Genomic DNA, 69,864 nt, shown 5'->3' with positions numbered 1-69,864 from the left:
CTCTAGAGACAAGAGAGGAATGTAGAGACTGACACAGTAAATGATGGAGAGATAAAACAGATGGACATGTGAACAGATGGATGAGCGAACAGATAGGTGAGGGTATGTAAGGGAAGGATGGACAACTGGATGGGGTGAGCAGGTGGGTCAAGAGGGAGGCACGGATGAACAGGTGAGTAGACAATGAACAGATTAAAATTCATCTTTATACCAATTCAGTCATAGAAGCTAATTTTCATTGTTTTTCACGGAGGACGCGGGGCTCACGAAGGCAAAAGTGCCCGGGGTGCTTAAAAGTCATAATGGGGCCCCAGAGGAAGGCCTGATGACTCACTGGGGGCCCTGTTTTCTTCCCCACCTCCCTCCAGCCTGGCTCAGCCTTCAGGTCTCCATTTCCCCACCTCCAGGGCCATGCTCAGGTGGTTTCTTCTGCAGGAGAAACCCTTTCCGGAACCTGCACCACTCACCCTCTCCTCCTCCAGGAAGTCCTTCAGGGCTGGCTCAGCACCTCGTCTGGGCTCCCACAAGACCCTTGGTCTTGTGTTTGAAACAGTCTCCACCCAGACGTGAGCCCTGGGCGCCGGGATCTCTCCTCAGGGACGGAGGCCTAAGGACAGGAAATAGCCCCTGTTACCCCAGCATTTCCCAGACACGGGTCACGTGCCCAGTTGCCATGCAAAGAGGAGGTTAGCGGACAAGTGTGGCCCAGGGAGGCCGCGAGGCAGCCACTGGCCACATCCAGTGAAGCGATGGTGGTAGGAGGAGCTTTGGAACTTAGCAGGTGGAACGGCAGGGTTTACTGAGGGGTGGGGTACGGGGCGAGGGGAAGCAAGCCGGTGAAATCCCACCTCAGGGCTTTTGCACCTGCTGTTCCCGCTGCCAGGAATGCTCTTCGCCAAACGGGTTCTCCTTCAGTCATTCACCTGTTAGTCTTTGCTCGGCTGTGACCTGCTCAGGGAGGCCTTCCCAGACTCCGCCCCAGCAGTACGGGCCCCTCTCTCCTGCCGTTTTCTTCTCAAGGCACCGTCTCCCCCTGGTATTTATTAATCCCCAGCTTGAATGTCAACTCCATGAAGGCGGGGCTGTTGTTCTGTCACCACTTGGTCCCTAGCCCCTTGCACAGGGACTGGCACACCATAGGGGCCCAGCAAGTGTCACAGACAGGGAAGACTGACGGGGAATGGGCTTGGCGGGCAGAAGTCAGTGAGCACAGAACTGACAGTCATTCATTCATCCAATTCCTTCATTCGACAGCATTTATCCAGCGCCCACCATGTGTCAGGCACTGCTCTGGGCACGGAGGGCTGAGCACATCAGACAACGTCCCTGGCGTCCTGGAAGCAACACTCCCCAGGGAAGACGAGACATAAACATGCCAGTGTGGCCATGAAACACGGGACGGCTCAGGCGTGCTCAGGGCCGGGAAGGAGAGAAGCGGAACACGGGGTGCTGCTGGCTGACGCCCCAGGCCTGGCACACCGGGGTCGGCGCACGGGGGACCCCGCCTGTCCTCTGCCTGGACCTCACTGGGGGAGCGTTCCCGACGTTCCCTCAGACATGTGGGAATGTGGTGCGCCCATGGCTGGTGTGCAGTAACTGCTCCGGCCGCCCTGGGAGCCTGGGGGACCCCGCTGGGAGAAGCCCGTGGGCCCCAGCAATGCAGACAGCTCCGCGGCTCCTGCCCACTCACGGCGTCTCCAAGTGGCAGGTGGGAAGCTGGGCAGCAAGGGCAGTCACATTCGTCTCTTTGCTTCTTCTGGCCCTTCAACCCCAGGCCGGGAGGGTCGGGTGCCCTGCTCTGGCGGGGGCTCAGGCTCATCCCCGAGACCTCCGGGGTTGTCGTGAGGACCGACCAAGGTTCAGGCAGCCATGTGGCCTCAACACCATGGGCACAGAGTAAGGACAGATTATATGTGCTCTCTCCCCTCCCTGCCAGTGCCATGCTGTGTGACCTTGGGCGGATTTCCTCCCTCTCTGAGCCTGGAGCTAGTTGGTCCTTAGAGGGAGCTCAGCCAGGATCCCTGAGGTTCTGGGATTTCACCAGTTGTGGTGAGCAGATGGGGGGGACGTTCTGCGGCCCCCAGCAGTGCCCCAGAACTGTCCCTCTCCACGGCCTCAGTGGCCAGCCGGCACAGGGCTGGCACAGAGGAGAACTTCGGGGGCGTTTATGGAATGAATGAGGGAGCCGGCACTGGAGCTGGGCCCTCCCAGAGGGAGCTTGCTGGGCACAGAGCTGGGGAAAGTGGTGACGGCTGGGGCCAGCACCAGCTTCGTCTCTCGCTCGTGACGGCCTCTGTGATCTGCAGCTGTGCACAGCACCTGAGGGCCTCCAGTTCCCCCGTCGCATGGGAGGAGCAAGTGCCATCTGCCTCGGGGGCTGCGCGGGGGGGTATGAGGGCCCTGGTCCTTGGCTGCACTAGTGGCGGCCTCACGCCTCTCTGAACCTCAGTTTACCCAGGTGCTAGGCGGGAGTGGACCCACACTGCTGGCCTGTCACCTCGAGCCAGGATGAGTGCCCCCACCCCAGGCAGGGAGAGGGGCCTGGATGACGGGGGAGGCGAGGCCGAACCCAAGCCCAAAATAGCCTGAGGTGGCAGGATGATGGAGGTGGCGGGGCTGGGCGGCTTGGCGGTGACGGATGGCTCTGCATCGGCGTGAATAAAACATCTGCCTTCCACCGCCCTGGGCCCAGTGTCCGGGCCTCGTAGGCTAGGCTCGCCCCGCCCGCTCTTCCTGGGTCCTCCCTTCTCCCTCTCCTGCTTGACTCGCCAGCGCCCAGAGGACACGCGGACACGCCGAGGCTCTCACAGGCCTGTCCTTGTCCCCTGCTGCCCAGCTGACAGCCTCACTGCCCCCTAAGCCCACCCTCCCATTCACACCTCCCTGCCTTGCCCGCAGTGATTCACCTGTCGGGAGGCCCGGCCTCGTTCTCACCTGGGGCAATAACCCCTCATCTCAAGGGCCCCATGAAGTGAGTCTTTCAGGAAGATCTGCCCGCCCCTGACACGGAGGGCCACCCCGTGTGATGGCTGGTTGCCTGCTCGCCCAGGGGTCCCTCCCTCCAGCCCCTTCCACTCTGCCAGCTCTAAGAGGTGCAAGTCAAGTGCAGGCTAGCCGGAGGTGCATTTTCACCGGCGGATTTCCAAAGACCTCAGCAGGGCACGGGGAAGTGGGCAGCACACTCCTGGCTGGCCTAACAGCCACTGCTCCCAGAGGGCCATTCAGGCAAGCTCACCAGAAACCACCGACCCACTGAAGACTTTAGCTCATGAACTTCCTTGCACATGTGTGAAACACCTGAGCAAAGATGCTTCCCGCAGCCTGTTTGCAAGAACAAGACGTTGCACAGCCAGGATGCCCAGTGCAGGGCACTGATGGGACACACACTGGTGCCCTCGGACACAGAAGGTTACAGAGCCGATCGCTCAGGACAAGAGACACTTCCAAAGGTAACAAGTGAAAAAAATATAAGGTGTGGAACAGCGTTCACACGTGCTGTTTTTCTGTTCAAAATAAGAACCACAAAAAAGATTTTGTATCAGTGCTGTGTGCGTATGGGAGCCTCCGGAAGTACACACAAGAAACCCAGTGGTTGCCTCTAGAAGGGAGAAGTGTGGGGCTGGAGGAGGCATCCACGCTGCTCCCTCAGACTCCGTCCCCATGTGTCCGTTACAAACTCAATGTAAAAACTGAGTAAACGGAAACCTGCTGACCCACTGACACAGGGATTTTACAACGGTGCACAAATCCTCTAGAAATAATTAATTAAGACGCGAAGTTGTAACCTCAGGGTTTGTTTTAATGGCTAAGAGGTGGAAAGGGCCCGACGTCCGGCAGCAGGGGACAATGTCTGGCATGTGTGCGGCAGGGCTGTGGCAGCCTCGACCACCATCCACACAGGACCCAACGGCGTAAACGGCGCCCCGCACAGCCAGTAAGCAGGAAGGCAGACTGCAGGTATCACAGAAGGAGAGTAAGATGTGCTCAGGTGCAGAGAGAAGTGTCTGGAGGGCAAGCTTAGCCCTGGGCCCGCATCGTTGGTATCTTCTCCTTGTTTTCTCTGTGTCTTTGAGAATGTGTATGGCTGGTGGGGGTAAAAGGACCTCCCCCGGCGAGTGGCGTGGACGCATATACACGACCAAATGTAAGACAGACAGCTGGTGGGAAGCAGCCGCACAGCGCGGGGAGCGCAGCTCGGGGGTCTGTGACCACCTAGAGGGGTGGGGTAGGGACGGTGGGAGGGAGACGCAAGAGGGCGGGGATATGGGGATATATGTATACGCAGAGCTGATTCACTTTGTTATACAGTGGAAACTAACACAACAACGTAAAGCAATTATACTCCAATAAAGACGTTTAAGAAAAAGGCCCTACCCCAGGCTCACTGCCCCCCAGGCTGAGCCGGGCCCCCACGGCACCCCCGAGCTTACCTTAGCACAGCCTGGGCTTCGTGGGCAGGGGGCATCAAACAGCATTGCATGCTGTGCTGTGCGTGACCCCACAGACAGGTCCCTCCTGCGGGCTCCTCCAGGACAAGGCCACACCTGACCGTCACTGTCCCTACCACGGGGCTGGGCACGAGGGAAGCACCCAGCTCGGGCCCCACTACTGGCCCACCCTGCAGGCTGCCGTCCCTGAAGCCGGCCGCTCCACTCACATTAGCGGCCTCCACTCTGGGCTCAGAGACAGGCCCCCCCGCTGTCCCCGCACAACCAAATCGGCCTCACAGAAACACACTCCCACCGCTCCTCCCAGTCTCACAACCACACGGAGAAATTGGTCGGGGGACAGACGGGGGCTGCGAGGAGCTTTGAAAGGCTGGTCACCCACCCACGCCACACTGCGCCCCTCCTTCCACAGACGGGGTCCTGCCGGCGCCCTCTGAGGACCCGGCCCCGCAGAGGTGGCGGACTCACGGCCTCTGGGGTCCCACCTGCCAGGTGACCCCAAGCAGAATGGGCACGTTCAATTTGAGTGCTTGGGACCCATTTGGCCCCCGAGTTCCGAGCTTCTGAGGAAAGAGGAGGAGAGGAAAGGAGTGAGGGGCTGGGAGGGGCTGGAGGCAGAGCACAGCCAGGGCAGGTGCTGTGTGACCCCAGGCAAGTGGCTCAGCCTGTCTGGGCAGCCTTGTCAGAGTGTGTAACAGGACCCTATGAGCTCAGGGGCCAGGCCCTTCAGGGTTCCTGGAGCTGCTGGGGTGAGAAGTTCCTGCCAGTGAGGGCTGGCCTCAGCTACAAGCCCTGGGACGCAGAGTTGAGGCCACAGAACAGACCCTCCGAGCCCCACACACCTGGCCCTAAAAATGGGCGGGGCTCAGGGAGTAAGTTAGGCCTGAGGGCTGCGAGTCTCCGAGTCCGTCAAGAGTGCGGAGGGGTCCCGGGTCCAGGGCCCAGAGCCCCGCACGCCTGCTTCCGAGAGGGCAGGAGAACGAGGTCGAGGCAGGGTTGCTGGCTGGGCCAGTCTTCTTGCCCAGAGACTGGAGGGCCGGGGTCTCCCGCCCAGCCGCCCGAGCTGCTGTGTGGGCAGCGCCCAGCCCTGGACACTGGACCTCAGGGGGTGTCTGCTGGGGCTGCAGGGTGCGCCCTGCACGCATGAGGCGCCACTGAGGGGCCTCCAGGGGCCGCGCTCAGGGCAGGGGGAGGGGGCTGGCTCCTATGACGCCCTTGAGCCTGCCTGCTGAACTTGCCCTGGTCCCACCCCCTCCAGGAGAGACCGGAAGTGACACCCCCAGGTGTGACATCATCAGAGGGCTGGCAGCTGGTGTCTGCCGCCCTGACCCCCTCACTGGTGGCCTTGAGACAGTGCGTGTCCTCCACAAAGCTGGCTCTCTCCTCTCTGAGGGAGGGTCACCCCTGGAACGTCAGGACCGTCGAGGTGAGCCATGGGTGCGTCAGGCCCCTCTCTGCCCCACTACCACCTGGAGCCCTCATTCTCACCTGTCCCTGCAACGGGGCCGCATCGTGGGCAACTTCCTCAACCGTGCCCACCTCAGGGCCTTTGCACTCGCCCTCCCCTTCCTGGAAAGCTCTTCCTCCAGACCTCTCGCCGTGTTCAGGTGTCCACTCAGGTGGTACCTCCTCTGAGAGGGCTTCCTTCCCTGTGTTACTCGCCTTCCCGTTTCCCAGTGTTATTCCCACGGTGCTCGCCTCTGCCTGGCATTTCACTATGTTTCCCCAGTGAGAACGTCAGCTCAGGGCTACTGAGCACGGGGCGGACAACCCCGGCCCGAATCCTGAGCTGCTCACCAGGCCCATCCCCACCCCTCACCCTTAGTGGGTAACCCCACTGGAGGCCTCAGTTTCCCCACCTGCACAGTGAGGGGAGTGGTAAATACAACCCCTGGGGGGCACTCAGGGGCTCCCTTGGCCAGGCCAGGGGGACAGACTCATTGGTCAGCTCGATGTTTATCAAGTGTCCACGGCTGATCAGAGGGTCGGGGGAGCTGCAAACTGCATGGGGTCCGGGATCTGGAAGAAGGAACGTCACCGCCACGGTCCCAAACATGCTGGCGCCGCAGGCAGGGGGCTGGGCCCGTGCTGGCGGGTCTCCTTCCCTGCCACCTTGAGGCTTCAGGGAGGCCAGGTGAGCTTGGGCAGCGCCTCTCTTTGGAGGAGGAAGGGGATGCAGAGACCCCTCCCACGCGCGCATCCCGGGAGCCTGTCCGGAGTGTCGATCACACCCTGGTCCCTGAGCAGCCAGGGCCCTGTCCCTGGTGTGTCTTGATGTTTCTTGGCTGCCTCTGACTGATGATGAAAAACCCACGCGAGGCTGGCGTTCCGCTGCAGAATCTGCCCTAGGTTTGTTCTCACAGGAGGTGTCACGTCCTGCCCTGGATTTTCGAGGGAAGCCGATGCCCCAAGCAGAGGGGTCGTGAGTGCCCTGCGGCTGGGCTTTCTCCAGGGTAAGGCCGCCCCAGGACACACAGTGACAGTGGGAGAGCCAGGACCGGGCGTCCCGCGCGCCTTGGTTACTGGGGTCGTGTGTGCCCTGCGGCGTGGCTTCCTCCAGGGTAAGGCCGCCCCAGAACACACAGTGACAGTGGGAGAGCCAGGACCGGGCGTCCCGCGCGCCTTGGTTACTGGGGTCGTGTGTGCCCTGCGGCGTGGCTTCCTCCAGGGTAAGGCCGCCCCAGGACACACAGTGACAGTGGGAGAGCCAGGACCGGGTGTCCCGCGTAGCTTGGTTACTGGGCCACAGCTCCCCTGTGGTCCCCGACCTGTCTGTGACCTGGTTCCTCAGAGCCCTGGGTCCCCGGCCGCAGTCCCCCGGATAAGGGGGGAAGGAGCAGAGTGCAGCCTGCTGGGGACAGAAGGAGGTTGAACCCTCCAAACACCAGGGACGGTGACCCAGCAACGCCCTCCAAGGTCTCTGCCTGAAAGAACTGAATCCCGTGTTCTCACAAAACCATCTGAGAGGGACTTCCCTGGTGGCGCAGTGGTTAAGAATCCGCCTGCCAGTGCATGGGACACGGGTTCGAGCCCTGGTCGGGGAAGATCCCACATGCCGCGGAGCAACTAAGACCATGCGCCACAGCTACTGAGCCTGCGCTCTAGAGCCCACGAGCCACAACTGCTGAGCCCACGTGCCACAACTACTGAAGCCCGCACACTGCAACAAAGAGTAGCCCCCACTCACCGCAACTAGAGAAAGCCTGCACGCAGCAACGGAGACCCAACACAGCCAAAAATAAAAATTAATTAATTAATTAAAAAAAAAAACCATCTGAGAAGGTTGAGAACGGCACTGCCCACAATGGCCAAAGGAGGACACAAACCGAGTGTCTGTCAACAGATGAACGGACACACAAAAGGCAATCTGTCCACACGGTGGAATATTACTCCACCCCGGAAAGAAGGAAGTTCTGGCCAGGCTGCAATGTGGATGAACCTGGAGGTCATTATGCCAACTGAGATGGCGCAAAGGACAAAGACGATGACCCCTTACACGCAGCATACAGACCAGGCAAATCCACAGACAGAAAGCAGCCTGGAGGCTGCCCGGGGCTGGGTGACTGCTGGCGGGCACAGGCGCCCCTTCTGCAGAGCGAAAATGGTCTGCAACTAGGGCGTGGAGACGTTTGCACGACACTGAACACACTCGACACCGCTGAACTGTACACTTTGGGTAATTTCATGTCGTGTAACTTGTACCTCAATAAAAAAGGGGGGAACCACCAGGGCCACGGCGGGACCGCGGCAGCGACAGCAGGTGACACGGAGAGCAGATGCCCGCGCGCAACTGCCTCCTGCCACCTGCCGGCTGTGTGACCTTGGGCACGTTCCTTCCCTCTCTGAGCCCCCCTTTCTCCACCTGGGGAGAGGAGAACACACCAGCTCCAGGACTGCGGGGAGGACAAGTGGGCGTGTCTGGAGCAGGCCTGCTGCCGCATTACCGCCACCAGCAAGGGCCACAGCACCTGAGCCTGGCTGCCCTGGGTGGGCGAGGCTGCCAGCTGCCCCAGACCATGTCTGCGGCCACGGCCACCCCACCCCCAGTGGCCAAGATCTGAGCCACAGCGGCCGTCCCTCCGCATCCTTGGTCAGCTGGCGTCTCGTCCCTGGGCTTTGCCCACCCGTCTGTGAAGGGACCAGACACCAGCCATCTGCAGAGCTCCCAGCCCCAGGACCTTTCTGCTCCCGGAGCCTCACGGGGTCAGCAGCGGGGATGACGCAACAGGGGAGGGTTCAAATCCCAGCTCCCCCACTGCGCAGCCCTCCGCCCTCGGGACCCAGTTGCCACAGTCAGTGGCTCCCTGCCTCAGTCTCCCCACCTGTAAATGTGGGTAATAATTTCAGCCACTCTGTGGGGTGCAGGGAGGCCTGCATGAGTCCTGACTCGTGGCACTGGCTCCACAGGTGCGGGTCAAACGTCTAAGTCTTACAACCCCTGTTCTTCAGGTGAAGAGACAGAGGGTCAGGCTGGAATGTGCAACGGGGCCACAGGCTGGGCGGCTCCATGCCAGGTAGCCTGGCTGCGCTAAGCCCAAGTCCGCCCAAGGGTGGAGACTCAGGCGGGCTGGGCGGAGAGGGGAGGCCAGGAAGGAAGGGGGCTGGGGGGAGAGGGCGGGGGAGGGAGCTGGCCCTCACGCGCACACATGGACGCGCACACACGCTCACACACGGACACACGCAGAAAGAGCTGCCCGGAGGGGACGGGCAGCGTGGCCTGTGCCGGGGGCGGATTCAGCCCTACCAACCGTGCTTTATAAATTTTGCATCATCTCAGCTATGAATAGCTTCCTCCACAGCAAGACAGACAGTTCAAAGGGAAGAGAAGTGCTTGCAGTGGGGGGCGGGGGGGGGAGAGGAGGGGTGACAAGGGAGTCTCAGGATGGGAAGGGCCAGGTGTGTCTGGGCCCAGGAGGGTGCAGCGGGAGGCCTGGAGACCCCATCCTCCCCTGCCCTGTGGGGCTGCAAGGCCACTTCTCAGATGGGCACACTGAGGCCTGGGGAGGTTACCCTCCACCGAAAGTCACACACGCTGGCCTGGTCCTGAGGTGAACACATGAAGTGGCCAGCGAGCTGATAGGGAGGGGTGAGCTCAAGGGGGCTGGCCGGGGCCCAGGGCAGCCTCCAAGAGCCACTTCATGGCTGGGGAGCCCTGGAAAGGACGCAAGACCTCTCTGTGCCTCAGTTTCCCCGATAGTAAATGTGTGATGATAAAACTACCTGCCCCACCGTGGGTGGTTGAGGTACAGCCTCCAAGCCCCCTGCCCAGGGTTCAAGCCCAGCCCTGCTGTCCAGCAACCGTGGAACTGGCCCCCTGCAGAGCAGCCCCACGTGCTCGTGAGAACGAGCCTGGTGCAGCGCTAGAGCCACGTGCGTGTTTATCACCGCTGTTAGTTTTCTGGTCAGCGAAACGTGAGGGGGCCCCTCCCCCGTAAAGTCACTGCTGGGCGGCCCCACCGGCCACCAGGGTGTCACCCCAAAGTGTCCGAGGCACACGTCCGGTCCCCGCCGGGCCGGCGCCGGTTGAGGCCAGGGAATGCGGTGAGGGGACGCTCGCCGCTGGCGGGGCTGGGGTGACGGGGCCACGTCCCCGCGTTCCTGGTTCAGGGGCCTCAGGCCATCGCCTCGACCCTGCGCCTGGGGAGCGGGCTTGTAAACTGAAGGGTGCGCCCTGCCTCTTCGGGTTTCCATGGGAACCGACACCCGGCACCGCCTCCAGGCCAGTTATGAACACGCCCCCGACAGGGGCTTCACCGGCGTCACACGCGCCAGGTGCTGATCAGATGCTTGACGTGTCTCTACTCACGTCACCTTCAAACCGCTCTGCATCCTGAGGAGATGCCCTGAGCGTCCTGTCTGCCGGGTGGGGAAACCGACTCCCCGGGGAAGCGAAGGGTTCGCCCAGGACGTGGGCTCATCCTCATCCCTCTGTCACCATGCTGGGTCCTGGCTCTTCGTTCAGGCACTGGGGGACCAGGGTGAGACCTGTCCTCTCCGCAGGCCTCCGCCCCTCAGCAGCGTTGGCTCTGAGAGGAAAGAGCAGGACGCAGGTGCCGCCCGGGCCCTCCCCTCGCCGGCTGGGGAGGCGAGTCCTGCAGCTCTGCTCTCCTCCACAGGACACGGCCAGCAGCTCCTGCCGCAGGCCCGAGTGAGGCAGAGTGCACGAAGCCCTTAGCAAGAGCCCAGCTGACGAGAGTCGCCTCTGAGACCGAGGGGAGGCCGGGGCTCCGCAGAGCCAGGGCCCTCGTGGCCCTCTGAGCAGGTGCATCTGGGGCTGCTGTCCCCACCGTCTCCTGTGTGCCACAGCCCTGCCGGCCAGGCAGAGGAGACCCCAAGGGAGCAGAGGTTTGGGGAGTGGACCTTCCCCAAGGAGCAACATGGCTTCTCCAGCCCCTCAGAACCCGCTCCCCGAGCACCCGCCAGCCACAGGCCCTGGAGCCCGGACGGTTCCCCGCCAGGCAGCTTGGGCTCGGGACTCACCCCGGCTCCCCGCTTCCAGCCACACGACTGTGACGGGTGGCCTTCCCGTCCCCCACGTGGCTGGTGGCATCGGCCCCACAGCAGAGCTTGTCGTGGAAGCTCAGGGCCGTGACACAGACGATGCGCCTGGCTGGGCCTGACATTCCGGCCTCTGAGGCCAGTCAGTGAGATGAGCAGGGCCGCCGAGTCGGACACTCCTAGGGCCACACCTTGATTCACCGTGTGACCCTGGGCCAGCTCTTTGCCTTTCTGCCTTGGTCTCCTCATCTGCAAAACGGGCTTAATAACGCCTAGTGCGGGATGCTGTCGCGAGCAGGAAGGGAGGTGAGACCAGGGCGGCGCCCAGCAGATGACACTGGCGCCACCATTGCTGCTGCTGCGGCTGGCGGGGCCCCTCCGTGCAGGGGACGCCAGCGTCCCGTCCAAGGGCCTGCAGCTGTCCTCAGGGAGAACCTTCCCTCACCCCCTTCCCGGCATGACTGACACAACAAACACGGCAGAAGGGAAAGGAAAGGTGTGAGTCGTCTGGAGAGGTCGGCAGCAAAGCCAGAGCAAGTGGGGCTAGGGACCAGGCCCAGCTGGAGGCCCTCACCGTGCCTGACTTGGGGGCTCTGCGGGGGTCCAGTCCAGGCACACACACCTGCGTGTTGGGACATGAGGTCAGTGGCTCACCTACTGAATCACTGCGGTCAAAGCCGGTTGGGCCATGACCGACCTCAGGCTAAGTGACCTCAGCTGCCCGGGCCTCAGCTAATAGCCCAGAGCCGACAAGAGCATCACGAACACCTGTGGTGAATAATAAACAAAATCAGCACTTTTTATCTCATGAAGCCCGTTAGAGCTTCTTTCCCACAGCCCGCCTCCATGACCTCATTTCTGTTAGGTCAAAACTTCCATCAACTTCCAGCACCCTAACTTCTAGTCCCCCCCCCCGACTGTGTCTGCCCCTTCCATCACACCAGAGCTTCTGGGGAGCAGACGCTGAGTTTGATTTCTCTGTGGCACCAGCGACACCCAACGTAAGGCCTGAGAGCTCAGAACATGTTTACTGACTGAATGCACGATGGCTTTTCACCACACGTAAATTGCAAATATGGCCACACATTCCTCGCAGTGACCGCCACCAGAAGGTGGACTCTATCTCCCGTCGCTTTGAACCGTGAGCTTTACAGTAGCTGTAGGATAGGCAGAGGTGAAACCGGGCCGAGACTAAGAGTAGGTCTCCAAAGGGCCTGCAGCTTTCCGGTCAGCTGGCCTGGGCTGGCCTGCTGGAGGGCGAGGGGCCTCTTGGAAGTGAGGCCCAGGCACCCCACCTGAGCTGGCCAACAGTGAGCTAAGCCCAGTGGAGAACAGCCGAGCCCAATGCAAATCACCAACCCACAGATGGTGAGCAAAATAAAAGCACTGTCGTTTTGTACCCCTGCGTTTAGGGGATGTATGCTACAGTGCGAGAGCTGATTGGTACGCATCATATCCTCATTTCTCAGGTGAGGAGATTTGAGGTTTCAGTGGGCCAGATCTCCAGGCCTCATCTCCATCTGCAAGGGGGCATCCTACCCACTGTCCCGTCACGAGGAGCTGAGGGGATGCAGCCGCAGTGAATGAAGAGTGCGCACGCTGGGAATGGACGGCTGTGACAGTTCTGTCAGCAGTTTGGCGGCTCACTGATAAAGACGTGTTGCTGCAGATAAAGCTCACGCCGAGGGCGCCTTCTCAGCCCTCCTGACGTTTGGCACTGGCTGTTCATTGGCCGAGGGGCAGCTAGGCCCCAGCAGACAAGGGTACAAGGACCAGCATCCGTCCCCTCCCCACCGATTTTGGACCCGCGAGGAGGGGTCTTCTCCTCCATCTGAGAGTTGGCTGTGGCCTGCGTGGGGGCAACGGGAAGGTAAGGAGGAGAGCTCAGAGCCTGCCGTGCTTCCCGCTGGCGGGCAGGGCCTCCCATGCCCCTGCAGCCCCGGCCGCACCAGGCCGACCACACTTTCTGCACCTGCCACGCCTTTGCAGCTGTCGCTTCCACTGCCTGGTGCGCCCTTTCCTCTTTCCTTGTCAGACCACGGCCAACTTGTGTGCAACCCTCAAAGCCCAGCCACGTTAATGTCCTCTTTGGCCCTGATTGCAGGCAGGATCCTTCTCTCTGTGTCCCACCCCCAGGCCCGGGCCCTGAGCTGAAATGGTCAGTTCAGCGGCCTCTTTCCCTCCAGCATGGAAACCTCTCGAGGGCAGAAGCCACTCTGTCCACACCCTGTCCTCCAACCCCGCACAGGCCAGGTCCCAGCAGGGACTTGACCTGAATTAAGGTAAGTTAGAGGAAGTAAAACTCAGGCACCAGCTCTGACTACACTTCTCCAGGAAAATGCATTCCCCAGGCACCGTGTCCACTCATCCCAGCCATCTCGAACCCGGTCATGATTGTGAGTCACTGGGTAAGGTCCAGGGGGGCTGGGGGAGGGCGGGAGGTCCCGCCTCAGACTGCAAATCAAACACTGTGTGGATGGGGCTCCGGAACCTGTATTTTAACACGCCTTGCCCTGTCTGCCTGTGCCCATGACTCCTACCCATGGCCAGGGCTGGGAAGGACTGGGCTGGAACAGGGGTTTAAACTGGGTCCCAGAGCACCCTCGGATCCACAGGGTGCCAGGCACAGGAGGTGAAGGCTCCCCCCACCTTGAACCTTGCTCCAGCTTCCAATGTGTTTTACATATCGGGGCTTGGAGCACGTTCCTTCTTTTTTTCTCAATAAGTTTGTTAACTTCCATGCAGTGTGGGTACGAGTGTAATTAGGATAAGCGCCTTGGAAGCCATCTGACAGCATCTGCTAAAGATGCCCACAGCCTGTGACCCAGCAGATCCACTCTTGGGTGTGAACCCGCAGGAAGTGAATCCACTAGAAGGTACACAGCAGAGCGTTCTTGCTGCTTTATTCGGAATCACCCTAAACTGGAAGCAACCCAGCAAGAAGAGGAAGGACGAACACACCATGCACATCCACACGGCGGCACACAGCACGGCGGCGACGCGGACCAGTCACGTAGACCAGCACTGCAGACGCGTTCCCGGCGAGGGACCCAGATGCAGAGCCACACACATGCCTCCAAACGGGCCCGTTGGTTCTCGGCGATGCTGTCGGAGTGGGGCTGCCTGCGGGGTGCCGGGGCCTGACCTGGGTGGTGGCCACGTGGCGGACGCGTGAACACGTCGTGAACACGCTTTATTTAAGCAGAACCATGAAGAAAAGGTTGACAAAATGAGTCCACTTAACCCTGGTGTTGTGGAGACACCTGCCCCAGAGGCTTTCAGATCTGGGCTCACTCTGGCTCTGCCCCTTCCCAGCCACGCAGCCTTGGGCCTCCCTCTGACCCCACGAGACTGCGGGCCCAGGTCAAGCCAAGTCAGCCATTGGAAAGGGACACCACCATCCTCCGAGGGGACCCCCAGGCCCTGTTGCTGCACTCTAGCCACAGCCACCCCCGGCCCTGCCAGCCTGGACGTCCAGAGGGCTGCTCTCTCCATCCCTCCAACAGACCCTGCTTATTCCTCAACACAGGTGCTTTGCAGCTGCCCTGCCAGCCTGGACGTCCAGAGGGCTGCTCTCTCCATCCCTCCAACAGACCCTGCTTATTCCTCAACACAGGTGCTTTGCACCTGCCCTGCCAGGACTGCCGTCCACATCTCCGTCCACTTCATGTCACCTCTTCTGGGGGGCCCCAGACGGCTCAGCAAACCCTGGGAACGCTGGCCCTGCCTCACCCCTCCTGTGACTACGATTAGGATGACTTGTTTCTCCGCCATCTATTCGCCCTCCCAGCCTGAGCCCCCCGGGGCAGGTCAAGTTTGGGGCCACATCCACAGGCAGCCTGCTCACGGCGGGGCTGGTGGACGCGTGCTGGATGAGTGAGTGGACAAGAGAGTGAATCAGGGCCTGTGGAGCCGAGCTCAGAATCTCCTGAGACCACAGGCAGGCCGGGAGGTCTCCAGGGAGCAGAGGCAGTGATCGGCAGGGCAGGACGAGGCTGGGGGGCCGGGCCTCAGCGGAGAACGGGAGCCGCGGGCTTCAGGACTGAGGAGAACGGCACTGCTCTAATGGCCCCGGAACCAGCCCTGCCTGTGGGGTCGCGGCAAGGAGCGCAGCCTGGAGCCGCCCACCTGGGGTCAGACGTCTGCGCCGCGCCCTCGGGAGGGGAGCTGTCCCGTGCAGGCTGGCACGGAAGGTGCTCAGAACAGAACTGGCTGCACAAATGTTAGTGCTTTTGAGTGTCTGCCGTGGGCCATGGCCGGCTCGCATCCAGCCCCGAGGCAGTGCTGTGACACCATTTTGCAGATGAGGAAACTGAGGCCCAGGGAGGTAAAGCTACCAGCCCGAGGCAGAGCCGGGATTGGAGCCGAATCCTCACTCCAGAGCCCAGGACTCCACCCCCAGGCGCTGTACCTCCCCGCTCTGCCCCACACACAGTGCGACCTTGGCCACGTCACCACCCTCTGGGCTCATCGCCCACCACCCCCCCCACCCCCGACCCGGACTCTCTCGGGAGGCCCAGCAGCCCGAGGCCTCTGCCCACCGCCGAGCCCATTCATCCTCCCTGACGGACGGCCGGACTCCGACCTCTGGCTCTGGCCAGCGAGGCTGAAAACACACCCACACAATGTTTCCATTGGCTTTCCCCGGCTTACGGGCTGGGGTCTGCAGCTGCTTCCAGCTCTGACTCCAGAGGCCCTGCAGGCTCCGGAGGAGCCAGGCCGGGTGACACCCCGCCTTTCAGCCCAGGGGGACCACCACACCTCTCCCCACCCCGAGAAATGGGCTTGCATCGCCCCGCCCCCTGAGGGTCCACGTGGCGTTTCCCTGGACGCATGTGCACCCGGCTCCTCTCGTCCCCACACCGTGGCCTGCGGTGACACAGATTCAGCGTGACTCAGCAGAGGATGAGGGCAGTGGGCACTGTTGCTGAGTCAGTGTTTGTGCTCTGGAGCAGGGCCTCAGCTGGATGCCTGAAGAGGGGTCAGGACATTGACCAGAAGGGGGAAGTCTGAGCCAGAGGGTCCTCGGAGACGCCAGATGGGAAGCTGCACTTTCTACAGCGCTCGAGGTGGGACCGGAAGCCGTGAGCCCAGTGCACCGGCCAACCCACCCACGGGTGAGTGTTCCCCAGCTCCCCGCCTGGGCGGAGATGGAAGCGCCTGCAGCCGCGGGGCCTCACCCTTCACACACACACCGGATCCTCATCTGCTCACAGGCCGTCCTGAGCAGACCCCTCGCTGACCCTCTCAGAGCCTTCTCCCCGGATCCCTGAACCCAGACCTTACTCCGGCTGTGCTGGCCGTTACAGGAGCGTCTAGCCACACGTAGCTTTCTAAATTTAAATTAATTAAAGTTAAATTTAATAAAAATTCAGTTCCACAGTCTCACTAGCTACATACAGTTTAGTGCTCAGTGGCAACGTGAGGCCAGCGGCCACCACACCGGGCAGCACAGATTCAGAGCGTTTCCGCCTTCGCAGAAAGTCCTCAGCTCTAGAGGATAAATCCTGATGGGTCTAAACCAGTCATAGAATCCCATTGCCCAGAGCCAGTGGCTGGTCTCTTCTACTGAACAGGGAGACAGAAGGGAAGGCTGAGAAAGATGATCCTCCTGGTACAAAGGGATGGATGTGGGAGGAGCAGACACTTTACACATTGGTGACCCACCCTTGCCTGCAGCCTTTGAAGACTGTAGTGAAAGGATGTGAAGGCTGGAGCTAAGGCAGCCTTCTTGCAGCTATAAGGCAATAAGTCTCAGAACAAAAGCCAACACACGGCAGGGGGCAAAACAGAAGGATGGAAGGAGACTGGGCCTCCACTGACCAGTGGAACTTGCCGCCTCTGAACTTTTCTTGGTATGAGACTGTTTATTATTCAAGCAGCTGTAGTTGGGGATTTCTGTCACCTGCAGCTGAGTACTTTCTAACTGATAAACTATGAAACGATACCTGCATCCGACTTCCAGGCCTCTAAGTCGTTCCTTCAAAGTGAAAGGTCCCTCTTCTCAAGTCTCTGCAAATCCCAGCCATGTTTTAGGGCCCAGATCAAGGGCCACCTTCTCTTAACATCCCCCACAAAGCAGGAAGTGACCCCTTCCTCCTGTAACCCATAGGCTGGTCCCCATCTTTCAGCACCAACCCACGGCACAGCAAGGACAGGGTCGCTATCCATCCTCGTGGAGCTGTACCCCCAGACCCTACAAAAGTGCCTGGCGAGTAGCAGGCACTCAAATAATATTTGGTGAAGAAAGAACAGATGCTTTGGGACTTCCCTGGTGGTCCGGTAGCTAAGACTCCACACTTCCACTGCTGGGGGCACAGGTTCGATCCCTGGTCGGGGAACTAAGATCCGAATAGATGATTTATCTTAGCATCTCCACCATGCCCTACACGTGATGTATGTTTACACTAAAGTTTGTGAAGAAGTGGAGAAATTCAAAGTGAGCTGTCTACCCCTACCTCACACCATCTACCCAAATACAGTCCTGGTCAATTAAAGGGTCAAATGCAGAAGCAAACGGTTCATATTTTTATTTATTTCTTTAAAATTCTATGTGGAGCCCACTGATGAATGAATGGATCAACGGAATGTAGTATATGGATACAACAAGATATTATTCAGCCTTAAAAAGGAGGCAAATCCCGGGACTGCCCTGGTGGTCCAGTGGTTAAACTTCCCCTTCCAATGCAGGGGGTGCAGGTTCGATCTCTGGTTGGGGAGCTAGGATCCCACATGCCTCTTGACCAAAAAACCAAAACATAAAACTGAAGCAATATTGTAACACAGCAGTCCCCAACATTTTGGGCACCAGGGACCAGTTTCGTGGAAGACAGTTTTTCCACGGACCGGGGCCGGGTTGGGGGGCGGGGGTGGGGGGGGTGGAGGGGAGGGGTGTGGTTTCGGGATGATTCAAGCACATTATATTTATTGTGCATTTTATTTCTATTATTATTACATTGTAATACGCAATGAAATAATTATACAACTCCCTATAATGCAGAATCAGTGGGAGCCCTGAGACCCCTCTGCTAATGAGAATCTCTATTTGCAGCCTCTCCCCAGCGCTAGCATCACCACCTCAGCTCTACCTCAGACCATCAGGCGTTAGATTCTCGTAAGGAGTGTGCAACCTAGATCCCTCACACGTGCAGTTCACAGTAGGCTTCGCGCTCCTATGAGAATCTAATGCCGACGCTGATTTGACAGGAGGCGGAGCTCAGGCGGTAACGCGAGCGATGGGAAGCGGATGTAAACACAGATGAAGCTTCGCTCACTCGCCCACCACTCACCTCCTGCTATGTGGCCCGGTTCCCAACAGGCCACAAACCGGTACCAGTCCATGGTCCGGGGGTTGGGGACCCCTGTTGTAACAAATTCAATAAAGACTTCCAAAATAGTCCACACCAAAAAAATCTTAAAAAAAAAAAAAGGAAGCAAATCCTGCTACAACGTGGGTGACTCTTGAGGACATTATGCTGAATGGAATTAAGCCAATCACAAAAATACAAATATCATACTTGTATTCATAGAGATAGGAAGCAGAATGGCAGATGCCAGGGCCTGGGGTGGGGGTGAGGAGTTGTTTTATGTTGGGGACAGAGTTCAGCTTTGCAACGTGAAAAGAGTTCTGGGGGCTGTGGCTGCACGACAAGTGAATGTACTTAACAGGAATGAACTTAAAAATGCACTTAAAAATGGTTAAGATTGGGCTTCCCTGGTGGCGCAGTGGTTGAGAGTCCGCCTGCCGATGCAGGGGACACGGGTTCGTGACACGGTCCGGGAAGATCCCACATGCCGCGGAGCGGCTGGGCCCATGAGCCGTGGCCGCTGAGCCTGCGCATCCGGAACCTGTGCTCCGCAACGGGAGAGGCCGCAACAGTGAGAGGCCCACGTACCGCAAAAAAAAAAAAAAGGCTAAGATACTCAACATTACATTACATGTATTTTACCACAATTTTAAAACTTTTAAATGATACGTGGGATATACACATACAGAAGGGTACATAAAATGACTGTCCAGGTTGAACCAGAATGCAAAGACGAGCCCCCGTGGGCCCAAACCGTCTGAAGAAATAGAGCATCGTAGCCCCTGTGAAGCCGAGCGTCCCTGCCTGATTTCACCGCATCCCTTAGAAGAAACTACCCTTTAGACGCCGTGTTCACCATGTCCTTGCTTTCCTTTACACTTTTGCCAGGCATGTTCTTAAACAACAGATAGTTCAGTTTTGTTCAGTTATAACCTCTACATACATAAAATCAATAAAGCAAATGCGACATCTCTTCTGACACTGCTTTTTCTCCTGGTTATTTTTGGGGTAGGCATTTTTATTACTATTATTTGTTAAACTTGCATTCGTGTCATAGACTCTTTGGTACGTCTCATAGATTTCACAGTTAAAAATAAATACATACAGTGCTAAATGTAAAGATAGAAGTTCTTAAAAATAATAATAATAAGGGGATCTAGGTAACTGTTTTTATAATCCTCAGCTGAGGAAGGATTTTCCAAGCATCACACCAAAGACAGCCCCAAAGGAATAAGCCGACATGCTGGATGACAAAACAGTTAAAAACGTCTGTGGATAAAATATGCCTGAAGCAGAGTCCTAAAGGCAAAACAAAAACTGTGAAAAGTATTCACAACATAAGGCAGAAGAGATTAACATCACCGCTATATGAAGGGCCCTTCCAAATCAGCTAAGAAAAGATGAACACGCTCCCACACTGCTGGTCTTGATATAAGTTAGTCCCACGGTTTAAGAAGGCGGTACGCCTTGATGTATGTCAAAAGTCAAAAGAAAAGTTTAGACCCTTTAACGTCATAATCCCACTTTTAGGAATTTTTGCCTTAGAAAATAACCAGAGATGTGTACCAGCATCGCATAGAGGTCCTTCCCAATCATATCTGTAATGAGGAAAAATGCAAGTGTCCTAAGTGCTAAACAACAGGGGATGGTTTGAATTATCAAAACCATTGAAATCCTGTTTCAGGGAAATATTGCTGATATAGGAGTTAACTTTAGAAGCAGGCTATGCTCTGATAGACGGCTGATTGGGAAACAATGTGGTGCGGTCGCTTTGGAACACAGCCTGGCGGCTTCTTCTAGGGTCAAATATGCATTACCACAGCACCCAGCAATTCTACCCTTAGGTATTCACCCACGAGAAAGGAAAACGCAACCACACAAAACTCGGGCACAAATGTTCATCACAGCTTTCCTCACAGCAGCCCAAACTGGAAAGAACCCAATTGTCTGTCCGCTGGGGAGCAGTCATGCATACTGTGGAGGGCTGCTTGGCAACAAAAAGGAACAGACTTTCGGGTAAATCTCAAAAGCATCACGTTAAGTGAATGGAGCTAGACATAACAGGCTACGTACAGTGGGATTCCATTTATACAGCACTCTGGAAAAGGCAAAACCACAGTGTCAGGAAACTGACCAGCGTTTGCCAGGAGCCGGAGGTGGGACTGGAGGTCGACTGCCAATTGGTCAGAGAGAATTTCGGGAACGAAGGAAGCGCTGTTCCTAACCTTGATCGAGGCGGCGATTATACGGCTGTCGACACTTATCAAGCTCATCAAGGTGTCACTTAAAATTGGTGGATTTTATTATCCATAAATTATGCCTCAATAAAGCAGACTGTTAACAGTCTTTTTGAAAAGAATGTTATAAAATAACATGGCTGGGGACTCCCCTGGTGGCGCAGTGGCTGAGAATCTGCCTGCCAATGCAGGGGACACGGGTTCGAGCCCTGGCCCGGGAAGATCCCAAATGCCACGGAGCAACTAAGCCCGTGTGCCACAACTACTGAGCCTGCGCTCTAGAGCTCATGAGCCACAACTACTGAGCCTGTGCTCTAGAGCCCGCGAGCCACAACTACTGAAGCCCGCACGCCTAGAGCTCGTGCCCCACAACAAGAGAAGCCACCGCAATGAGAAGCCCGCGCACCGCAACAGAGTAGCCCCCGCTCGCCGCAACCAGAGAAAAGCCCACGCACAGCAACAAAGACCCAATGCAGCCAAAAATAAATTAATTAATTAGCTAACTAAAAAAAAAATAACATGGTTGGTAGGGCCTCAATTTTGTGTGAAAAAAACCAGTACAGGGCTTCCCTGGTGGCACGGTGGTTGAGAGTCCGCCTGCCGATGCAGGGGACACGGGTTTGTGCCGCTGTCCTGGAAAATTCCACATGCCGTGGAGTGGCTGGGCCCGTGAGCCATGGCCACTGAGCCTGCGTGTCCAGAGCCTGTGCTCCGCAACGGGAGAGGCCACAGCAGTGAGAGGCCCACCTACCACCAAAAAAAAAGTACACATCTGTGTTGGTTAGGACTAGGATACGCTGGGTGGCAAACGCCCACAGTCTTGGTGGGTGAGCCAAACCACGCTTCTCAAACTCACGTCCCAGCCCAGAACAAGCTGGCCGATGGTCGCGGCTGCTCTCCCCTGCGTGCTGACTACAGCTGGCATCCGGGCAGCCTCCACCCTCTCGTTCAGAACCTGCAGAGTCTCTGTCCACAAGGCTGAGGATGGAGGAGCTCCAGCTCCCACCTGTGTCATCCTGAAATTAACATGCGTCACTTCTGTTCATTGCCCATGGGCCAAACAAGTCACGTGGCCCCAACCCAATGGCCAGGGCGACTGGAAACACGGGCCTCCAGTGAACGCTCGCGGCCTCTGCTGTAATCCTCCAAACACGCCTGCCCCCTCCTTCCTACACAGAGAACACACCCCTCGTCCCATCCAGCACGGCCTCCAGCTCAGAGCAAGGGATCTCTGGGGACATGCAGTGGCCACTGTCTGGGCGGCTCCTCTTAACTCCAGAGCCTCGTGAACTAAAACAGTGGGTTATCGACCCTCTCCACACACACACATGAGATACAGGCATCAGACAACAACAGTAAGATTCCCATCTGGAGCCCATCAAGACACTTCCAAGTTCAAAGCCACCAGGCACACTTTGTGCATCCCCGTCTTGAGGCATTGGGCCCTGAGCCCTCTCTGCGCCGCAAGCCATGTTCCGGTGACCCCTCGCTCTGCCTTTTGGGGGTGCGCCTCTTTCTCTCCTATCTCGTTTCCCCTCTTGGCCACATCCGGAGTGACTCTCCTCACTGCTCAGCCCACTGCCCGTCTCCAGGGAGGGTGAAAGTCCCCACGCCACCTCATCCCATTTCAAGTCTCCAGTCACCGAGGCTTCTGCGGGCCAGGAATGGGATTCCATTGGAATTACACTCCCTTTGGAAACCTAGCAGGTTCTGACCTGCTCGCCTCAGGTCTGTTCCACGTGCCAGTTACTACACCTGAACTTCTTCTTCCCAAGAAACAGTTCTCACCTACGCAATTTCCCTTTATCATCTATGGGCCCCTTTCTCTAGTTACTGGTTGAATCTATCTGAAACAGAGCTGGGAAGGCCAAATCCTCACTCTAACGTTCACCCAGCGAGAGATGTTGCTGGGTTTCTGGCCCAAAGCCTTTTAAACCCCACTTGACTGTCAGGAATCAGGAGGCCCCCGAGTGTCCCCGCCCTGCTCTCTCCTGAACCTCTGACTCACCCCAACACCTTTCCATTCCTTCTGAGCTGATTTCCTTCCTGTAACCCTTGCCAAATGCAGCTGATGGCAGCAAAGCAACATTACCGACCCCTTCTTTCCCAACTTCTCCCCGGGAACCATGAACTCAGAAGCCGTTCCATGCACCTTCCCAACCCTCACAGGAAGCTGGTCTGCAGATGGCTTACCTCTGCGGCCGCGGCTCTGTCTTTCCAGCCCCGGATGTCGGTGTCCCGGCCGCCTGGCCACACTCAGCTAGGCCAGCGCCCCCCGCCGCGGGTCTGCAGTGGCAGCATTTCTCCTCCGTGTTGGTTTCTCTGTGAGTCAGAACAGGGAAGGCTGTGGAATGAGCCCCAGAGTTCAAAGGCTCCCCACTCTATAAGGTCACTGTTGGCTCCCACGTGGTCTGGCATGGCCTGATGGGGGATCCGGGCCCTCCCGACGCAGCTCTGCCTCCCAAGAAGAGCACAGCAGTGATGGAGGTGGAGAGACCGTGTACGCAGCCTGGGAACTGGGAGGGTTCGCTGCACACGCCCAGGTGTGTGTGCCTGTAAGCAGGCCATGTATGAAGGAGCTACGGCAGGCCTGCAACTCTCAACACAAACTAAACTCGCCTCCAGGGCAGGGCCCTACACTGAGAAGGAGGTGCTGAGAACAGAGTCCAAAATGGGCAGAACAGAGACAAGAGGGGCCAAAAACTAGAAATGAAAGGTGTGGGAGTGAGGAGAACAGGAAGAAAGGAAGGGATGGAGGGAGGGAAGAAGGAGGGAATACAAGACCATTTTTTTTTTAACGTTTCATGAAAACAGCAGAAAAGGAAACTAAAGATTGTGACGTTCTGAAAGGCATTTCAGATAAAAATGAACAACAGAAAAGGTTACGGTTAAGTCCCATACCAAGTTACTGGAGAAATGAGAAAACCAAGCAGTGCCCCTACGGATAATGAAGGCAGTGTTCCAGAAACACACACCACAGAACCACAGCCAGAAACAAACAACAAAATGTATCCTGAAATTTTTGCATGAGTCAGCAAAAAAAAGAAAAGATACAAAAGAATAACAAATCAATATGTGAAGACCTCAGAAAAGATGTGCTGGAACTGAGGAAAGAATTAGGAAGAAGAGAAAAAAACGCATTTCAGGACGACAACCGCAGTAGAAGGAGCACAACACAACGAAACACTATGAGATGCTGCCTAAGAGAATCAGAAGTTAGAATGGAGGGAAATTTTTAAACAATAAAAAAATGGGAGAGAGAAGTAGGATTCAAGAGAAAGTGACTACTAAGTGAGATCTAACGTGTGCAACACCAGTCCCGCAGAAGGAGTCCAAGTGTTCAGTCGAACGCTGAACGCTGTAATTTAAAAAAAGAAAAAAACTTTCCTGAAATATATGAAAACTTGAAACAGCATTGGGTACCTGGACAAGCTGACCCAGAACAGCCAACAGAGAGGCATATTCTACAACATAGTCTACGGCTGCCTTTGGGAATTCAGGCAAAAAAAGATGAAGTCACTTCCGGGAAAATCAGGCTGTCGTCAGACTCTCTGATGTGAGCACTTCCTGCCAGAAGCCCCGGGGGCACATCTAGACACCAAGGGCGGGAGCAGAGCGGGGCAGGTCCCGCTAAACTGCCTTTCAAGTACAAAGGTCGTAAACAGTTATCAACAGGCAAGAACTCCGGGACGTTATTCCCACATGCCCTCTGAGGACCCACCAGAAAACAGGTCTCAACCAACCAAGACAACCAGAGAAACATAATCCTAAGGTCTGACTGTGAGAACTAAATGGGTAGAACACATGGGAACTTACACAGTTAAGACCAGTGATGGACACACCAGATAGAGTATATTTGAGGGAAAGTGGGAAGAACATGGAGAAAACAGAATAAGCTTACTGACTGCCTTGTAGTTAAAGTCTGAGAGTAAAAGGATATTAATTCAAATCAGATGCTGTGCGCAGAGGATTGTAGCAAGTTTCAATATCGCTCATAGTAGGAAACCAACAGACAAATAAAAGAGAGGACCAATATTGCGTACAGATATTACTGTAAAAGTAACAGTTGCAACAAAAATAGGAACCTTTCCTAAGTACCAAAAAGATAAAGTCCAGTAAGAGAGAGAGAATATAAAAACCACACTGAGGGCTTCCCTGGTGGCGCAGTGGTTGGGAGTCCGCCTGCCGATACAGGGCACACGGGTTCGTGACCCAGTCTGGGAAGATCCCACGTGCCGCGGAGTGGCTGGGCCTGTGAGCCATGGCCGCTGAGCCTGCGCGTCCGGAGCCTGTGCTCCACAGCGGGAGAGGCCACAACAGTGAGAGGCCCGCGTACCGCAAGAAATAAAAAAATAAAATAAAATAAATAAAATAAAAACCACACTTAAAGACAAATTGTTGAAAACTCTTGCACGGGTAGGTGTAAATGTAACATAAAACACCATGCAGAACTGAGGCTAAACATACTGATCGATTGGTCTTAACTCACCTATGAATAGAAAACAGATTTTCAGGTTGGCTAAGAAAGGAAGCTCCAAAGCTGGAGTGACCGCCAGAGCCCGCCATCCAGGGAAAGTCTGAGGCGGAGGGAGCAGCTGTGCCGTAGGGGGAGATGCACGCGGTAGGGGTCAGCTCGTGTTCCAGTGTGCAAAGCTCGGAGGAGAGAGTTCGGATGACCTATTGCCCCACCACCACCCCATGGCTGGCGTAGACGATCAGTTCACTGTGCAAACGATTTCGTGGTCAGGAGCCCAGGCAGGCCTGCCGCGTAGGTCCTTTTCCACGTGGCGTTGACGGAGGTCCCTCACTGGCATCCAGCTGGAGGACAGGCTGGCCTGGAGGCTGGGCTCGCGGGGACTCTGGACTGGTGTGTCTACACCTGGCTCTCCAGCACAGGGTCTCCGCGGAGCGCGGCTCTGCGGGCGTGTACACCCAGCTCTGCGGGCCCCCAGCGCCCGTCAGCCACACCCTGCCGGTGGCTGGGGCAGGCCCAAGTTCCCCAGAGTCAAGGGGGGGACAGAGACCACACTTCTCAACGAGACGTGTGTCCAAGAATTCGTAGCTGTGTTTCACAACTAAAATGACCACCAAGGATAAACCATTTTTTTTGATGGTTACATACAGGGGAGAGAGCCTCAGTAAGGGTGATTATCACAAACAGCTGAAACACATAAAGTATCTTTAAATCCATGTGTTCCTAATTGTTTTTTTAATCCCTACTTGATCACCACTGGAAGACCAACTTAATCAGAAAACTGTTACAGGGACAAGGCAAGCATGTATCCTGCCTTTCCTCTATAAAACGGCACCACCAGGTAGCCAAACACTGGGGAGGGCAACTTTCTCTCCGAGAAACACTTCAGCTAACAAATGAGGCAGGAATGGTAGAATTAGGATGTCACCAGTCTACAACCCCTAGTAAAGTAGTGAATCCAGGCGCTGAGAATCAGCAGCTGCTAACACAGTAGAGATGGTAGGACGCCGCGCCTCCCGCGGGGGGAATACAGTTTCCCCAACAAGTAAGGTACAAGGAAGAAAACACGGGCTGAGCCTTTAGATGAAAGATACTTGGGAGCTACATCAGGCAGTGTGACGTGGGGACCTTATTCGGATCCTGATTCAAACCCTATTTTGTTCATTTTGACGTTTAGGACACAATTGTAAACTGAGACTGGATACCTGCTGATATTAAGGAATGGTTGTTACATATGAAGTTCTAAACAACGAGATGGTCTTTTAAGTCACAACCTTTCAGAAATACACTCTGAAATATTTGTGGATGAAATTACACAATGTCTGGGATGAACAGGACGATTGTCCCAACAGTCTGGGAGGGAAAAAGTGGCGAGCGCAGAGATGAGACCAGACTGGTGTGTGCTGATCACCGTTGAAACAGGGTGCTGGGTGCCTGCAGGCTCATTACTCAACCTAATGTCGTATACGTTTGACCCTTTCATAATAAAAGCTTTATGTATGTAAATTTTTGCACAATAAAAACTTATATATAGAAAAAAAGGCTGGAAGGATATAAATCGAAATGCTAGCTGTACACCTGAATCTCACACAATGTTATGTGTCAATTGTATCTCAGTGAAAATGAATTCTAAAAAATGCTAGCCATAAATACTTCTGGCAGATGGGATTATAGATACATTTTCTTTTTAAATTGCTCATTACTCATCTTCTAAAATTTCTACAATGAACACACAGCACTTTAAAAATCTGGTAAAGAAAGATTAAACCAAACTGGCTCCCTCTCGCCCGGGCTCTGCAGGCGGGTGGGCCCCTTGGCAAGACCCAGCCAGGAAGCCATTTGGCTGCACAAGCCGTGGCCGTACAGGCAGATGTGGTTGCCTCCGCCCCACTTCTCTTCTGGGAATCGTGCCCGGGGAAATCATCTAAACCTGAAACGCCAGCCGCCCTGCCCGCTCGAGGATGCCCACGTCGGCGCAGTTACTGGGGTGACAGCTTGGCGTTGGGGGGCCACATCCCGCGACAGGGGTCGTGTCGGTGAAGCACGGACATCATGGCGATGGACCGCTGGGCAGCCACCAAAACGGAAATTGGTGGACTTAACGCTGGGTGAACCGAGGATGCACGTCTGTACGTCTGTCAGGAGTCCAGTTTTGCAAACACACGTGGAAAATGAGCGGAGCCCTTATCAGCTTCATGGGACACGCTGTGAGTATGAAGCGTGTTAAGATGCCCTGACCCTGGCCCCTCATGGGGAATCGGCTTTCCCTGAGATCCTCCAGAAGCCCTCAAACCCAGCCTGCTCTGGCCTGTGTCTCTCACATTCCCAGGTCAGCTTTCTTTTGCAACTCTCCCCTCTGCCCTCGGACAAGCCCCGCCCAGGCTGCAGTGGGCACACTTCCATCCAAGGGTGGAGGCTGGTGGGTTCCACAGGGAGGGGCCCCTCCCACAGGCCACTCTTCCTGGCCCCTTCCTGTCTCTGCCTGCCCAGCCCCGCTGCACCGCACAAGCCCTAACCTCCCCTGCACCCACGGGCCCTCCCGAACAGGAGCCCCTTTACTGCCACAGGAACCTAAGCATATTTTCTTAAACAGAGACCATTATCTCTGAAGGAAGAATTTTGTTCCAGATTTAGAGTAATATTCTGTCCTCCTTACGTGTGCTGAGACGTAAGACTTCCCCCATTTCTATCCCCCTCTTCCCAGGCCATAGAGCCCCTGAAGCTTAGGTGGGTGCTGGGCTGCCTGTATGGACTACACTTCCCAGCCTCCCTTGCAGCGTGGTTACCATGTGACTGAAACAGGATGTGAGCCAATGATGCCTGTGTCTTTCAAGGGAAGGGATGTGCCACCTCTCCACCTCTCCTGCCGTCCTGCCGCCCAGTACTGTGGGCTGGTGCCGGGGACCGTCTGGGGTCACGTGGATGAAGGCATCAAACACCCAGGATGGGAGGAATCTAGGCCCTGCTCCATGAAACGGCCCTTTTGCTACAGACCACTGACCCTCAAACTGTTACAGGAGAGAGAGATGATCGTCTCTCTGGTTTAAACCAACATTAGCTTGGTTTTGTTGGTGTTTTTAAGAAGCCGCCAAACCTCGATCCTAACCAATAAACTCGCCTGATTAAAATGCCCCCAAGACACCCAGCGCCAGCAGGCTGTCTAGTCAGATTCTCCCAGAAGCAGAACCTGAGGCAAGGATTCAGGTGCCAGAGCTTCAGGAAGGAAGTTCTCCCAGCAGAAACCAGTGTGGAGCAAGGGGAACAGGAGAGAGCAGCAGAAGCCCACCAAGGGTGCATTTCTGTCCTGGCCGTGGCCCGACCCCAGGGAGCTCTGCAGTGTCCATCACACCTCTGAGTTTGTGCTGCTCCAAGCGAGGAGCTGGGCTCTCCCACTGCAGCAGATGGGCCGGAGGTGCCCAGGGAGGCAGGTGTCAACTCCCAGGCCTACCAGCTGTTCAGGGCAATGCAGCTCCGGGGGCCTGAGGGCCACTCTCTGAAGCAGGTCTGAGATGTGGGTGGCCAGCTGCCAGGCCCAGGACAGTGGGGGGACCAGGTAAGAGGTTCCCTTGACGGCTCTGGCAAGGCGCCGACAGGGCTCCACACACAGAAGGAAGCCCCCCAGACCTTTTGCGATTCCCATCCTGTCAGCCTCTCCACCCTCCTCACACTGTGGCCCCAGACGAGGTGAGTAACGCCCCACAGACACTTCCCTGGGACCCTTAGCCAAGTGTGCTGTAAGATGCCGCGACACTGCGGATTTGGTTGCCCAGGAAGCCATGCTGGCGTTTGCCCTGAAAAGGCAACAAGTCCCAGCACGGAGAGAATCAGAGAGGTGCAGCGACTTGCCCATGGCCACACAGCTGAGGTGGAGGGACTGAGGTGGGTGGGCCAGGGGAGGGGCAGTGTAACGGAAAAGCCCTGAGAGAGCCCTGGAGAAGTAGACCCCAGATTCTGTGCAGAGACGGGACTGAGCTGATGGGGAGGAGACAGCGCCGCGGGAGGATCCCTGTAATGACTGCAGGTGTCACTTACCGAGCACATCTACGGACTGAAAACCTGACCTCGGTTAGCGCCTGCGTCCCCACCCTCATTCGCAGAGGCGCTCCCTCTGAGGTAGCAGACACTGAGGAGGATTTAGGTGCAAGGAAATCCTGGGAAATGCCCACAGGAAAGCGAGACGGGGCGTGTTCTCAACACAGTTCCCCTGAGCGCCTGGAGCTGCATCCAGCTGGGGCAGCTGGGGGCCGCGAGGGCCCAAGAAAGCTCGGGGGCAGGGGCGGCGGCCGCAGCGGCGGCACCGACACAGACACCGGTACCAGGGCGGGGTCTGCGAGGCGGGGCCGGGGCCTGTGGGGCGGGGCCGGGAGGGGGCGGGGCCTGGCACCGGGGCGGGCCGGGGCGCGGCCGGGTGGCAGGGGCGGGGCCAGGGCGGGGCCGACACTCTGCACCAGCTGAGGCTGGTACTTCCTTCTTCAGAGTCGAGGGGCTTCCCGTGGCCCCTCTGGCCCTGGGCACAAAATCCTTCCATTCCTTCCAGCACTTTCTCCCTCTAAGTTCTAGAAATAGCGGGAATTCCCTGGCGGTCCAGTGGTTAGGACTCCGCGCTTTTACTGCCAAGGGCCCTGGTTCCATCCGTCGCCTGCGAACTAAGATGCCACAAGCCCAGCGGCCAATAAATGAGTAAATAAAGCATGCCAGTGTTTGAGACCTGTGTGCCTTCTTTATCCGAACAACTTCAAGAATTGAGTGACGTAGAGCTTTTCATTTGGACATTGGCATTTTATCTACTCGATTAACCCACTCGGGGGGAGGAAGGTCACTGTCTTCAAACGCCTGAGAGGGGAAGAGCAGCCAAGTGCCAGATTCCACCCGGATGGAGTCGGGCCTGGGGGACTGGACAGCCCCTCGCTCCCCTGCCCTTCGGGCCAGGCTTGCTGCATTTGGATCCCAGGTCTTCCCCTTACCAGCTGTGCGATCTTGGATAGCTGCCTAGCTTCTCTGTGCTTTGGTTTCTCCATCTGTAAAATGGGAAAGGTAACAGAAGCCACCTCCTAGGGGTTCAATGCATGACTCCTGCAAAGAGCATGGGTTGGGGATGTGCCTGGCACAGAACGAGTGCTGGAAACATGCTGACCAACCTCTGGTTCAAGGCAGCAGATCCGGTGTGGGAAGCAGACTGGGACATGGACATGGCCACCTGTGTGACTGGGACTGGATGGAGGGAAGCAGGGGGCTGGGGGGAACCCTGCAAAGGAGGTGACTAGTACCTGTGGAAGTGGGTTTTGAGGGATGAGTAGGAGTTCGCCAGCAAAAAAGGGGGTGTAGGGAATATGTGTGTTGGGGTGGGGTGGCTCTCCAGCACCCAAACCCCTTCTTAGTTGGGAGGGATCCCTCTGTGTAGAGTCCCCAGTGGGCAGGGTCCTATTTCCCACTGCAGAAGCTGAAAGGGCCAGACTTTGGTCTGGTCAGGAGGCCACTCCTGCCTGGGACTTTGAAGCTTAATATCTGAGGCAATGGCGACAAGGGAGTCCTGACCATATTGGCCTTGATGGCCAGGCCCCTGTAGCCCCCTTAGCCCCTGAAAGTTCTCTTGTCCACTCTGTAAGCCCTTAGATTGAGCCAAGAAATGCCCCCCTTTACTTATGGTGGACAGAGTCGCTTTGTGTTGCCCGCAGCAAAGAACTCTGTAGGGAAATCCTGGCAGAAAGACCAGGATAAGCAAGAAGTGGAAGGGAGCGATTGCATGAGAGATCCTGGCCCCCAGGCCCTGCACCCGAGCCCTGCCCTCCCCCAGGCTTCCCTTATTGAGACCATTGCGATCACAGGGGGGCAGGCTGGACGGGGGTCGGCCTCTCCGATCCATTTCACAGCCAACAACGCTGAGCCCTGAGAAGAGTGGTGACTTGCTGAAGGTCGCCCATAGAAGGTTAGATGCTGGCCAGGCTCTGCCCTTGTTCCAGTCAGGGGCTCCAGCACCCCGAGATGGGCGGGTCCGTCCCCACCTGCCACAGCAGCCTGTGAAATCCTACATTCGCAAGGACAGACCTTGAGACCAAGGTTTAAAAGGCAAGCCCATGTCGGCCACAGCCGTACATCCTAGGGGGACAAGGAGGAATGAAGCTTTGTTTTAAAGGCAACTGTGAGACGGGGAATGAATTTGGAGCCGTGGAATACAGGGACTGAAGCTCGTGATTCACACTCTGGGCCTGGCCCAAGGGGCGGCCCAGGAACCGGAGGGACAGGTTCATTAACTGGGCACCTACCGTGTGCCAGGATCGTGATGGGCCTTGCGCGCTCCAGCATTTCGTGGAAGCCACCCGCTATCCTGTAAGACCAGCATTAGTACCCTCCATGCGCAGAAGAGGACATGAGTCTGAGAGACGCTATGATGTCGTCAAGGTCACATTGCCCGGGGTGACAGAGTCAAGCTCAGGGCCGTCTGACCCACGAGCTGGGGGTGGGAGGCATGGAACGGGGCTTTGAAGGCCAAAAGACACGAGGACGTTTCAGAAAGGTGATCCTCTTGTTATCGTTGTTCTTCATGTAAATCCAATTGCATCTCTCCCCTGCCTAAAACCCGACCACGACTTCCCTTACCCTCTGAAGATAAAGTCCGGAGTCTCTGCCATGGCTTTGCGTGATCTGCCCCCAACCCCCGATTCTCTTCGGTGGCACCGAGGCCCCTCCCACCCCAGGGCCTTTACACAGGCTGTTTCCCATCTGCTCTCTGCACTCCTCACCTATATGATTCCCAGCCCTCCCGCTGCTGCCCTACCCGCTCACTGGGAGTCTTCTGAGGCTGTGGGCCGCCCCCCAAGACAAGCACCCAGTAAGGGTCCCCCCCCCCGCCTCGTGTGTCTCCTTTTCACCCCACTGAGCACAGATTATAATCCTCTGAGCCATGCATTTTCAAGGGGGGCAAAATTTGGTTCTTGGGGGACTGAAAAAATAGATGTTACAATTACTTGTGGCCCCACATAACAAAATCTTATTCGTTAGTATTGTATCTCTCATTAGGGAGAAATTAAATAATTTACTTAACTGTAATTAAGTTTAATTAAATGATTTAATTCAATAAGTCAATGTTTCTCCTTAGGGAATGATAATGGGGAAAAAGTGGGAAATGTTGCTGTAAGCATTTATGAGTTTGCTTATGCTGTCTGATGCCCTCTGAGCTCAAGGAGGGTAGGCCAGGTCTGTCTAGGTCCTGCTGCAGCTCTAGTTCTAGAACGCTGCTGGCACACAGTAGGTGCTCAGGTAACACCTTCCATGTGCCAAGCCCTGCAGAGAATAATCCGGGCAAGGCTCTGCCGTAGAAAGGTGGTGCTGGGCCTCCCCTCCCTGGATTCTGTGGGCAATAGGGAGCCATGGAGGGTTTGGAAGCCAGGAAAGGAGAACTTCTCGGGCTGGTGCATCCCCAACCAGAGCTGACAGCTGCTGCCGCATCCCAAGCCCCTCCCCACCCAAGTCCCCGCCACCAGGCCAGCCCAGGACAGAAATAGAGCAGCCCACGTCTTCTGCAAGGCTGGAGGGGGTGGATGCAGCTAAACCCGGCTCGGCAGGTGGCTCACGCAGGGTGGGAGTTGGGGGTAGGGCAGGATTCCTGGGTTACTGGCTCACTGTCTGGTGGGCCTCAGGCAAGCCTGGACCCTCCCAGAGGCTTTGTGGCCTCCAGGAGAGCCTGACTGCCCTGGGCCTGAGGATGAACGAGCTACACTAAAGATAGCACAGCTGATTTATATATAGACCCTCCCACCTGGTTTCCAAAAGGATTCAAAACGGCTTTCACAAGAGGCAAAGAAATGAACATTTAGAGCGCGCCAGAGTTTACACAGGAGGCTCGCACGTCACAGCCTCGGGGAGTAGAACCAGGACAAGAAGAATCTCAGGTCCCTCCAAGAAGCACGTCTGAATGAGAATGAGCTCCCCATCAGAGGCGGTGTGCAAGCAGGGCCTCAGCCCCTGGCAGCGGTGTGAGTGGGGAGGGATCCCTGCACCGGACAGAGGCTTGGCCAGATGCTAAGCTGGGAGAGAAGATGGCATCAGCCCCGCTTTCTCAGCCACTGCCCCTGGCCACAAGGCAGTCAGGGATGCAGCCGGAGGTAGGGTTGGTGGTAGGAGCCGGGTGCTGGCCCCTTCCCCTTTTCCTGAGCCAGAGTCATCCCCACGGACTTAAAAACTGGAGCAAGGGTGGGGGGATGGGCGGGTAAACCTTACCGCTCCTGGGACTGCTGTGCTGACATCCGCAGTGACGCAGGCAGCCCTGCCTGCCTCAGACCCCGACGTGGTCCCAGCTTTGGTACTGCTCGCTGTGTGGTCTTGAGCTCATCGCTTCCCTTCTCTGACGCAGAGTCCCCGTTCAGTACAACCAGGGGGTTGCCTCGGTCCTAGAGAGCCCTCCTGGGATCCACAGCCCCAAATAAATAGAACTGCAGTGCCCACCCCCACCCCCAGCCCAAGCCTTCGCACAGATCTGGCAGGGCCCTGCTCTCTGGGCCCCATTGCATTGGTTCTGGGATCGTTCTTGGGGCCGGAGGGCACCTTCCCTGCACTTGCCCTGTTTCCTCTGTCATTGCCTGACCCTCGTCCATGCCAGGCTCTGAGCAAGACAGACCCACCTCAGCCCTAGAAGAGCTCCCAGTCTAGTGAGGGAGCTGGCCGGCAGACAAGAGTGTGAATAAATAGGTTGAGGAAAACACAGCAGGGCAAAGGGACAGAGAGACAGGGTGGTCAGGGAGGCCTCACTGAGCAGATGGCATCTCTGAGGAGGTGAGCAGAGGCGTCCTGAGCCGGCCAGGAGGATGGCTTGGGGGAGCCCGCTCTGGGCAGTAGAGGACAGCTAGTGCAAAGGACCTGAGGCAGGTGAGCGCGGCATGGCTGCAGAACAGGGAGCAAGGGAGAGTACGGGCGGGGGCGTGGGGGGAGGGCTGGCTGGTGGGGGCCATGGGGAGGCTTGGACAGAGGGAGGTCGGAGCTACAGCAGGGCTCTGAGGAGAGGGGAGGCCGAGCTGGTGTCTAACAAGCAAAGCCTCCTTTCCTGGCCTCCAGAAGGGAGTTCGCCAAATTCTCCCTCAGAGGCCACCTCCTGCTCTCAACCAGGCCCAGACGCTGTATTTTATATTAATTTATTTATTTTTATTTTTTGTGTGTGTGTGTGGTATGCGGGCCTCTCCCGTTGCGGAGCACAGGCTCCGGATGCGCAGGCTCAGCGGCCATGGCTCACGGGCCCAGACGCTCTGCGGCATGTGGGATCTTCCCAGACCGGGGCACGAACCCATGTCCCCTGCATCGGCAGGCGGACTCTCAACCACTGCGCCACCAGGGAAGCCCCTAGACGCTGTATTTTTAATGCTGGCGGTCGAGGAGGCTTTCGTGGCTGTAACTGAAACAGAAAGTACAGGAACCTCCACCATGTGGCTGTCAGTCCAGGGAGACTCATTCACCCCAGGTCTGGGATAGGGCCCTGCCTGCCCATCTGGTCCCTGTGCCCATGACCGCCACCCCACAGCCTAGGGACAGGGAAGGGGCCCCTGCCACGCGCGGCAATCACGGGCTGAATAGACTGTCAAGGGCCTGGGCACTGGCACGTGCTTTGTAAATGTCGGTGACCTGCACACCGGCTCCTCCCGCTTGGATGCCTGGACACCCTTTGTAAAAGCCGAAGCGCCCCCTAAATAGTACCCGAACCTGTAAACAACCGTGTTTGCACTAATGCCGAGAGGAACCTACAAACGCTGACGTTCTAATATGGCCCGGGCTTGGCAAACTGGGAACCACTTGCTGAGCTGTAAAGCGCCTCATGATCCTGCGGAGGCCCTGTGCACGACACATTACTCTGTAAGCTGTGTTTTGTAAACAGCTCTGGGCTTTGTAAACCGCAGTCCTGTGGACACTGCAGATGACTTGCCAGCTGGAGAGCGCTGTGCACCCAGGAGAACGTGCGTCAGGAGTCGCCCTCCCTCGGCCCCGGGCTCCCCTCCGGGCCTCCACGCTGAGGACGGACGCGCGCGGGCCGCCAGCTGGGCTCCGGTCCGGGGCGCAGAGCTGGGCGGCGAGGGTCCCCCCGACCCCTTCCCCGCAACCCAGACACCGCCCTCTCCAGGCCCAAGCGCGGGTGGGGCTGGGGGCGGGCGCTCCGTGGCCGCGGGGTCGAAGCGCGGGCTCTGCCGCCTCCTGGTGGCCGCGGAGGGAGGAGGGGCCGGGGCCGCGGCCGGGACTTGGGTCTGCTGGTCCTGCGCGCGCGCGGAGGACACGCGTGCGTGCGTGCGTGTGTGCGTTCGTGGGCGTGTGTGTGTGACCCTTCAGGACTCACGCCCTCGTCCTTCCTTTCGTGTGTTCATTCACTAGTGTTTTCATTGAACACAGGTTGAGCGCTCCCCGGGTGCGGGCACTGAGCACACGATGGTGGCGGGTCCGATCGGCCCAGATAATTCAGAGAGAGGTTAGTACACCGATGGGCCCAGGTGCCGGGCCTCCCTGGGGAAGCGACAGGGGAGACAGGAACCGGTGAGCAGGGGGCCACAAGGAGATGGGGAGGAGCGTTCCACACAGAGGGCACAATCAGCGCAAAGGCCCCGAGGTGCGAACAGCCTTCACGTGGGAAGGAGGTTGGAGCTGTTAAATGCTGTGCCAGGGAGGGTTATAGGTAGAGGCTGTCCCAGACTGAGGCTACCTGGGGACGAGAAGCAGACTCTGCCTCTGGCCGAACTGAGGCTGGGAGGGCTGGTGGACGAGGCAGAGGGGAGATGGACCCCAGGGGATCCGTGTCTCCTTGTGGGAACACACCCATTGCCCTGGGAGGACTAGCAAGGCTAGTCCTCAGACCTTGGGATGTAGGGAGGCTGACTCTCCTGTGTTGGGTCCTTTCAGCCTGAGATGGGCTTGGGGATGAGCATATGACCCTTCCTAGCTGAGAAGAGCCGGCCCTGGGACTTCGGTGGGAGCTCTGGGCCCCTTTGCTAAGCTGGTGGGAGCCACTGAGTCCTGACGTGGCCCTGTGTGGCGAGTGTGAAACTGAGACAGAGGAAACAGCTAAGGCAGACTTAAGTTCCACAGGATATTAACCTGGCTCCTGGATCCCACTATGCCTGAAGCCAGACTCAGTTCTGCTTACATGAGCTATTAAATCCCCTTCTGCTTCAGTCTGATGGAAGCGGGCCTCTACCCCGTTCTGCCCCAGCCCAGGCCCCGAGGATGACGGAGCCAGACCGGATCTTGCCAAGGATGCCTTCCTCCAGCTGCCCCACTCCCTCCGTAGGGGCTACCACCTGTCCCCAAGCCTGTTTCTCCATCTCACAAGCCATGTGGCTTTGGGAAAGTGACTTTGGCTCTCCGGGCCTGTTTTCTCATCTAGGAATGACGACATTACCCCTCAGTTGAGGTGACGGCCCAGGCCCAGGTGCAGCACCTGGCAATGCACTCGTCAATGCCAGGGGAAGAGGTGGCCCCTCGGGACTGGGCTTGTGTTGCCGCTCTGTCCAGTGTTCAGCAAGGGCCTGGCAGCTCATCACGGCCCTTGGGGGCAGCCTCGCGTCCTCACATGTGGAAGTGCAGGGCCCCGGCAGGTGAGAGGCCCCCACTCCCCTGATCACGCTGCCGTGTCCCTGTCCCGGGGCAAGGGGTCCCCCCTCCAGGGCCACCAGCCGTCACTAAGCAGGAGGAGGGCTCGCCGCTATGACACACAGTCTCACACGACCTTTTGTCCCACTTTTTTTTTTTTAAATTAAAACAGCAATCAGGTAACTGCCCCAGCCAATCAGGGACAGGACCCTGGACGGGCAAGTCCTTTCTTCAAAAAAATATATTTTCTTCTTTTTTTTAAAACAATACCAAAAGCAAATCCACAGCCCCCGTCGAGCCGGTCCCCAAGGAGAGTGAGTTGGATGGCTCCCCTAGCGCCTCTCTGAGCAGAGACCTTGGGCCCATCCCCTGAGACCCCAGCCTGAGCAGAGAGGGCAGGTCTTAGCCTGATGGTCCCCTAGCAGGTGACAGAAAAGTGATCGGCTCCAAACCATGCAAGAAAAACCAGCCAAACCCACAAAGCGAAAGGAAAAAATCAAGAGGATAAATTAAAAAAATAAAAGTGAAACAACACCCCTAGAGGCGGCAGGCAGGGGCGAGGTGGCCCCGGTGCCCTTAGAGCCCCGTCTGCCAGTGCTGGGGTGAAGGCCTCGGTGGCTCTGGCATCTGCCTCATGGGGGCTCCAGGGGATTCACGTGGCTCATCCCCCTACTGGGTCCCCCTACCGATGCCGGGACAGAGGTGTGGCCAGCCTGGGCCAAGTGTGCAAAGTCCATTCAGTCGAGAGATAAAAAAATATACAACTTGGGTGGCATCCAGGGCCGGGCCAAGGCAGCGGCCTGTACAAGGCACCACTGCCTTCTCTGTGAGGGGCGTCTGGCCCCTCCAAGTCCAGAGTCTCAGAGTCCTTGGAGCAGCAGGGGCAGAGGCCCCGGAGGGCCCCGATGGTCTGGTTCTTTGGCACTTGGGACCGACAGCCTGTCAGGCGGGAGCAGCCCCCTGGATTCCTCCCGGGCGCCCAAGGCCAGGTTGGCAGTAGCTTATGGGTGTGGGCAAGCACTGCCGCAGCAGAGGGCTGCGCGGCGCCGCGGGGCCAGAGTGGGTCCAAGGCCCCGCCGCCTACGAGTCCTCTCCCAGGATCTCCTTCACAAAGGCAGCGATGTCGGTCTTCTTGGTTTTGTGCGAGGTGAAGAAAGGGTGCTCCTGATGGGGACAGAAGGCAGTCAGTCACCTTGGAGGGGGCGAGGTGGAGGTGCTCCCACATGCTCCTCCTGCCCAGCAAACTCCTAGTCATCCTTCCAGGACCTCTGCCCCCCAGAAGCCCTCCTGTTAGAGGCAACGTTCACGGCCTCCTCCTCAGCCCCCCCGCAGCCACCCTCAACTCACTCTTCCCCGTGCACGCTAGGCCTCTGTCCCTCAGCGGGTAAATCCTTATTCACCCTTCTAGGCCCAGTTCCCCTGCAAAGCCTTCCCTGATGCCTCCAAAGAAAATGGTCCACCTGCCCCCCCTTGCCCTTTGCCTCCCTCCACAGGGCCTGGCATGGAGTGGGGAGGAGGGAGCCAGGGTACACATGAGCGACGGGAGTTCCTAGGAGTGAATGCCCAGGCAAGCCAGAGGAGCTGCCCACCGCTGTGCACAGATGCAGCCCTCTCCCAGAGAGTCCCGCCCACACTCACCATCAGCTCCAGGTAGCTCATGCGTTCCGCAGGGTTCTTTCTCAGGCTAGGACAGAACAGGGCAGGCTGAGGGCAGGCTGGGGCCAGACTGGCAGGGAAGAAGTGAGTCCAGCCCATCCAGGCCAGCCAAGCCAGTCTGGGTTCAGCCCTGCCCGGGCAGCAAGGGGACACACATGCTCCTTGGGCTCAGGGAAGAAGGGGCCGGACTGTTCTGGGGGGGCTTCCAAGGGCGGAGTGGGATCCATGGCGCAAACTACAGAGATTTGGACCAAGTTTCTTTGCCTCTTGGGGTGTTAGCTTTCTTGTCTCTATAGTGATCTAGGGAATTTGCAATGATCCCAATACCAAAATGCTAACATTAACAATCACTTACTTGGTATCCTTAATCGGGATACCCCCTACCACGGGTCTTGGGAGAAAATGACTCTGTCTGCCAGGCTCACTTGTCTCCAGTCTTTCTTATTTTCCAATAAAAGAAATAAAGGCTACGAATTTTCCTCTGAGTATCTCTTTGGCCACAACACATAGATGTTGACATGTTATATTCTCATCGTCTTCACTTCTGACTAGTTTATAATTTTATTGTTTAAATCTCTCTCATAACCCAAGAGTGCATTAGAAGAATTTACTTTTAATTTGCATGTAGCTTTTTTCTCTTCAGTTATGGATTTCCTGTTCCAGCTAATTACAGTCAGAGAACGTGGCCTATATGGCTTTGCCTTCTGCCTCTTCCTCTATTTCCTTTGTAATCTCAAACATAATTAATTTTTATAAGGATCCTGTGGGCATTCTTTAATTTGATACGAAGTTCTAAACAGCAATGAAAGCAAATTTGTTATGCATTTAAATCCTCCATATGCTTTTTGTTTTCTTTTTCCATCTTCATGATCTGTCCATTTCTAGAGGGACTATATTAAAATCTCCCCACTAGGACCATAGTTTGTCAAATTTTCCTTGCACTCAAACTATTTCTGCCTTACTTATTTTGATGCTATGTTGTTTGGGGGTTATTTGCTAAAGGAGAAGGAGACCAAGCCCAGGGAGGAGCTGGGATCTGGCCAGGACAGGGAGGGGTACTGACTGGGCTTGGGGAGGCCCAGAGGTCCAGGCAGGACTGAGACTCACCACTGTGCAGTGAAGTCCACAAACTCGGGGGAGAAGCGGTCAGCTGGGAGCTGCGGGGACGGCTCCTCCACCACCTGCTTCAGCTGCTGGAACGGGGTCCCCCAGGACTCATAAGGAAACCGCAGGATGGCCATCTCGATCTGCAGTGGAAACAGCGGCACTGGGTCAGATGCACCCACATTCTGCACGCAGAAGCAGGGCCTTCACAGATCCTGCCTGTCCTGGTCCAGCACCCAGAGCTGGACTGTGAGGCAGGTCCAGAGGCTGATAGGTGACATCATACCAAAGATGCAAGCCAAGGGGACACCAGTAGTTAGTTCTTCTGACCCAGCCAGCAGCTATGGCTCATGGAGCAAATCCAACCCTGAGTTTTGACTGGCTTAGCTATCATCAGGTTTTCAAACAATCTGAATTCAGAAGATTGTACATGAAAACCCAGGTTTCAGCTAATCTGAAGAAATCAGAGGAGCTGCCAACCTGGGGACGCTTTCCCACAGGCTGCTGGCAGCAAGGGAACTCGGATAGGCAACCAGTTTCCCTTTCCTTTGCCACAGGCCACTCCCCACTCCCTAATGTCTCAACAATGACTTAAGCGTCTGCTGCCATTTATTTGGGCTGTTGTTATTACTGAAAGGACAAACAGGAAATGAAATGACTCCCATGTGTTTGCAGAAGGAATGTTAGACTGTGAGGTCTGCCTTTGACCACGAGTTTCATCTACTGGACTGTGCAACAATCCACCAGACTCCATTAGGAAATGAAGTTTACAGGCCCCTCCTCCTCCACAGAGTCCCCACTGCCCAGCCACCAATACCTGTAAGGCCCATCTCCAACGCCTCCCCCTCCAGGAAGCCTTCCAGCTCTGACCTCATCACTGTTTCTCCCTGACTCACTGGACACAAGGCTACCATGGCCTCATCTCTCCTACTAGACCCAGACCTCCCTGTGCCTTGGGTGCCTCACTTGCAGTTGGCAGCAGTCATCTGTGGGAAAGGCTGACAGCTCGGGACTTCCCTGGTGGTGCAGTGGTTAGGAATCCACCTGCCAATGCAGGGGACACGAATTCGAGCCCTGGTCCGGGAAGATCCCACGTGCCACAGAGCAACTAAGCCCATGCGCCACAACTACTGAGCTGATGCTCTAGAGCCCGCAAGTCACAACTACTGAGCCCATGCACCACAACTACTGAAACATGCGCACCTACAGCCCGTGCTCTGCAACGAGAGAAGCCACCACAATGAGAAGCTCGCACACCTAAACGAAAAGTAGAGTCCACGAGCCACAACTACTGAGCCTGTGAGCCACAACTACTGAAGCCCTCACACCTAGAGCCCATGCTCTGCAACAAGAGAAGCCACCACAATGACAAGCCCGCACACTGAAACGAAAATAGCCCCCGCTCGCCGCAACTAGAGAAAGCCCGCACAGAGCAACGAAGACCCAAGGCAGCCGTTAATTAATTAATTAATTTTTTAAAAAAGACTGGCAGCTCACAGCAAACTCTGGGTTCCGATTTTGACCGCTGAGATGAAAACACAAAGCAGGTCCACCCAGGCCCCTTTCCCCGACAAGTGATCACCGTACTGAACAGAAGAGACCTCAGCTCAAGCAAACGCTTCTTGTTGGTGGTGACTGGCACCCAAACAGATCGCTAGTCCCTGTGCTAAGAAAGCATCTTCCCGTTAGGCTAAAGGCCCCTTTCCAGCCAAGACACAAATGCACCCCTCAGATGGAGGCGGTACAGTGCGGTGCGTGTGGGTGTGACCCTGGGTTTTCACAGGACAAACTCAGCCTGCGTTTTTTCCTAGAGTTTCCAATGATTCCGACACACAGAAGTGAGGACCCTGCCTGGGCAGCAGAGAAGGACCACCAGAGTTTACAAGTAGGAAGACAGAGAAGTGTCCAAACCCTGGACCTCGTAATTCCTTTCCTGGTAATTTTTTCTAAGGAGCTCAAAAATAAAAAACCACAAAAATATCAACAGCCTCTGGGCACAGAGATGCACAGCACGATGTTATCTGTGACAGTAAACGTGGAGAAGCAGTGTGACCGTCCAGCGCCAGGGCTGAGTCTCACTGTGATCGTGAGGGGGCCACATGTACAGGGAGCTCACTTAATTTGGGGTCGACTGTGATTTCTCGACAAGCGCCACGAGCGCCGGGTAAAGTCCAATGGACGAGTCATCAGAGACGTCGAGAACATGTAAAGCTGCCCCTCACCCCACGGCGGGCATAAGGCACCCGCAGATGCTCCCCTTAAGACACCGTAATTTTTGATGACACGTCAGTCTCTCCTCAGTTTGTGAAGCCAACCAACATTTCTGTCCAAGGCTAAACTATTTCCCAGGCCCCGGAAGCTCAAGGACCTGGTACAGCCCCTCCCAAGGAGCAAGGGAGCCCCAGGTGGTACCATGGTGATGCCGAGGCTCCAGACGTCGGACTTGACATTGTAGCCTTTCTGGTTCAGCTCCGGGTTGATCCTCTCAGGCTGTAAGAGGGACCAGAGCAGGGTCGCCCAGGCATCCTCAGCTGGGTCTGGCCTCCCCCACCCCAAACCGAGCGGCCAGCGCTCACCCATCCCACCTCGCCCGGGGCAAATGAGGAAGCTGAGGCCAGCGAGGGCCAGGGTCTCAAGGTGGAGGCCTGAGTCTTGCCACCCAGCTGCCCTGCCTGGGGGTCCCACCTTCGGGACACTGGGGGAGGGGTGGGACCCCGCAGGCCCCACCAGCCACCTCCCTGAGGTGAGACTTATTACCCAAATGGGCACCACGGGGCCAGTCAGAAAGGGGTGGAGAGGGCCGGGCAGCAGACCCCTCTGCCCCCAACGGCAGGAAATTCGGGGTCTGGGGAGGCCTCATCCCTGATGGACACAGGACATGGCGGGGGTGGCCAAGCCTGGCTGTTTCCTCCTGGGGTGGCCCAGGAACCACTCACGGCCATGTAGGGCTTGCAGCCGGCATCCATCGTCTTGGCCACAGAGTCCACCAGGTAGCCACTGATCCCAAAGTCGCACATCTTCACGTGGCCCTCCTTGTTGATGAGCACGTTGGACGGCTTCACGTCTGCCAAGGGCAGGACACGCCCTTCAGCTCCTGGTTGTGGGGCCCCCACTGCCCAGGTCAGAGCTGGTGGCCACACAGCCAGGAGCCCCGGGCTCCAGCCACAGTTAGGGGAGGAGGTCAGGGCTCTGGGGCTTCGCCCGGGACCATGTCTTTGCAGCCAACCAGCTGGGACTCTGCCGCCACTTCCCAGCACAACCTCTAGCTCTGCGGTCCACCCAGGCTCCAGGGGGACCCGTCACTGACAGCGTGGGCACTGGAAACCACCCCATGCCCACCCAGAGGGGTCGGCAGATTTGTCCAGGAAGCGCAGGGCAGCAGCTAAAACACAGGAGAGGGGTCTGCGGGAGAACCCAGAGCCCCCGGACTCGAGGTGGACATGGAGTGTGCTGGAGGTCACAGCAGGGACCGCCCAGCGAGCACACACACAGGACACACACACGCATCTCTGCTGCCTTCTATGGGGACTTCTGTGTGGATACAGACGCCCAGAAAAAGGGCCGAAGGTTCCGTGACAACCTGCCACTGAGTGGTCAAGGGGGCTTAGCCTAATGAACTTGGTCTGGAAAAGCAGAGCACCCAGAACACAGATGAAGAGGCAGGACGTACATTGCCTGGGTGAGTCTCAGAATCAGCGGGCCAAGCGGGAGGCTGAGAACAAGCAAAACCAACCCACTGTGGGGAAATCAGAGGAGTGCGGCTCCAGGGCGTGGGGGGCTGGGGGCATGACTGAGCAGGAAGGGCTGAGAACTGCCGGGAGGGCAGGGAAGGCTGGAAACACCTTCACCTTGATGTGCGGGGGTTACACAGCGTAAACAACGATCAGATTCACGCAGCGGTACACAAGCCCCCTGCGTGTCTTGCGACACGTAAACAACACATCAAAACAAGACGGCTCAGCCTTCCCAGGACAACGGTCCACCCCATCCGTGCTCGGAGCACCAGCCAGTGGAACTGGGACTGGGCCTGGGGGCTGAGGAAAATGGCTGGGAGGAGTGGACAGTGGCCTGGACCGGGCAACAGGCTCAGCGCCTGACCCAACAGGCACGTCAGAGCCGGCTGCCTCTGAGCCTTGGCGGTGCGGGCCCAGCAGGACCGGGCAAGAGCGTGTGTGTGAGCAGCCAGGCCCCCTCCCGCCGGCCGGCCTGGGCACTGACCTCTGTGGATCACGGACAGCTTGCTGTGCAGGTGCTCCAGGGCCCTCACAATCTGGCATTTGGAACAGGAAGAGGGGGGAAGAGACCGGATGGCTGTGATTCCCGGTTGCATCAACAATGACAGAGCTGTAAGACACCCCACCCAGGGCCATCCGTCGCCCTCTCCCAGGTACACACCCAACCCTTCACTACCCTAGGCCCTGCCCACATCCCAGCCTTTGCTGTGGGGTCCCAGCAACCTTGGTGCAGACGCACTGGGTTCCTGCATTGCTCTGAGTGGGCAAGGGTCTCAAGTGACATGCCCACGACCCTGCAGAGTCCCAGACTTAGGAGCTCCCAGGGTGCTGTCCCTTTCCCCTACCAGGCTCCTGGTAGAACCCAGCCCTCTGCAGCCTCCCTGCTTCCTCTCCCTCCCTCAGCAGTCAGTGGGCTACATGCTCGGAGCCATTCCCCACAGGAATGACCCCAAAGACCCTGATTCAATGCCAGGGGGATGTTCGCACGTTCGCAGGTGCGGTCAGGAGAAAGGACCGCTGGTTCGCTGACTCCATTTCCCTTTCTGCTTTGGCTGCCGGGGCGCTCATGCCCGGGGCTGCCGCCCTGCCCTAGGAACATGCAAGCTCAGGAGGCAAGCACGGATGCGAACCCCTCCCCCAACACCATGCCTCTGTGAGCTGCCCCAGAGCGGCCTCGTCCCGGGCATGAGGAAGTTGTAAACACCAAGTCCTTTCTCGTGGCCCCAGAGGGCCTTGCTCTGCCAAAGCTGTGCGGCTCCAGGCGCCCCGGTCTCCTCAGCAGGGAGGCTCTGGCCCAGGGTGGCGGCAGCTGGGCTTCGAGGGGCAGCCGCCCAGGTTCAGGGCCACAGCCGGGGGCCACACTGGGGGCCCGACTCTGCCCGAGACAACAACATCAGGACCCCCACCCCAGCAGGGCCTGAGCCACTTACAGATACAGCGATTTCCCCGAGAATGTCCTCTGGGATCGTCATGTCCTTGTCCAGCACCTTCCGGTAGAACTTGTCCAGGGATGTGTCCATGAGCTCCATGCAGATCCACACGTCTCCCTGCACGTGGACATCGGGAACTCAGCCATGCCCGCCCAGGACTGCCTGGGCCGGCGTCCTCCCGTGCCCACCTCCCCGGAGCCGGCCAGCGCCCCCGACACACCTACACCCCTCAGCCTTTGCGGATGCCCCAACCTCCCAGCTCCTTCCCCTTCCCCCGAGGCTTGCCCACTCTGCTGGCTCCACACGGCAGCCCCCCACCCCCGCTGTCACCTCTGCGCTCCCCCATCTGACCCCTAATTCCACGGCAGGCTCCAGAGAGAAGTGACTGTGTCCCTCCAGTGGGGGCTTCTGGGGCCTGCCTGTGCCAGCTCAGCCCCATGCCCCGGCCCTGCAGACCCCTCCTGCCTCAGCCCCACACCCGCCCCCCCGCCGCCCCACAGCTCGGGGCATGGACGGGCCCTTCCTCCGCCAGCCCCCCACCGCCCGCCCTACCCGAGACAGCCTTCTGAGAAGGCTGGGTGCGGCACCCCCTGGGGCACCCCCAAGCCCCTGGGCCCCCTGCCAGCTCTGACCCAGCCTGTGGTGAGGCTGGAGTGTCTCCCCCACCACGGCCTGGGCCTGGCTGAGCCCCAGCCCCCGGGCCCGCCCCCCGAGGGCCCACCTCTCTGAAGAGGGCCCCGTAGAACGTGACGGTGTAGAAGCAGTCGACCGTGCGCATGTTCACGTCCAAATCCATGAGCAGGCGCTTCTGCTCCTGCGAGTTCACGGTGGCACGGATGCGCTGCGGGGCGAGGGCTGCGGTCAGGGGCTGGGAGGCAGGTGCGCGGCCCCCGGTGCCCCCGGCCCTGACAGCCCCAGGCTGGGGGCCCTGCTCACCTTCACGGCCATGATGGTGCCGCTCTGGGCGTGCCGCACCTTCTCCACTACCCCGTAGGCGCCTCGGCCCAGCTCTGAGATGGTCACCAGGTCATCCGCCTCCACCTCAAAGTTCTTGGGGGACACAAAAGAGAGAGGGTTCACGGGGGCCAAGTCAGGCGCCAGTGGAGATGCTGGGGCAGCAGAAAGAGAGGACTGCCAGCCAGTCAGACCTGTGCTCAAATCTTGCCCCAACCACTTCCACTGTGTGCCCTGGGGCAACTCACTTAACCTCTCTGAGCCTCCCCTCACCTTCTACAGGACAGGCACAGCACCTCCTTCCAAGGGCTGCTGCAAGGTGTCAGCAGGCCAGCCTGGAAAGTGCTCCCAGCGGCATGGGGCCCTTGAGAGATGCTCCTTCCCTCTCGCCCCGCCCCGCTCAGGTGGACAGAGTGAACCCCTCGTTCGGCACCTACTACACGCAAGTCCCTGCTTCAGGCACCGGGGACGCGGACAGGACAACAGAAGGGCCTCACCTCACAGGGAGCAGCCATAAAAGGGAGTGAGCAGGGGACGAACGGGACAGCCTCGGCGTGTCCTGTGGTCCACACACGGTCCCCAAGCCGGGCCTCCCAAGCCATCAGGAAGTGCGAGTGAAACGCAGGTGCCCGGGCACCGGCCCCGAGGGCAGGGCCGGGGAACTGCGCGCTCAGCACCACTCCTCTGAGGTCAGGGCGCTCCACGCCGGCTCCGGCTCACCAGGGCCCCAGGAGGCAGCCACCACCTCTTCCCCAGACGGGCCACTGGTCAGCAGCGGGGAGCCGGCGCTCCGCCCCAGCCCAGCTCTGTCCACCACCCGCAGCCACCTCCCAGGGCCCGACAACACCTACCCTGTCCCCGATGGTGATGAAGGCCCGGGAGTCCAGGTTCCGGGGGGGCCTGCAGGGAGGAGCGGGGCCGTGAGCCCGGGGAGCCACGCCCTCCTGAGCGGGCAGCCCAGCCTGGTGCACATCCTGCCCGGGAGCCCCCACCCCCAGCCACGGAGCGTGTGCGGGGCAGCACGCGGTACAGCACGCGGACGCGGCCAGGGCCTCGCCTTCCGTCCTCAGCGGGAGAGCAGGGCCCTGAGCGGACGTGCGAGGCCCGTGGCCCCCGCAGCTGCCCAGAGGAGGTGCTGCCCAGGCAGGGGCCCGGCTCATGGTGGCCCCTTCAGGAGGCCGTTGGGCGGCGCCAGGGGAAACCCGAGGCCAACTCACGTGGGGCTGGGCGCCGGCGGCTTGGACACGCAGGTGATTCGTAAATCCTTCTTCCTCTTGGACTTTCCTAAATGGGAGGGAGAGAAGGGAGCGTCCGCTCAGCCACCGCTCAGTCAGCGTCTCCCGGGACAGGCAGGAGCCCCAGGGCCCCGGCACAGACATAGACGCCGAGGGTCAGCGAAGTCGGCGCCGTGACGGGGCCCCGGGGCCTCCGGGAGCCCAGAGGACGTGCCCAGCCTGGGTTGGAGGGCCTGAGCCCCGCCAGTCCTCCTGGAACAGTCACCCCACAGCCACCTGAGAAGAGACGGCACCTCCGAGGAAGACGTACCGTCACAGACTGGCCCCCACGGCCCCCATCAGGCCCCCGTGCTCCCACCCACGCAGAGCCCTATGTCCCAAGTTTTCCGAAGGCCTGAATTGTGTCCTAACCCCTGAAAGCTGAAGTCCTAACCCCAAGTACCTCCGAGCATGACCCTATTTGGAGAGCTACAGAAGATGATCAGGTTAAAACGAGGTCTTTAAGGTGAGGCCCTAATCCAACATAACAGGTGCCCTTTTAAAAAGGGGAAATTTGGACACAGAGACAGACACGCGTCAGAGAAGATGGCCGTCTGCAGTCCCGGGGGCAAGACTGGGGAGGCTCCTCCCGTCACGGCCGCAGCAGGACCAGCCCTGCGACACCTGGATGGGCTCCGGCCTCCAGACGGGGGACAGGAGGTTGCGGTGTTGATGCCGCGCAGTGTGTGGGGCTTTGTCCAGCAGCCTGGGAAGGTAGCAGGGCCTCTACCCGCCCCACCCCCATGCAGTGCTAACCTCGGTGAGGGGGCACCCACCAAGCCGGAGCCCCGGCTCTGCCGCCCACCCCGCCTCTGAGCCTCGACGTCCCCACCCGTCGTGCTGGAGCGCAGATGCAGGCTGGGGGCCCTGCCGGCAGGCAACACATGCAACCCGGCCTGGGGTGTCCACAGCCAGGCCCGTGGGCCGGGACCCTGTGTGCAGGCGCCCCGCCCCTCTCAGCCTCAGCTTCCCCAGAAGGGGCCCCAGCTGGACACAGCATGAGGACAAACACCACCTTCCAGGGCACCGGCTCAGCTTGGAAAACGGGGCCAGGGCCAAGGGCAGGAAGGTGAGTCAGGAAAGGACCGCATGTGCACCCGGGTCTGCTGGTTCCACAGCCGGGGCTGGCCAGGGCAGGGCAGGACGTCCCCTGTGGAGCGAGGGTGCTGGACCGGCCGAGCTCCCACTGCTGCCAAGCCTGCCTGTGCTTGGGGCCAGCTCCCCAGCCCTCCACACAGCCCTCCCCGTGGACAGGCGGCGAGGCTGAGGTGCCTGTACCCACAGCTACCCCTGATGCTGTCGGCATCCCCGCCCAGGCTCACGCCGGGCTGGGAGCGGGGGAGGTTCCTGGGGGCCCACCTTCCTGGGAAAGCGGGAAGTAAGGCCAGCAGGCCTGCAGGGGCCAAAGCAGGGCATATCCAGGCCTGGAGGACGCACCCATGGCCTCATCTCACCCCTGCCCACTGCCCCGGGCACACTGCAGTGCCCCTGGGCCTCAGTATCCCCATCTGTGAGGAGCCCCACCCCCAGCTCTAGCCAACAGGGTGGGAGGTGAGAGGGGCCTGGCGGGGTCCACGTCCCAGGGGAGGAAGACCACCCAAGGCGCGGGCAGGGCCAGCTCTGGCTGGGCCCACTCACCCTGGAGGCCGCAGCCTGTGCACATTCTCACCACACGGCCCCAGGAAGCCCACTCCCACCCCCCAGGGTGCGGGGTGGGCCTGAGTCCCGAGGCGACGCCTCCCTCACCCCTCACCGCCAGGGACTGACAAGAAGTGTCGCCTCTCCAGGACTTTCTGGCCAGCTAAGAGTGCGACCCGGTGCCCGGCACACGGTCGGTGCTAAAGAAGAATCGGCATCGAGCGCCCTGGGCCGACCTGGGACTCGACCAGGACTTCCCGAAACCACCCGGAGCAGAAACGGTGCCCATGTGCCTCTCCCGCAGGCACGTCCTTCCGCCTCCCGCCCACGGCCCCGTGCCTCGTGCCGCAGGTGCGCACAGGGCGCCAGGAGACCCTGTGCACACCCTCCTGAAGTTACCTCTGAACCGGGTTTGGATCAAGCCTCCAGCACACCCTGCTGCGCAGCCTCAGCGCCTCATCTGTGAATCCAGACAGGCCCACGCGCTCCGGCCCAGCAGCGGGGGCGGGGCCGCCACCACTGTCCATGATAGGAGGGGTTATCAGTGCCCCTGGGAAGACGAGGCCCGCGCCCAGCTGCCCTGAGAGCTGGGAGAACCACCAGGAAAAGTCCGGTGGGGCTGGGGTCCCAGCATCTACCCCACGGTGGGTGACGTAGGCAGACACTTGCAGCCTCTCCATAGAAACACCCCCAGGGGCCCCCAGATGCCAGGCTTGAGGTGCATCCGTCTGTGCCCTGGCGGCCGGCAGGAGAGCCTCAGTCCTGGCCAAAGGCCCTGACCCAGGCGGCCCCGGGCCTGCGGCCGAGTCAGTGCTCCGATGGTACAGCCCACAGCCCCGGAGCTGGGGCCCCTGCTCACTCCACACCAGGCTCGGCTCTCGCGCAACCCTGCTGCCAAAAGCATGGGCTCTCTCTGCCACAAATTCAAATCCCACCTTTGCCCCTTACAGGCTGGGCCTCAGTATCTTCATCCATACAATGGGGACAAAAACAGCACCTACTGGGAATTCCCTGCTGGCACAGTGGTTAAGACTCCATGCTCCCAATGCAGGGGGCCCGGGTTCAATCCCTGGTCAGGGAACTAGATCCCACATTCATGCCACAACTAAGAGTTCGCATGCCACAACTAAGCAGCCTGCATGCCACAACTAAGGAGCCCGCCTGCCGCAAGTAAGACCCAGCACAACCAAATTAAAAAAAACACACACAAAAAAACCAGCACCTCCCTGCAGAGTTATCAGATAAAGCACTTAGGACAGCGCTCGGCCTGCATCGAGCTGCTTCACCACCTCTGAGCCCCCAGGGCCCGTCCAGGACCTGACTGGCGCCACTGCCTGCCCCCAGCACGGGGGTGTGCCAGCTGCCCCATCGTGACCTTGTGTGTGGAGAGATTTCATCCCATCTTACAGACGAGGCAAGGTGGCTGGTTGTCAGGGGCCAGGGTGGGGGGGTCTCCCTCAAAGTCCTTTCGCCCATGAAGCAGCAACCTGCCACTCACACACGGGCCCTTCCCATCTCCTCCAGACGCCCCGACGACCCTGGAAGAGGAGCTCTTAGCCTCATTTTACTTGGGGAAACTGAGGCTCGGAGGTGGAGTCACTGCACGTTAGTCAAGGGTCTGGCCAGGAGTCACACCTGGAGACCCCAAGAGGCCAGGCCAGCGGCTCACAGCACCCCTCCTGCAGGGAGGAAGGGACAGGCCTGTCACGCCCCCCCAAGGGAAGCCAGCACATTCCACACGCCAAGAGGAAAACAGAAAAGCCGGGGCTTCGGTTCCTGAGGCCACTCCTGCGCTGCCCCGGGTCAGACTCAGTCACCACCAGGCCCCAAGGTGGCGCAGGGGTCCACGGCGTGCGGACGCCACAGGCCAGGCCAGAGGAAGCCCAGCTCTGCAGCCCGGCTGGAGCCCGGCACAGCGCCCTCCTGCCCGCACCTCTACTTCTCACCCGCTCGGAGGTGCACCTGCCACCCGAAAAGGCAAGGCCGAGGGTCTGGCACACAGTAGGCGGCCCTCTACTGGCCCACAGGTGGACACCACAGTTATCATCAGCGCCTCTGCAGAGGTGAAAAAATCCATGCTAAGGAGTGAGAAATACGGGTGGCTTTTATTCTTGACTTGATGCTATTTTGTAACCAGAAAATGAAACATTTTAAGTTAAGAGGCAACAATCCACGTGGGGGTGTCCAGGGCTCACAGCCGCAGGCCCTCCTGCGCCTTCTCTGCTCTCAGCCCCCTTTCCACCTTTCTTGGGCTCAGCCTGCACACCCACGGCCCGCCCCGGGCTTTGGGAACGTCCCCCTGACAAGCTTCAGTCTCCCTGCCTGTGGCTGCAGTGTTGGTGGGGGGGAGGGGAGGAGGGCGAGGACCCCCTGCCTGTCAGGGTCCCCGGGCCTACGTCTAGAGTGACACAACTGGGTCTGCGGGGCGGCCAGAAACAGGACACCGGCCCCTCCCACCGTCTGCTCCGGGCCAGGGCTGCCCAGGTGCAGGCCACTGTGGCGACTGTCACCACGACAAACAGACTTTGTGGGCTGCCACCAGCAAAGCACGACGAGCCCGCCAGCTCCCAGTGCAGTAGCGCACAGTACCGGGTGCCTGTGTCCTCGTCCGCGCCGGCCTTCCAGGGGAGCCACAGGAGGCCACGAGGACTCCAGCCATGACCTGATGAGCCACCGTCGTTCCCAGCTCAGGGCCTTTCCTGGTTCTGTTCCCTCTGCCCAGAATGCTCTTCCCTGCAACTCTGTCCCAGCTGACGTGAGCCTCAACTTCTGCCTGTTCAGTGCAGCGAAGCGCCCTTGTTAACTGGCTCTCCCGCGTCCAGCCGGCTCCACACAAGTCACAGCCCTGTAGGTACATCTCAGAGGCAGCACTGACTCTGGAGCCAGGCAGCCCGGGCTCAAACTGCAAAGCTGCCACTTCCTACCTGGGTGTCCTCAGGCAAACGACTTCACCTCTCTGGGCCTCAACTGTGACGTGGGGACAACGGACCGACCTCGCACGGGTATCAGCGCATCCCGCGCGGTCCAGTCCCCTGCCTTAGTGGTCCTGGCGCGAGGAAGATTAGACTGAGCCACCTGGAAACGCGTGGGACCCAAGCTAACACGGGGCCCGCAGCCCCGACGGCCGCTCTGTCAACACCCTCAGCAGCCCCGGAGCGTCTTCACGGGTCTGCTGCACCGAGAGGGTCGGAGAGGAGGCACCAGGCGAGGTCACAGCAAGCGTCTGGTGGGGGGCAGACCCTGAGCGGGGCCTGGGGAGATTCCAACAAAACGGCCGTGCCCGGCTCTCAGGCTGCGGCCGCGGCGGGGGGCAGGGCAGACAGCCCCGCACCACGGGCCCTGCCGGGCCTCGCGCGCACGGGAGCCCCACACCCCGCCACGTTCTGTCTCATCCCCGACGAAAGCAGCACCGGCTCCCACTTTGTTATTCCCGCCTCCTACTTTTGGATATTTGGGGTGCCTCTCGTGCTTTCCAATCCTGCTGGAGACGTCCTGGGTCCCCCAGGTCCGTGCCCATCAGGTTAAGTAAGCGCATGCCACCACGGAGGTGTCAGAGGCCAGATGTCCAAGGACGCCCCCGCCCCCGCCTGGCCCTGCCCCCAGCTGGCCACCTCTATCCTGTGGGGGTCCCACAGAGAGAGACCAACCAGGCCAACCCGCTCCCACTGCTCAAGTGGGCAAGCTGAGGCCCCGAGACGCAGAGGCTTTCGGGGGGCAGTACATTGACCTGCACCAAGCTAAGCCAAGGCCCACCCCCACCCCCGATATCGTGATCCCCCCGTTACCGCTCTGCGGGGGGAGAGGCAGGCACAGGAGGGACGTCCCCTCACACCGGCTCCCCAGCTCTGCAGTGGCCCTTCCCCAAGGTCCCGCAGAGGGGAGGGCTCTCCGTTTCCTGGGAGCCTCCACGGGCCAGGCCCGCACCCGCCACGGTGCCCTTAGCACCGAGCCCACAGGGGAGTGCCAGGCTGGGCGGGGGGCCGCTCAACCCAGCAGCCCTGCCCTGTGCCCCCACAGCGGCACGGTGGCCCCCGGGCCAGGCCCTGGCCTCAGAGGCCTTCGGCATCCCTCGTCCCCCCCACCTCCAGGGCCCTTCTCATCTGCAGAGCCCGTGGGGAGGGTCCCAAGCCCACCCAGCTCACAGCATCCGTCCCTTCAGCAGTGAGCAGACAGGGCCCCGCCCTCCCAGGATCACGCTCTAACCACAGCCACATGGCAAAGCCTGAAGACATTCTGCTGTCACAACTTGGGATGCTACTGGTATCTGGTGGGTAGAGGCCAGAGGTGCTGCCCCACAAGCCAGAACGATCCGGCCCTAGACGCCCGGGGCTGGGGAGAGACAGGGCCACAGACAAAGCCAACTAACAAAGTCCGGGTACACACCATTTACGTCGATTTCCACAGTGCTAAGTGCTCTGAAGAAAAGGGAAGCAGGGGACCCTGCGGAGGTGAGATCTGAGCTGAGGCTGACGGGGAAGAGGAGGCAACCTGGAGAGCTCTGCAGCGGGGGAATCCAGGCAGGGGGCTCGGGCTGGAAGTGCCCGCAGACTCACCCAGCAACGGTCCAACCACACTATCCGGGTCTGCGCAGGGCAACTCGGGCCGGGACGAGCTGGGCTGCAGTGAGAGGGGGTGGCGTGGGCCGGAGGCCCAGACCCAGGTGCACAGAAGAACAAAGGGCAGGAGACATTCTCCAGCGCCCGCGCCGAGCGGCCTCGGGCAGCCTCCCATCCAGGCCTCAGCAGCCGCTGACCGCCAACGCCGGGGAAGCAGCGACCTAGGGAGGCACAGCGATGCCCCGTGGCCCCCTTTTTACTTCCTCGTGGCACCCAAACACCTCCGCGGACATCCGAGGCCCTTCACTTGTCCCTTCGTGCCCACTGGCTCGTGCAAACCTTAAGACAAACCCTCGAAGCTGCACAGTGACGCAGACGAGGCAACTCAGGGCTGTGGTACAGCTGCACAGTCCGAGCACTGCGCCGCTTGGGCTGAACGTTCACTTGAAGCAACAGTAATAACAGCTGCAGGCACTCAGACACGCTAACCCTGAGGCCCCATACTTAGTGCTGCCACGTGTTAACACGCTGAATCCTCCACGCAGGTCCCGGTATCACCCCCGCAGTGCAGCGCCTGATCGCCAGCCAGCTCTAGCCGCTCCCCCAACACCGCTACACACCAATGCTGGTCCCACGGACCATGGCGTGGACACCGGCCTGGGGCTCCTGCAGGCCAGTGAGCTTAACGACACCACACGTACATTAGGGCTTGATTTAAAACAATAATACAGGGCTTCCCTGGTGGCGCAGTGGTTGAGAGTCCGCCTGCCGATGCAGGGGATGTGGGTTCGTGCCCCGGTCCGGGAGGATCCCACATGCCGCGGAGCGGCTGGGCCCATGACCCATGGCCGCTGAGCCTGCGCGTCCAGAGCCTGTGCTCCGCAGCGGGAGAGGCCACAACAGTGAGAGGCCCGAGTACCGCAAAAAAAAAAAAGAAAACAATAATACAGAAATGATGAGCACACGCATCAGGACGGTTGTCAGGGAGAGGCAACGCTGAAGGGCTGCCGGCGCACAGTAAGCTGAGATTTCTTTAGCGGGGTGTTGGGTATACAGAATTCACTTTTCTTTATTCTTTAAAACGTACAGGTACATTCCATATATCCCTCCGGTGTCTGCCCTGACAGGGCAGAAGGGCCAGTGCAGAGCGGCCCAGGGCGAGCACCAGGGGAGAGGGGCGACTGGACACGCCTCCCAGAGAAGCCAGGGCAGCCCCTGGATGCCAGCTCAGCCTGCAAGGACACCCCAGAGAGGACCTCAGGACAGGGGGAGGGTGACAGGGACCTGTGCCCAGGACTGGGGGGAGGGGCAGGGGGAAGCCCTGTCAGGGTGAGCCTGGTGACCCCCTCTGGGGTGGAACATGGGCCCAAGCGTGGTGTCTGAGCTGCAGAGGGGCTGCCTCCCAGCCCTGCCTGCTCTTCACGCCCTTTACAAGAGTCTTCGGGGGGTTTCCACGGCCACTGCTGGGGAAGCAGGCCTGACCACAGGGGCCACACCGAGAGGCCCGGCCAGTCCCGGGAAGGCGATGAGCCCCAGCGTGGGAAGCTGAGCTCAGGGAGGCCCGCCCCGTCGCCGCACCCAGCTGGGACAGGGCCCTGCGTGGCGTTCTTCTTCTGGGACCCAACAGTGTCCCCTCCCAAGACGCTGACGATGCTCCCCACAGCGGCCTAGGCCCCGCCCAGCTGCTCCCCACTCAGCTCAGCCCTGCCGCCCACCGACACGGAGGCCTTGGAGCTGGACCCTCAGAACCACTTCCCCCGGGGCCTCCTTCCGCTCCGCGCTTAGGGCGCTCTCCACCTACCCCTGCGCTCCTGCAGCAGGTGCCCCGCCTGGCCCTGACGGAGCTCCACCCACTGAGGGGCTGGCCTAGGAGGCTCCCACCCTCCCAACTCCCGGTCCCACACGCCCCCATGCTGCAGGGGACGCCGATGTGCAGGCCGAGGCAGGCCCGCCGTCCTCTCCGTTCCCCGCGAGCCCTCCCCAGGAAGGCCCAAGAGGCAATGAAGCTCCCAGCTCCAGCTTGGGGAGCAGTGAGGAAAGAACCTGGTATATTCTAGCTGCCATTACAGGGCCCTGCAGCCAGAGTCGTGTCACAGAGCTTCAAGTCCATCACCAGAGGTCCCCATGCTGGCATTCATCCAGCAACGAACAACTGAACCACCGTAACGATGAGAAAATAACAACAGGTGACATTTGTTTGACAAACACCATCTCCCACCTTTACCACCACCCTGTGCGGGGCTGTTTTCTCACACTTTACAGAAGAGGAGACTGAGGGTCAGAGAGGGCACGTGAGGAAGTTGGGAAGCAGTGGAGCAAGTGAGAATTCAAACCCCCGAGCCCAGGCTCTGCCCTACTTCCTGTCTCGCTGAGGTTCTTTGTGGGCAGAGGGCAGTCTCGCTGTTCCCAGGACCCGACACTTAGTAAGAGTGGAATGAGGCTGTCTACACCTGTCCTCGCGGCTGCCGGCAAGACGGCACGCAGGGTTCCCACTCCCATTTTGCAGGTGAAGAAACCGAGGCCTCACATCCGAGAGCCGGGCGGTGCCAGGGGACTGAAAGCATTTACAGTAGGCAGCGGACGTCCAATGTCACAGCGAAGGGGCTGAGCTGGCATCTGACGGCAGAGTCTTCACCTCTGCACAGCCCTGTCTCCCAAGAGCCCAGGGGACCCTGCACCACCTCTGCTCCTCGGCCGCCCGCGGCCCCCGGGAGCACATCGGAGCCGGAGGAGGCCCTGGGCCAAGGGCGGGAAACGGCCGCTGCTCCCTGGACAGAGGAAGCAGGGCCCTTGCCTAACAGAGGAAGTTCCGGGGGGGTGGGCGCAGGGCCAGGAGGGGGCTCCCGGCTCTATCCCAGGTCCAGGAGGGTGGCCACCTCCGTGCCCAGCTCCGGGCCACAGGCTGCCCGAGAGGTGGGGACTTCCAGCCCCCTCCCACCCACCAGCGGCCAGGCACTGGCCCTTTAAGCTGCAGCCAGCCGGCTGGCGTGCCCCACGGGTGAGTCAGCGCCCAGTGCCCGCTGACTCACGCCGGAAGCCTTCCGCTGCCCCGGCCCTCTCCCCACACAAGCGACTGAGAACTTTGCTCCCTTCAGGCCCTGAGCCACAGGTTGGCGGATAGTTTCCTGTGCGTCACGCCAGGGGTGGGGGAAGTCCCCAAGTGCCACCTTCCAATCTTTCCGAGAGCCAGGACAGGACAGGACAGGACAGGGCAGGTCAGGGGAGGGCAGCTGCACAGCAGGAAGGGCCGGGACGCGGTGCTCCTGCAGCCTCAGTGTCACCGTCAGGCATCCGGGAGCCACTTGAGGATCAACCAGGAAGTGCCCACGGGGGCAGCACTCACGGTGCAGTGGGGGCACCCCAAGGACAAACGTGGCCAGAGGCAGCAGACCCAGACTGTGCCGACCGAACGTGCCCCTGCCCTCTGGCCGCGGCTGCCCTCGGCCTCTGATCCCAGGCAGAGATGGCATGTGGGCGAGGAAGCGGGGAAAACGGCAGGGCTGTAGGGCCTGGGGCCTCGCGCACTCCCGGAAAACTCCCAAGGGCTGTGGCACGGAGGACGGGGCAGGGCACCCCTGCAGGGCAGGAAGCTTAGAGGCAAAGCTCCCTAAGGTCGAGCACCAACCACATCCTGCTTGGTCCAAATTCCTCGAGAAGGTGGCGAGAAGGACAGACTGTGGCCTGTGCCCAGGACACGGAGGGCTGGGTCAAGCCACTCCTCCCAGCTGACCTCAGTTTTGTCACCTGACAAATGGGCCGGACCGCAGAGAGTATGAAATGTGCCAGCTATAAAGGGCTCTGCACACAGGAGACATCACCTCTGCTCAGTCCGTCCTCCAGGTCAGGCATGGGCTAGAGGAGATGCCTCAGAACAGAGGTGTGACGGGGGAGGGGGAGCATCCCACCAGCTCAGCCCAAGCACCCATCACAGAAATGGGACGCAGAAGAGCGCTGAGCCCTAGAACAGCAGCTCCATCTGTCACAGCTGTGTGACCTCAAGCAAGGCAACGAACACCTCTGAGCCTCAGCTTCCTCGTCTGCGAATGGGGCTGTGAGCAATAAACGGGCTAGCGCACGGCACACGGAAAAACCTTGGTAAGTGGGAGCTCTTGGGATTTTTGGCAAGAGGTCATTATGGCTTCCCCACCACATGCTGCCACAGACCCCAAAGAGGATGACAGCGTCCCCACCCAATATCATCTGTTACCTGGACCCACAGACTGGAAATGCATCCCGGCCCTCTCTCTGCAGAGAGGCTCAGAGAAGGCAATGCCGGGACTCAGGTCACACAGCATTTGAGTGTTTCCCCAAAGTGCTTTATTCCTTCACACCCATGACCCTTCTCCCTTCCCAACCCTGCAACTTTAATTTTTATTTTGATGAGGCATTCCCTGCCTGGAAGAGCTGAAGGGCCTTCAAAAACAAACACTGCTTCCAACCTCTTCTTTCCACCCATGAAAACACTGTGGCCCAGAGAGGCTGATGGACCTGCCCGAGGTCTCACAGCGCTGGCCAGGCCAGGCCTACACCTGGATCTGGGGAAAAGAAGTGTCTGATTTCCCGGTTCCCAAGCTCCACGAGGTCTGCGCAGTCCAAGTCCCTCCCCAGCCGTCTTCCCCCTCGAGTGCCTCCTGGGTTACTCACAGTGGTTGGGCAACGGTCAGGGATCCGGCCTCCCACTTATGTAAGACGTAATTACCCTGCCCACCCGGCTGGCTGGGCTCTGGCCCCAGCCACAGCAGCCGCCAGGAGCAGGGGCAGCGAAGGACCCACACCCTCCCCAGGACCCCACAAGCCCTCCAGCTGCCTGGGCTCGCCCAACCGCAGAGAAAAAGAGGCAGAGACAACCCCTGATTAGGGGCCCCCTAAGTGCCAGCCACTACCTTTCTCCCCCTCACTCTGCAGCTACAGCCCAACAGAGGCAAGGCCTGGATCCCACATGGCTGAGGCCTTTCCAGCGAGAAGAATGGTAACAGTAATAAAACGCAGCAAGTACCCCTTCCCCAGCACCTCTGAGCTCTTCATCTCATCACCCACACTTGCCTAGAGCTCTTTAGTATTCACTGTCTCACATCCTATGCCAGGAGTCCACGGAAGGTAGGTGTGATAAAGGAACCGAGGCCCAGAGACAGCAAGTTAGCGAGCCGCGGGCAGCCCATTCATTACGGCTGCGTCCGGTTTGGAACTCTCTCACACAGCCCAGCCCGCTGAGACTCCGACATGCCAAAAACATCCTTTCCTCTTCCTGCCAAAAAAAATCCCCCTTTCGCCCTCCAAGTCTCATCCTCCCCCTCTGCATGACAAAGCCTGCTGCCGCAGCCGCCACCTCACAGACATTTCCAGGAAGGCCGGCTGCCTGCAGAAAACAAGAGCAAGCCCATCGCAGGGCCAGCACCCACCGGGCAGCCAGCCCAGGACCCACAGGCAGCGTCAGAGGTGAGCACCGCCCCCCCGCCCGCCCCCGTGCACAGAGAAGCTTGCAAGTCCAGATGAGGGAGCCGATGGAGAGGCCATGCAGTAGGGTGGGGTGGGAGGCCAAGAGAGGCTCCCCGGAAGACAGGGCTGCAGACAGAGCTGCAGGACGGGGTGCAGGCCGCCAGGGATGGGGCAATGTGTGACCTAGGAGGGTGGAGAGCCTTGGGGGAGAGGACGGGGAGCTCTGAGCTGGACCGTGGCCAGGGCAGCCACACGGGAGGGGGCGTTTACAGAGAGATCCGCAGCAGGGGAGCACCACTGGGGGCCCAGACTGGATACAGCCCTGGGACCCGGGAGTGGAAGGGGGCTGGATGCAAGATCAGAGTGAATCCCACCTGGGTCCAGCTGAGAGACCCAGACTGGGAGAGTTCCTGTCCAAGGTGCAGTTAAGGCCCAAAGTGGGAGGTCCAAGCAAGGTTCCTGACCTGGAACGGGGTGATCAGAACGAGACCCTCTCCCGACTTCGGGCCTGGGTGCAGCCCCAAGGCCTAAACTGGGGTCCGGCTGGGCCCGGGACCTAAGGGAGGCGTTCCGGGCAGGGGAGCTGCCCGGGTGCAGGCCGGGGGACCGCGCAGAGGTCGGGTCCGCAGCCCGGGCGTTCCTACCTTTGGATGCGGGCACACCGGCGGGCTGGCTCGCGGCAGGAGATTCCATGGTGCAGGCGGGTCGGGGCGGCGGCGGGACTAGTCCAGGGGGCGGCGAGCTCGGCCCGGGCGGAGCACGCTCATGGCTGCGGGCGGGTGGCCCGGGCGGCTAGCAGGGCGTCGGCCGGTACGCGTCCGCGGCGGGCGGCGGCGGGGCCAGACTGGGCAGCGCGGCGGGGGCCCCGGCCGGACGGCGCCGACGCAGGCTCCGCCCCGCGCACCCATTGGCCCGCCGGTCTCCGTGCCCGGCCCCTGCCTATCAATCGCCGGCCGGGGCCTGCCCGTCAAGCTCAAGCCTCGCCCTCCATTGGCCCGGGGTACGGCTCCTCCCACCGCCTGTCAAGCCCGCCCACCACCGGGAAACCCGTCAGGCCCCGCCCCCCAGGCCCCGGCGGGTCCCTCCCGCTGCCTGTCCGGACGCAAGCCCCGCCCACTCCCGGGCCCCGCCTCACGCGCGCTGGCTCCTGTGCGCAGAAACCCTGGGTACCCCTGGCCCGCCCAGCTGCGGCCCCGGGGAGCGGGAAGGCGGGTGCTGCGGGGGTCAAAGTGCACCCCCCGGGTGGGGCCAGGGTCAGATCCCGCTTCGACTACTTCCTAGCGGGGCTGACCTGGGCAACTCAGGTCACCCCGGAGCTTGTTTTCGCGTCCGCGCCTCCGGTCGCAGCTGGTGGAAAGGGACCTGGGCTACCGCGGACACTCAGGAGGTGTTTGTTGACTATTCAGTCCGGACGGGCCAGCCCTCCCTTCGGCTCCCACGTGGAGCCTTGGAGGATTTCGGGAGCCACTGACCAATCTGGCAGTGGGACCAGGTCACTAGGATGGACACCCTGGCAAAGGTCACGGGGTCAGTCCCTCGCTTCACGCGGGCGTGAGTGTGTGACCTGCCAGGAGCCTCACATGAGGGAAGCAGATTCCACCACCTTCTTGTAAGGTGCCCTCCCACTTGTAAGATGGGGTGACAGCAGGGCCTACCCACACAGTGATGGGGAGGGCAAGATGAGATAAGGGGAGGCCTGCTAATTGTCATTATTTCCTCCTGCATCCCCAGGCAGTAGGAGGAAAGGCATGAGCTATGGACTCATCAGGTTACAGGTTCAAATGCCAACCCTGCCACTCAGAGACATCCTGAGCCACTCCGTGCCTGTTGACGTACCTGTGCCACGGGGACAGGGCGGCCTCTCCGAAGTCGGTTCACAAGTGCAAGCTTGGAAGTTCCTGGCTTAGGTCCTGGCACTCACTAGGTGCCCAGCAAATGTTTTTAAAATTCCTACAGGAAGCTGACCCGGCCTCACAACACCTGGGTGTCTGGAGTGGCCCAGGGCGCTCGGTCCCAAATGGGTCCTGCTGCTTTTCTATCTGCAAAATGGGCCCCAGCAGCAGATACCTCCCTAGTGGGACTGCAGGCCTGGTCTGGTGGGTTTTCTGGGTTCGGGCCCCTGCCAACCACTTGGACTCCTGCTCCCCTCGTGCTCCCTGTCACCCCCTCCGCTCCATGCCATATGCAAGGGTTCTCAGTGCTGCCCCTTGTACACGCCAATACCGGTCCTGCCTCACGGTCTGTGCCTCTGCTGTTCCCTCTGCCTGAAACATCTTTCTCCCCCACCCTCCCACCGTGACTGCTGGGGCTGGTCCCTTTCATCCTGCAGGCCTCCTCTTAAATGAACTCCCCTAAGAGGCTTTCCGGCCATACCCCCAAACCAGTTGTAATTCTCTGCACAGCATTCATGCCACCAATGCCTTTCCTATTTCCTCTGCTTTTAATCTGACTCTTAATCTGGACGGTCAGCGCCTCCCGGGCGGGGATCTGGCCAACTCACTGGCTGTGGGGCATTCCTGATGCACAGCCCAGGGCCTGGCACATAGTAGGCCAGGAAAAATGTTTGAGGAATGAGCAAAGGACAGACAGAAAGCATGCCACAGACATTGGGAGCAACTCTAGTCCCATGCTGGCCTGCTCCTATGACTCAGACGAGGCCCTGCCGTTGGAGGAGGTGACGGTTAGTCAGGGAGCCTGACAGACAGCCCAAGAATCACAAAACTCCATGTGGGCTGCTATAAATAGATGCATGAGCAAGAGACCCAGGACGGTGCCAGGCTCCACCTAGGTGAGGTCGGGAAGGCTCCTCAGAGGAGGTGACTTTGAGACTGGACCTTTAAGGACCAGTAGGAGCTTGTGAGCTCGTGAGGCAGAGAAGCGAGAAACAGTCTCCCTGTAGAGGGTTGGTGCTGTGCAAGGGGCCCCGTGTGAGGGCCCGGTGGGGAGGCAGGGCTCCGTCGTCCCTTCCTCGCTGGTTGCAGCTCCATGACCACTCAGAAACCAGAAGGGATATTGGACAGGGTCCCTGTAACAGGCTGCTTCTTGCCCTGACTCCTAGAAGATAGGTCCCCAACACCCTTCTCCGTGGACTCAGTGAAAGGGGTGTGGTCAGATCAGGATCTGGGTGTGAGCTGAGGTGGGCGGGGCCTGGGGTTACCAAGGGCTGGAGAGAGGATGTCTGCGCCCGGGATGGCGGGAGCTCGTCCCTTCATTAACTCGACAGCTCCGTAGTGAGCACTGACTGTGTGCCTGGCGCTGAGGGCACGACGTTGAAGAGACAGACACAAGGCCCTGCCCTCTGGGAGGTGACTGGTGGACGAAACACACAAGCGAAATGCCCAAATTAAATTATAGTCGCCGGAGGATCTGCTACCGGGAAAGAAGAGAAGGGGACTGGCGTGCGTCTGAGGGTGGGGCTGTAATTTTAAAGAGGGAGGACAAGCCTCACCGGCAGGTGACATGTAAGCAAAGACCTGAGCAGGTGAGGGAGGTGTCATGAGGGTGTGGGGAAGAGCATTCCAGGGGGAGGAAACAGCGTGTGCAAAGGCCTTGAGGTGGATGGCTGGTGGGAGAGGAACAGGCGGGAGCAGCGGGGGATGAGGGCCCTGCGCTCACCTCTATTCACCCCTGCACGTGCTCACTCATGCCCTCGCCCCCCACCCCCCCAGCTCACACCCAAGTTCACACACCGCCACGTGCATGCACGTGGCCACGACACATGCACACGCTTGTGAGCACGGCGGGGTGCGGCCACGCAGGCTCAGGCACGTGCACAGATACCACAAACACGCGCACACACACAGACACACACACACCGCACACGGCTCTGACTCCGCAAGGGCCCCCTCAGCTTGCGCCCACAGTGCCCTCTGGTGGCCAGCCCTGGCATGGCGGCTGGACGTGAGCTGGTCACTCTACAGAGCCCTGGGCACTTCCGGGACCTCGTCTTCTCCCCCTCCCCCTCCCCGTGCTTCCTGCCCCCAGTTCCTCCACAGCAGCCAGAGCGCCTTCCAGAACACGGCTGGCCAAGCTCAAACGCTGCCGAGGCTCACTCAGCGGAGAGCCTCCCCAGGCTCTCCCCAGTCCAGCCACTCCCAACCCCAGCTCTCCTCCCTGAACATTTCTTTGCAAAGGCTGTTCCCTCAGCTTGGAATGCCCTTCCCTGCCTTCTCCACCTGACTCATTCTTATCCCTCAAAGCCTACTTCTGAAACAGGGAGGGGAGGCTCTCCCTGACACTGCCCCCTGGGAGCCCATCTCTGCCAGCGGCGGAAACCCCACCTGCGTCTCCAGCAGAATCGAGCCCCTACTATGTGCTAATCCCTTGAAGCTCATGATTCTGTGGACTCACTAGAATCAAGCTGCATGGGGGCTGTGACTTTGCTCTGGTCACTGCAGGGTCCCCACACACTGCAGGTATGCAGTGAACAGCTGTGGAAAGGAGGAGCTCACAGTACTGCAGCAAGGGGCAGCTGTTATCATCATCCCAGTGTAACAGATGAGAAGTGGAGGCTCAGAGAGGGGCTGAAGGCTGCTGGCAATGGCAGAGCTGTTGTTGGAATGGTCAGACGGAGACAGAGTTTTCCCTGCCCAAGCTTCCATTAATTAAAGTAGTTTGCGACACCCTCCTTCTGGGCAAATCACATCGCCCTTGAACTCCCTCCACCGCTTTCTGGGAAGATGCCAAGCGCTTCGCTTCTGACTGAGCCCTCAGGTGTATCCTGCCTAGGACCCTTCCCGGCTGCACAGAAACCCTGAGGCTTTCCCCCCAGGAAATCTTCCAGGCAGCCAGGGGCTCAGGGCATCCCAGGAGCCCTGGCCCGGAGCCTGTGTGTCCCCAGGCCCTCACACATAGCACTTCACGCCCGGGAGGCAGGGCCAGGGGTTCACTGACACGCGTTATACTCCAAGCCCAAGACTTGACGTGACCCGGCAAGGCCAGTGTGGTTAGACCTTCATCTCACAGACAAGGAAACTGAGGCCCAAGTCTTCAAGCAGCTGGCCCAGGTTCCACTGCCAGGTAGAACAAAGCCAGGCTTTTAGCCCTGGTCAGGAGCAGCCTGTCGTGTATCAGGCATTCTACTAGCAGGCTCAAGCCTGCCCCCTAGAATCCAGGGCCTGAGAGATGTCCTCATCACTGTGGTTCGGGGGAGAAGTACTGCAAACACAGAGACAAGCCACATTCCCAAGATCACAGGACCAGGGAGAAGAGAGAAAGAATTGTGTCCGGACCGGGCTGACTCCACGATCCACACACAGCCCAGTATCTGCCTGCAAAGGGCTGTTTTCCAATCTGAGGGGAGTCCTGGCTCCACCAGGATGGAGGTGAGTGACCTTAAGCCAATCACCTGTCTCAGCCAGGCCTTGGAGGTGATCACATCCATTCTCAGAGTTTGTGTCCCCTTTCAGCCATCCCCAAGCCTGGGCTTACATCCCTTCCCTGATGAGGGGTTCACCCTCTCACTGGCAGTGTCTTCCATTCCCAGGAAACTCTGCCCATTACCAGCTTCTTCCTTAAGTTATGCTGAAATCGCCTCTTGAAGATCCCAGGCTCAACTCCATCCATCCATTCAACACATATTTCCTGAACATCTATTTTTGCCTGACACCATGTTACATGCTGAGGGGGCAGTGAAGAGCAAAACAGACAGGGTCCCTGCCGTCATGAAGCCAGCCTTCTGGGGGAGGTTGAAAAAGAAGGAAAAGTCAGTGAAAGTAAATCTATACATTAATTTCAAATAGTGATAAGAGCTTAAAACAAAGTAAAGCAGGGCAACATGATAGAGAGGCACTGGGGTGGCTCCATTAGATGGGTGGTCAAGGAGGCCTACCTGGAGGAGGTTTCTTCTGAGCTCAAACTTGGGTGACAAAAAAGGAGCTATGTGAAACTGGGTGTAGGAGCCGACTTTAAATAGTCCACGGCACACAGCAGGTGCTCAAAGAGAAGGTGAGGGAGACTCCTAATTAATCATGAACTGAACAGAGATATTTTTCTCCCTTCCCTCCCAAAACTCCACTAAAATAAAAGTAAAATAAGAAAACTTTAAGGCACAAACTCACAAGGACAAAGAGAACAGGAAAGGCAATGACAGGGACAGAATCTATAAAACTTTTGAAGCTGTTAAATGAATAGAAAAATGGTAACCAACTTAGGAGAGTAGAGGAAAGTGAAATGAAAGTCTACAGGGGAGGAAGCCAATCTGCGGCCAGACCACCTACAGACAGCCCCTAGAAACAGCAGCCTGGGAGACACCAGGTCCCTCTGGAGGGGAAAGGGCAGGCAGGGATGAAAAGAAAATAAGCTAAGAGTTTGTGAAAGGAGGAGTTCTGCCTTCCAACTTCCCAGAACGAAGGTCATGAGTTCCCAGATTGAAACGATCCCCCTCAATGCCCAGCTGGATGTAAGAAGAAAACAAGGCAATTATCAACTCCTGGAAAAACAAATAACACAAAATAGAAAATGTAGTCATTGGGACTTCCCTGGTGGCACAGTGGTTAAGAATCCGCCTGCCAATGCAGGGGACACGGGTTTGAGCCCTGGTCCGGGAGGATCCCACATGCCGCGGAGCAACTAAGCCCGTGCGCCACAACTACTGAGCCTGCGTTCTAGAGCCTGCCAGCCACAACTACTGAGCCCCCGTGCCACAACTAATGAAGCCCGTGCACCTAGAGCCCGTGCTCTGCAAGAAGAGAAGCCACCGCCATGAGAAGCCCGCGCACAGCAACGAAGAGTAGCCTCCGCTTGACACAACTAGAGAAAGCCTGAGCGCAGCAATGAAGACCCAACACAGCAAAAAATAATTAATTAATTAATTAATTTTTAAAAAAGAAAGAAAAGAAAATGTAGTCATAAAGTACTGCACAGCTCAGCTGGGAACAATATTTACATAATCATAATACGTAAACCAAAACACCAAATGCTGATAGATCCAAAAATTGTGACGAAAAGAGAGTGAGTACTGGGGGCAGGGGAAGTGCAGGGATCCTTGTGGAAGGGACTAAGTCCTTGCCTGTAGTAGGAAGCATCAGATACTGTCTAACACCGAAAAGAGAGAAAAGAAGTAGCAATACAAGCATGTGATTGAGAAGTAAGGGGGAACTACAAGGGTTGGAAGCAGTCGCACCAGAATGGCAGCTGAGGGAGGGTCCGTTTGGGTCTCTGCTGCATCCCCAGTGCCTAGAGCCCAGTATACAGTAGGTGCTCAGTTCCTGTTTGTCAGCGGGTGCAAGCAGGTGGCTGCTGGTTTTCTGTTCCTGGTCTCATAGGCCTTGCAGTGCCGTCTGACTTCTAACACTATGTGCCTGCCTCGATCTAATAAGAATTAGAAGTCGCTTGAAGGAACACTTAAAGGCCAGCGTGTCTCGAGTACAGCCCAAGCAGGAGGCGAGGACCGCGGAGTGAGGGCCTGAGGCTACGAGGTCAGCAGGCCCGGGGCGTGGAAAGCCAAAAATGGAATATTTTTAGAAGATCTGGGCTGTCCGGCCTGCCGGCCACCCGCTCAAGAACAAAGACGCAAGTCTCCCAGGAGCCCTGCGGGCCAGACGCCCTCCCACAGCATCGGCGGTGCTGGCCCTGCGACCCCGCCCGGCGCCGCCCTTCTGCCCTCAGCCTGGTTTCCAGCGGAGCCGGTCGCGTGGGCGCGGGGCCCGCGAGGGGCCCGCCGGGGAGGAATCCGGGCCGACCGGCCATCGGACCCCGAGTCGAGCCCCAGATCAGTCCTGCGTGGTACCCCACGGGGCACTGTGACCAGCGCTTTGCAGCAGAAAATGCTATAAATGTCGAGTTTTTTCTACCAGCGTCTCCCTCCGGCTGCCCAGGCCTAGGGCGAGGGCACGGCCTGGCGCCCTGGGACCGCGGAGCCCCACCGCGAGGAACGTTCTGCTCCCAGACCCTCTCCAGCGGCCGACACGTCGTCCTCTGAAAAGCCAGAGACAGTACAAGTTCAAGTGCTTGAACTTGGAGGGTCACAAACACTCTCGGGTAGAAAGAAGAATTTCCCGCCCTCCCCCCTCGGGCTGCTGGGGGTGGGGTGCCTTGATGCCCAGAGGAAGAAATTCATTTCCTCCCCAGGCCCAGGACTCAGACTGATTCTGACACTTGCTGGGCGGCCCCCAGGATCCCCCAGCTCCTCGGACAAGTGGCTTCCACTGCCCTGGGCCTGGGGGTTATTGTGCTTGGGGCTTAGAGGGCCGAGAGGTGGCAGGGAGGATGCTGGGTCTGGCACCCTCGGAGGTGTCCCTCCACAGGGCTGTTCTCTGAATGACCAGGGCACCAGCTGCATGATAACCTTTTTGTTGGTGGCTGGGCAGGGGAGGAGGGCTCCACGCCGGCCGGGACCACATGCCACAGGCCTGGCTTCCTCTGCTGCTGGTGGGAACACCCGCTTCTGCCAGCCGGTTTGTGGCTTGTTTGAACCACTGGGAAAGTTTGCCCAAAGTTGCAGCCTGGTCCCAGTTGCAAGGGGGGAAGGTAGGAAGTACTCCAGCAGGCCAGCCGTAATGATATCTGGGCCTAAGTTCACAAGGAATGTGTTTATCTTCGGTATGCTTTTCTTTTCAAACATTTCTGCAAGAATTATTTGTTGTTGTTTTTTTAATAAATTTATTTATTTTTAATTTTGGGTGCGTTGGGTCTTTGTTGCTGCGCGTGGGCTTTCTCTAGCTGCGGTGAGCGGGGGCTACTCTTCGTTGCGGTGCACGGGCTTCTCATTGCGGTGGCTTCTCTTGGTGCGGAGCACGGGCTCTAAGCACACGGGCTTCAGTAGTTGTAGCACGTGGGCTTCAGTAGTTGTGGCTCACGGGCTCAGTAGTTGTGGCTTGTGGGCTCTACAGCACAGGCTCAGTAGTTGTGGTGCATGGGCTTAGTTGCTCCGCGGCATGCGGGATCTTTCCGGACCAGGGCTCAAACCCATGTACCCTGCACTGGCAGGCGGATTCTTAACCACTGCGCCAGCAGGGAAGTCCCAAGAATTATTTGTTATTTTTAATATAAATTAAATATATAATATTTTAATATGTTAAAAAAGTCAGTTAATATATTATTTTGATATTTTAATGTAAACAAGCAAAATGACATCATTATTTTTGACTCTGACTGTTCTTTACAACTAAATCCTGCCTCCTACATGCAGCCTTCCTGGATTACCCAAATTGATCCTCATGAGACTTGACACCACCTAGTGACCCAAGACTCTACTCCAGTGGTGTCAGGGGCTGGGTATATGTAGTGGTTTGGGGGGAGCAGATGGTCATGGCCAATGTCCCCTGATTCTAATCCAGCCCCGTAGTTTCACAGGGAAGGGGTAAACAGTGGCTCTAGGGTTTGACCCTGGGCCGAGTTCCAAGACAGCACCGCCTCCGCAGCCCCCAGCCCCTCAGAGGTCCCTGCAGAAATGTGTCGAGAAAGGAATGACATCAGAGATGGGGAAAGTCACAAAATCCCCCTCTGCTCATCTCCTGCCGCATTCCAACCTCCCTAAACTCACTGGTGTTAAACAACTCTTTTACCATGCTGTCTCTGTCCCACGATGTCTGGGGCCTCATCCGGAGGCCCTTCATTTCCATTCATTTCCAAGTCTGGCACTTGGGCTGGGAGGACTCCTGGGCTGGAGCCCCTCCACACAACCTCCGTCCCTGGCCAGGGCTTCCTCACAGGGGCTGGACAGAGGGTGGAAGCTGCATGGTCCTTTCTGCTGGTATTGCTGCCGCCTGACTCTATGGACCAAAGCAACCCGCCCAGTGCTAAGGGGCGGAGACGTCGACCCTGCCCCACAATGAGTGGAATGACAGAACTTGCAGCCATTTTTCAAAACCTCCACACCCCTTCTGCAGCTGTCATGGGCAGTGACCGTTCCCAGAGCTACCTACCGCACTTCCCATGTGACAGCGTGACTCACAGGGCAGGGACCCAGCGGGGACTTCCTCCTCCAGGGAGGAGGCTGGAGCAAGTCCCTGTGGGACAGGAGTGGGGCTGGAAGGTGGGGACGGGATCTGAGAAAGACTCAGAAGCCTTAGTGGCTGGTAGGAAGAGGGTAGAGGCCAAGGGAGGAGGCCAGGGTTACAGGGAGGCTCGCAGCCTCCTCCAGGGCCTGGAGGAGGGTGTCAATCATAAAATAAAATGGGGTGGGGCAGTAGGTGTGGGAAGAGAAGATAGCGAGTTTGGTGGGAACACGTTGGACTGAAGATTTGACGGCCACCTCATCTTTGCAGGCTGAGTGCCAGCACCACCTTCCCCAGGAAGCCCTCCCCGCTGCTCCGGGTGGAATTACCGTTCCCTCCTCTGGGCTCCCGAAAGCCCTGTTCTGCCCTCATCACACTGGCTCGGAGACCTCAGTCCCAGGACAGCGCATCTTTGAGGTTCCAGCCTCATCCAGGGCAGGAGAAAGGCACCTACAGGCTGAGGGGCCTCGCAGCTCCAGGAAGAGCCATATCCCTCCAAGGGCTGCCGGAAGCCTCACTAGGGTGGAATTCTGGCTCTTCCCTCACTAGTGTGTGACCCCAGGCGAGTTAAGGGATCTCTGAGCCTCAGTTTCCTCCTCCGTAAAGCGGGTATTTTAATGGTCTTCACTCTTAAGAGTCAGGGTGAGGATTAGAATGTGCCCAGCACACAGTCAGAGCTTCAGCGAGGCTGGGTTGAGAAACCAGCCCCCTCCTGAGGTCAGGCAGGAACAGGGCTAGGATCTGGGCCAACTCAGAGGCCGCCTAGGGTCTTGAGCTGGACGCCAGGCCCCTCCCTCAGGGCTGCCTGGTATAACCCAAAGGCCACAAGGGAAGGGCTGGTGGGAGGCGCTCCCCAAGAACTCGTGGGCGGGCAGCAGTGTTAGAAAAGGGGGGGTTCGTCACCCGACCCGCAAGTTACTCAAAACAACACTGTGGTGGGGACACTTCAGGGGGTGGAATCAGAGGTGGCCTCCGGAGGAGGGAGACATTTCAGTTCGAAATTCAAACAGGGATAAGACATAGAGTGAAAAGTGTCCCCGGCTCTGTCCCCCGACGCCCGGGTGCCCCCCCGCGATGTAGCCAGTGTGCATCTTTGCGCGGCAAGGCAGCCTCTGTTCTCCATACGCCGTCCCAAGGCCCCGAGTGTCCTTTCAGCTCAGCATGGGGAGAGCAGCCGTCCTCGTCACAGCGGCCTACAGAGTGTCCACAGAGTGACTCCCCCCGCAAGGCACTCAGTAGTCCCCTGCTGGCAGGCATTCGGGTGCCTTCCGGTCTTCTGCGCTGACAATGAATGTCTTCGTGCAAACACCATTTCCCACCCACGTGAGTGTATCCGAGGAAGACAGTCCCTAGGGGGCGGCTGGAAAAGGGCACACGCTCCTCAGTGTAGCCAGATGTGGCTACGTTGCCCTCCGCACTCTGGGGCCAGCAGAGGCTCTGAGCCAGCCATGTCCACACGGAAGGGTCTACTGAATAGGAGGTGCTCGGGTCGGGAGGGCAGTCGGGAAGCAGCCCGGCACAGACGAGGGTACAGAGACAGGGAGGGGGGTCACAATGAGCTTGAAGGGAGAAGGGAAGTGGGCAGTCATGGGTGAAGTGGGGGTGGCGTGGCTGACTTCCC

The 69,864-nt window shown here is 58.7% G+C and overlaps 1 protein-coding gene across 1 annotated transcript; it reads right to left on the bottom strand.

Annotated features, from left to right (window-relative positions):
* Window positions 1–36,666: 36,666 nt before the first annotated feature.
* MAP2K3 (mitogen-activated protein kinase kinase 3) lies at window positions 36,667–59,137 on the bottom strand. The gene is made up of 12 exons (XM_059998764.1): window positions 58,950–59,137; window positions 46,619–46,685; window positions 46,253–46,301; window positions 45,384–45,497; window positions 45,169–45,288; window positions 44,448–44,564; window positions 43,502–43,553; window positions 42,220–42,347; window positions 41,696–41,773; window positions 39,287–39,426; window positions 38,162–38,207; window positions 36,667–37,687 (listed from the first exon to the last, which is right to left on the bottom strand). Exons 1-12 carry the CDS (start codon window positions 58,996–58,998, stop codon window positions 37,604–37,606), a joined length of 1,044 nt encoding a protein of 347 aa, XP_059854747.1. The 5' UTR covers window positions 58,999–59,137; the 3' UTR covers window positions 36,667–37,603.
* Window positions 59,138–69,864: the final 10,727 nt, after the last annotated feature.

Source organism: Delphinus delphis, chromosome 19 (genome assembly GCF_949987515.2).
Source record: "Delphinus delphis chromosome 19, mDelDel1.2, whole genome shotgun sequence".
NCBI lineage: Eukaryota > Metazoa > Chordata > Mammalia > Artiodactyla > Delphinidae > Delphinus > Delphinus delphis.
This window is presented reverse-complemented; position numbering and strand designations above follow the sequence as displayed.

Bases quoted from the DNA above. Each gene is read 5' to 3' on its own strand.
- MAP2K3 (XM_059998764.1), bottom strand. From the start codon at position 58,998: ATGGAATCTCCTGCCGCGAGCCAGCCCGCCGGTGTGCCCGCATCCAAA. The intron at 39,427-41,695 runs GTACCACCTGGG...TTTCCACTGCAG, and splicing joins GGAGCCTCGGCATCACCATG to ATCGAGATGGCCATCCTGCG. The intron at 38,208-39,286 runs GTGAGTCTCAGT...GTTCTGTCCTAG, and splicing joins GTGGACTTCACTGCACAGTG to CCTGAGAAAGAACCCTGCGG.